The 72089-nt window shown below is 35.2% G+C and overlaps 4 long non-coding RNA genes across 11 annotated transcripts; 1 reads left to right on the top strand and 3 right to left on the bottom strand.

Annotated features, from left to right (window-relative positions):
* Positions 1-16736: 16736 nt before the first annotated feature.
* Positions 16737-20280, bottom strand: LOC137495570 (uncharacterized). 7 transcript variants are annotated; one of them, XR_012406762.1, is made up of 8 exons: positions 20236-20280; positions 19604-19676; positions 18593-18650; positions 18410-18503; positions 18129-18286; positions 17937-18032; positions 17645-17762; positions 16737-16890 (listed from the first exon to the last, which is right to left on the bottom strand). It is a non-coding gene; the product is annotated as an uncharacterized lncRNA (long non-coding RNA). The 7 variants fall into 7 exon arrangements; XR_011015455.2 differs by lacking the exon at positions 19604-19676 and having other exon boundaries at positions 17633-17762; XR_011015453.2 differs by lacking the exon at positions 19604-19676.
* A 1057-nt stretch (positions 20281-21337) lies between these two features.
* LOC141385785 (uncharacterized) lies at positions 21338-25772 on the bottom strand. Its single transcript, XR_012406766.1, has 3 exons — positions 23694-25772; positions 23435-23492; positions 21338-21464 (listed from the first exon to the last, which is right to left on the bottom strand). It is a non-coding gene; the product is annotated as an uncharacterized lncRNA (long non-coding RNA).
* A 2570-nt stretch (positions 25773-28342) lies between these two features.
* Positions 28343-33121, bottom strand: LOC141385784 (uncharacterized). The gene is made up of 3 exons (XR_012406765.1): positions 32888-33121; positions 31025-31064; positions 28343-30854 (listed from the first exon to the last, which is right to left on the bottom strand). It is a non-coding gene; the product is annotated as an uncharacterized lncRNA (long non-coding RNA).
* LOC141385783 (uncharacterized) lies at positions 33039-51187 on the top strand. 2 transcript variants are annotated; one of them, XR_012406763.1, is made up of 5 exons: positions 33039-33485; positions 34609-34714; positions 36473-36627; positions 38131-38241; positions 49785-51187. It is a non-coding gene; the product is annotated as an uncharacterized lncRNA (long non-coding RNA). The 2 variants fall into 2 exon arrangements; XR_012406764.1 differs by having other exon boundaries at positions 33120-33252.
* The last annotated feature ends 20902 nt before the right edge of the window (positions 51188-72089 follow it).

Below are 72089 nucleotides of genomic sequence, written 5' to 3'. Positions count from 1 at the left end.
TAACACTGTTTAAAAGAAATATGCAATTTTCTTGACCTGACATTTATGAAAAATGTTCTCTTTATACTGAGAACACATTTCAACCTTTCAAAAATCTATCACCGTCTTCAAAATGAAGTTAAATATTGCCTTAATAAATGCCATTGTGGTTACATTATGCTCCTTTGCTAACATCATTGGTTGAAAATATGTAAAAAAGTGCATGCCCTTTTTTGTCACAAAATAAAGTAACACCCCCTCCCCTTTATTTTAGAGTTTAAATAACACAGTTCTCACTTATTCCTCACCAACCAGAGAGAAAAGATTCAGAACTGTGATATATGAAATTCTGATTTTAAAACACTGAATGTATATTTCCTCAGAATCTTCTCCTCAAGTTTATAAACCTAAATTGTGAGATACAAACTTGCAACCTCTGAAAGACATGCTTGCTTACTTCTGAATTGTGAAATACAATTAGCAGTTACTTCATTTATTTAACACAGACACACATGCATTCATACTGGTGGTCAGTGGCATATTAAGAGGGGGAAAAGGGTGACAGTGTATAGGGCCCTGGCAATTTTGGGGCCCCGCAAGAGGTTACGGAATGAGTCCGAGAGACCCCCATCCCCCTAACATCACTATCATTCAATCTCCACCGCCCCCGCTCTACACTTTGGAGATTGATAACAACACTATCATATCAACCCCTCCACCGGTCTTCTTTTTTCCTTCTTAAAATATTGTGCAAAGGGCTGAAAATTGCTGGCGATGCCACTGCTGGTAGGTACCAGGGATGTAATGTCTGTAATGTATTTTATACCTCTGATTTTATGGCCCCAACCCACCCCACCCCTACCCTAAACTCAACCCTCACAGGAAACCTGGGGCAAAGTCTGAATGCGAAAAAAACGTTAAGTATGATTTTTAAGCGTTTTGATTTACGAGGACACAAGGCATGTTCCTCGTAAACCATCTTAATAGAGTACAACTAGGTCATACCCATGTCATTATGCAAATTTGTCTTTTTAAACCACCAAAACCAGTACACACACACACATATAAGTTATTAAATTATATTAGAACAGTAGAACAGGGGCGGCTCAGTGGTTAACACTGTCACCTTACAGCAAAAAGGACGATAGTTTGGCTGGGCCAGTCGGCATTTCTGTGAGCCGTTTACATTTCCTCCGCATGGTCGTGTGGGTTTCCTTGGTGTGCTCCAGTTTTCCCCACAGTCCAAAGACTTCTGCTATATGTGAATTGAATAAACTAAATTGGCTGTAAATGTGAGTGTTTGGGTGTTTCCCAGTAGTGGGTTGCAAATGGAAGCGCATCTGCTGCATAAAACATATGCCAGACTAGTTGTCATTCCACTATGGTGATCTCTGAAATAGAGACTAAGCCGAAGGACAATTAATGAAAGAATGAATAGAACCGTTAAACTGAAAGCATAAGCATGTAGAACATGTAAGAAACTTATAACAATGTATTCCAATATCCTAACACCAAAATTAAGCAAATTAATTTCATTGCTAATCATTTTCCAAGAAGTCAGGTTGAGTCTCATGCCTAGATATCATGTGGGTCACTCAAATTAAAAAAAGAATGCATGCCACTGGCAGAAGAACACGATCCATGTTGACCTGATGCAAGCCTCCAGCTCTAGTGAATCCATGCATGAGTGTTTACATCTCAGAGAGAGAATGTGAGCATGTGTGTGTGTTGGTGTGCTTTTTATTTTAAGGGAAACCATATGAGGTCAGAGAGTGTATCCCACAGTCCTCGGCTCCTTACAAACCTCTCTGTAATGGTCTGTCGTTTACGCTAAGTCAACACTGGCAGAAATGCTCCCTGCCCGTATAAAGTACCTCTCCTGTGTGAGCCCTCTGTGAGAGAGTCTCGCTCTGTCCCCAAAATACACTTCGCTTTAGTTGTCATTGTGCCCAGCTCAAAATAAGGAACTGCTTTTATGCTAGACTTACGGAAAAACACTCTTTTAGGCTCCCTGAGGTCTAACACGAGTCTCTTATTAAAGCTTTTTACAGTAGTAACACCAGTCCCTCCAGGATTTTTGTGAATCTGCTATCACTGGATTTAATGCAAAATCAAACAAATTCTGAGTAGTTTAGATGAAATTCAGTTCAGTTTAGCTCAGTTAAGTGTGATTTATTAAACACTACTGAGAGTCCAAACACAGAAGAGCAAATTCATCGATGCGCAGCTCTACAGGTCCCGAACCATGCAAGCCAGTGGCGACAGCAGCGAGGAAAAAACTTCACCAATAGGCGGAAGTGAAGAATTTAAAAAAATCTTGAGAGAAACCAGGCTCATTAGGGCACGACCATTTCTCCTCTGGCCAATTGTCTTGTGCAGCTGGATGTCAGCGAGACTCATTTGTCCACGGAGCATTACAGAAATCAGTCTCATGCTCTCCACTCCTCCATGACCACCACAGCAGCTGCTCAGGATACAGCCTGGTCCAGGATTAGGGAAATCTTGGGATCATCTCGTTGCTGGTCTTTTATTGAATTATATAAGATATATTCCTTTTTTTCAGTTAGATGAACTTGATCTCTCAACATGTATGAAGGATGTAAAATTGTGAAAAAATGCACCGATCTTAGTTTGGTTTAAACATAAAAAGAGATGACGACTGTAGTGGTGAAAAGTAACTGCAACTATACTGGATATTGTTGAAAGCCAGACCGGCAGTCAGGCAGCGTAATACAGAAAGTGGACCAAAGTGCATCAAATGATCGGTAATTAAAAGAGAGTTTAAAAAATAAAAACATTTGGTAGGCATTAGACACACATCTAATGCTTGTATTTGCAGCAGCTCAACGTCCACAACTTCACGCACTGAATTAAATTAGGCTTTGCAGTATCTGTGTTAAGTCCATTATTTCCACTGTATATGTTCAGCTGAGGGAACGTAACCAACACAATACTGTCAGCAATATTCCAAAATGGTGGCGCCCTAGCTCCAAAAACTATAGCAAAACATGCCATTTTCTTCCAAATGGCTACATTAATCGAGTTTGTTAATCATCAAAATAAAACTTTCAAAAACTTTCATTCATTTTCTTTTTGGCTTAGTCACTTTCTGGGGTCTGGGGTCGCCACAGCGGAATGAACCACCAACTTATTCAGTCTATGCTTTACATCACTGTGAGGCCTTCCAGCCGCAACCCATCACTGAGTAAATCACATACACACATTCACACTCTATGGTCAATTTTAGCATACCCAATTCACCTGTACCCCATGTCTTTGGACTTGTGGGGCAAACTGGGGCACCCGGAGGAAACCCACGCAAACACGGGGAGAACATGCAAACTCTACACACAAATGCTGACCCCGCTGAGGTTCGAACCAACGACCTTTCCGCTGTGAGGCAAACATGCTACCCACTGCGCCACCGCGTTGCCCCTCACTTCCACTTTAACTAGGTTAATTAAGCACGTCATTGTACCACAATGGTTTGTTCTGTAGACAACTGAATAAAAATATTGCTTAAGATGACTTATAATCTTGACCTTAAATTATAGTTTTATTTAAAAAAAAACTATATTATTTATTATTTATTTATTAACTATATTATTTATTAAAAAATGCTTTTATTCTATCTGAAATAAAATAAATATAATTTTGTAATGTTAATGCTTTTGCTGATGCAGAAGATCAAAGCAACACAAGGCATGCAGGAAATATTGTTGTATTTTTAGAAAAGTCACCGCAAAATCATCATGTCAGGCTGGAAAAATCTGAAAAATGTCCCAGGACGTCCTGGAGGCACGGTAATACGGTCCCCGTGAGGCCTGAGTTCGCTTCACAGGTAGTAGCAAGCAATCCAGCATCCATTCAGATATTCGACCCAGAAATGCTATTGAAGTCAACCGGCCAAATCCTCTCATCTTTTCCACTTTCCACATACCAGAGAAATGCAGTCATGCAGACGCCCCTATACTGCAGGTTTGGGTGATTGTTAATGCACATGTTGAGCGTCAACAGCTGGGGAGAGAGAGAGAGAGAGAGAAAGAGAGAGAGAGACAGAGAGAGAGAGAGACAGAGAGAGAGAGAGAGAGACAGAGAGACAGAGAGAGAGAGAGAAAAAAAGAGAAAGAGAGAAAGACAGAGAAAAAGTCTGAGTGAAGGGGTAGGGATGGCTGGCCTAATTGAGCAGAAAGATTTGTGGCTGGCTTACACAATCTGTGTTCACTGAATCCCTCAGCCATGATGTGGGCACTTGAGTCGAAGTCATTTTCGGGATTGCCTGTTTCGAGATTCTTAGATAAAATATTACATTTCCTGAGGGGGATCTCAGGTTTCTCAACTCAAGACCACTGATGTGCACATTTAAAAAGACGGAAGATCTAATTTCACACACATAATGTAATAATTTGCCACCAGTGGACCGATGTCATTGTAAAAGGCATTGCTTGAACTATTGCTTTATAACAGTACTTTCTATGGCTTAAAACATTTACCGTATTAATTGATCAAAGTGTCAGAATACACTCAGAAAATTGGTTTTGCTGCTTATTTACTTAGTACTCATTTAATATGAGTTGAACCAACACAATTCTGAGGTTTTTTTTTTGGACAACTTAATACTTTTATGTTGAATCCACTTAAATTTGTAAACATGATTAAGTTGACAGACGTCGCAGTAGGTAGTCACAGCTGGGTCAGTTGGCGTTTCTGTGTGGAGTTTGCATGTTATTCCTGCGTTCGTGTGGATTTGCTCTAGTTTCCCCCACAGTCCAAAGACATGCGGCATAGGTGAATTGGGTAGGCTAATTTGTCCGTAGTGTGAGTGTGAATCAGTGTGTATAGATGTTTCCCAGAGATGGGTTGCAGCTGGAAGGGCATCCGCTGCGTAAAACATGTGCTAGATAAGTTGGCAGTTCATTCCGCTGTGTCGACCCCAAATTCAAAAAGGGACTAAGCCGAAAATGAATGAATGATTAAGTTGACTTAATTTGTGTTGGAACAACATGGAAGAATTGTGTGGAACCCAGCATTTTTAGTATAGCCATTCATTCATTCATTTTCTTGTCAGTTTAGTTGCTTTATTAATCCGGGGTCGCCACAGCGGAATGAACCGCCAGCAAGTTTTTACGTAGCGTCACATTCAACACGAAACATCAACACACATTCACACCCACACTCATACACTATGGACAATTTAGCCTACCCAATTCACCTGTACCACGTCTTTGGACTGTGGGGGACACCGGAGCACCCGGAGGAAACCCATGCGAAGGCAGGGAGAACATGCAAACTCCACACAGAAACGCCAACTGAGCCAAGGTTCAAACCAGCGACCCAGCGAACTTTTGGCTGTGAGGCGACAGCACTACCTATTGCGCCACTGCCTCGTCCTAGTGTAGGCATTTAATACTTATCTCTACCTCAAATAAATGACGTTATTGTTAATATGTCATGACAAATCATAGTTTCAATGAGTTTGAACAAAACAATATATTTCGAAAAATGCTAGTTGCTGGGACCCTTTTTTTCTATAGAATTTTTTCTCCTACTATGAAAGTCAATGGGCATAGATTTTCAGCTTTCTTTAAACAACAGAAGAAATAAAATGGTTTAAAATCGCACGAGGGAGAGTAAATGATGAGGTCATTTTAATTATTGGGTAAACTGTCACTTTAAGCAGCAAAACATTTCCAACACAACTTAATATCAATAAATGGACTAAATCAACATATTACAAACTGATTTCTTTTGAATCAGTTGACACTGTGGACTTTTACTGTGGATATACATTAAAAAATTAGGGTTTTTTTACAAAACAGCAGTATAGGGTTTTGTAAGCGTAGTTTAGGTGTAACAGTCTCTAGTGTACAGTTTAAAACATCACTTCTACTACAGCATATTACAACACAATGCAGCACAAATAAGTGTTTCACTTCTCTATATCTAACAAAATAATAGTTAAAATCTTTCAAGGGAACTGTCATGGCAGAACAAGATAAGTGTTATGAAAAAAAAAAATTGCAAAGTAAGACCTTTTTAAAAGCCAATGATCACTCAGAAATGTTATTCCAAACCTGTATGAAATTCTCTTTTCTTTAAAACACAAAATAAATATATACTGAAGTACATTCACCGGCCACTTTATTAGGTACACCTTATTAGTGCTGTGTTAGACTCACTTTTGCCAGAACAGCCTTAATCTCTTGTGACAGATTCAATAAGGTACTGGAAATATTCCTCAAAGATTTTGGTCCAAATTGTCTTTATATCATCACACAGTTGCAACAGATTTGTCGGGTGCACATCCATGATGCAAATCTCCTATTCCACCACATCCCAAAGGTGCTCTATTGGATTGAGAACTGCTGACTGTGGAGGCCATTTAAATACTGTGAACTCATTGTCATGTTCAATAAACCAGATTGAAATACTTTGCGCATTAACCTGCTGGAAGTAGCCATCAGTTGATCAACAACAATTGCTCAATTGGTAATAATGGGCCCAAAGTTTGCAAAGAAAATATCACCCACAGCATTACACCACCACTACCAGCCTGAACTGCTGATCTGAAGGAAGGATGAATCCATGCTTTCATGTTGTTGATGCTGAATTCTAACACTACCATCCGAATGTCACAGCAAAAATTAAGACTCAGACCACAAGCAATGTTTTTCCAATCTTCTCTTGTTTAATTTTGGTGAGCCAGTGTGAGTTGTTTTCCAACCAGTCTGGCCATTCTCCTCTGACCTCTGGCATCAACAAGGCATTTGCATCCACAGAACTGCTGGCCACTGGATATTTTCTCTTTTTCTGACCATTCTCTGTAAACCCTAGAGATGGTTGTGTGTGAAAATCCCAATAGATCCGCAGTTTCTGAAATACTAAGACCAGCCCATTTGGCACCAACAACCATGCAACGTTCAAAGTCACTTAAAATCACCTTCTTCCCTATTCTGATGCTCGGTTTGAACTGAAGCAGATCATCTTAACCATGTCTATGCCTAAATGCATTGAGTTGCTGCCATGTGATTGGCTGATTAGAAATTTGCATTGACAAGTAGTTAGACAGGTGTACCTAATAAAGTGGAAGGTGGGCGTATGTTTTTGTTTTAAAAATTATGTAAAAGCTGTCAAAGCATCACTGAAAGAATCTGAGTAATTGACCAAATTTGTATGTACAAAAGCAAATGGAACTTTTCAATCCCTATTTGCTTTCTGGCTGAACAACACACGGAAATTTAATATTGCTACTCTGATTACATAACATGCTGATGCGGATGCAAAATGCAGTGGGCATTTCTTGGTCTAGACAGCAGTTCAGCTCATCAAAACAGCAATGCGGCATCCTAAAATACAAGACGTCTAGCTCTGATTTATTTCAATTTCAGTTTTCTAATGTGTTTCAGTGCACAAAACCTCAGGGAACTGAGTAAGTGCACTTAACGTTATTTACAAAAAGCAACCTATCATAAAATGAAGAGATATGTAAAGATACACTGAACAAATAGGATGTTCCTCTCTATTAGTTCTGGAGTGAAGTGGAGAATTAGTCTGCAAGCTCAAATGGTACAAACTTTCCAAAAGCTTAATTAGTTTGGATTAAGACAAGAGGAAATGGGACAAGCATTATTAAATCTAACCCACGGCTATTGTCTGTCCTTGTTATAAACCCAGAGGGATGTTTGGAACAAAACCATTATCTTCCTCGTTTCATATTCCGCCGCTGCGTTGGAAATGTTCCTCAATGGAATTTTAATGCCTATATATCAAAGCTCTTTTAAATTTCGCTCCAGTCCATTACATGCATTCCTCCATGTTTACAAATGAGGCTAAACAAACAAATTAAATCGTTCTGAAGTGAATGGTTAGGGTTGTAAGGGAGTCAAATAGAGATTGAAGATATATTTTAAAGGGATAGTGCCAAAGGAACGTTTTCATTATTTACGCAGCTGCAAGTGGTTTCCCAAAAAATTGTATTAGCATTACAGTTTCATTTGTTCTTATGCTTAATTTTTGATGTGATATACGGTATGGAGGCAGTGATGTATCTTTTATCTAATATTGTGACATCCGTGAAAGTGAAAATATTTACTGTACAAAACTTGCCAGTGAATTATGAGGGCAAATAAATTCAATAAGTAATAAATTAAATATTCATTAATCGTTATAGAGTTTAAATTTTTAATCAATCAAGATTTTGATTGTAGGCTAAATCGCCACGCCCTGTTTGAAGCACGAATCACTCGAGTTGGAAATTCTGAAGTTCAGTGGACATTTGCGCCACATTTACCAATCAGAAGCTTTTTCTTGTAGGAATATTATTATGACGTAGTGCCTGTTGTTGGTGTCCCGAAGGGAAATCCTCTTGATGACACCCGACAACAGCTTATCAAGCTGGGCTGGGCTCAGTTAGAAGCACCGCTGAAAGCCTCCATCATCCAGGTAACTTGAAACTGTCATTGCCGGATTTTGCTTTTAAAAATTTGAGAGATATTTTTGCAGTTCAGGTTGTATTTCATTAACTGATAAGCAGCATGTTGAAGCCCTAATATCAACATTGATTGTAACATTTTAATACAGACAAAATCATCATCAGATAGAGGCGATAATGAGAAAGATCATAATGGCAGCACTCATAACATCCAAAGAAATGCATTCATTTAACAAAAGTAGACGAAACAAAAACATAACTAATGCATTAAAACTAAAATTAAAATAGTAATTTCGACGCCAGCAAACTCATTTCCACCCAAGTCATGGCACTAATGTTACCTCCTAAGTTCAACTTATCCTTTTCTGAGCAGGATTTAAACTGATGTTGTCAAAGCATACAGCCTCTGCTTTTGAGGCCACTCTCTCAAACCTCACTCCCATCCGGGTCACGGCACCAATTTCCACTCTAAATTCATACTTGAAGCTGCTTAGAGCAGGACCGGAACCTCAGTATTTCCACAACACCGACATGTTAAGAACTTCTACCTAAAATACCAGTCACTGATGCAACCCAGTTACTCACGCATATAACATGTATGTCAAGAATTTGGCAGAGTAAGATGTCATTTTTTGTTCAAAAGTTATGACAAATAGTTAGATTTCAGCATCTAAAACTTCAATTTCTGTCCGTTCATGACACAAAATCAGGCGTATATCTTCAATGGACTTGGAATTTAGCCGATGAGTCATATCTGGACCTCTCTTCTGGTCCTTTTAACTATACATCCTCCTACAGATATTTAGTAAAGCCCAGCCAAGGGTATATAAGAGGCACGCTTGAAAGAGAGCGAGGAGGGGCAGTGAGAGCTACATGTATCTGTGAAGAATAAGAACATCAGCTGCTCTGGCAGTTTGATGAATGTGGGGGAGAGGGAGGCGCGGCCTGCTGAGATGCCTGGATGAAAGGGAACCAAATTACCTCAGCAAATCACTGACGCCATGTCTGTCAGGAATTATTTACTGACGGACGTAACTGTTGGAAACAGGGCATGTCTGAGGCTCTGTTAACCCACACGCAGGTGGCTGATGTCATACAACAGCAGCGGCGGCAGGTATGGGAGGGTGGGCTATTTATCCTGCTCTGATCTGAACAGTCGCCTTTCAGACAGGTACAGTATCGGATTGAAGGGTGTTTATTTTAGAAGATTGCTGTCAAAATTGACACATTTACAGCTTTGGAAGTTGGAGTAGTAATTACCATAACCACACATGCATCTTTCTTTTTATTTATATATATATATATATATATATATATATATATATATATATATATATATATATATATATATATATATATATATATATAAAACATGTTGTGTTCTTGTCACTGAACACTGGGTCAGATATGAACAATATTCAGCATTGGGTAAAAACTTAAAATTGCAACTTAAATTTAATTGAAAAATGACATATTTCACCCTATGTTAGGTTATGACTAGGCCCACATGGAATCTGCAGAAATCCACGGAATTTTAACCGATTTGAAGCCCATCATTAAGTCCATTTTTTTAGTCGTGTTTAAATGTTTGTAAATGTATATGTACTTAGTTTTTAAATTTATTTCAATTATATTATAGACTAATATGAATATGTTCATATGATTTATCGTTTCCACTCACCCAATCAGCACTTTCCCTTGCCAATCGCCTGCACCTGTTCCTTTAATCAAGTTCCCCTATAAAGCCTCCTCAATTCCAATCAATCTGTGGCTGGAATCGATGTCAGATGGTTCACCTTACCTTCTCCCTGACTCGCCTTCTTCCGTGGATGTTTCCCCTCTTCAACGAATGTTTCTACTGTGGACGTTTCTCTCAAACCTGTGGATGAACAAAGCTATCATTAAGGGAAGTGACTTTATACTCTATATTTGCTAAAAGTTCCTTGTTTACAATGTAATAAATAACAATCCATCTGCTCAATGGCAAAGATTATCACTTTCCTGCTTCTCCTGTCCATTACCCCACTGATTGGTTAAATAAATTGATAGAAGAGATAACCTTCCTTGTCCTCATTGTGTGACCGTGACACAGGCAAAAGTTTTTATTTTTATTTTTTGTATATAAAAACATGCACCTTGCACTTTTTTTTCTATTTCCTGATAAAATTTTCACTCGTAGGAACATTACATTTGGAATAAATGATCTCTTGCAGAGTCCAGTGCGACTAAAAATCCTAAATGAAGTGAAATGCATTAATACTAGAATGAACAGCATGTCAAAAAGCGAAAATGAATGTAAATTGCATTACAGGCTTCAAACAGAGAAGTACCTATCAGTACAAAACAGATTTTCTAGGAAATTAGTCAAAAATATTTCCAGCATTAGCGTATAAAACAAAAAAAAAGCAGCACTTAACTGTCAAACTCCCACATAAAATGAGTATTCCATCAATACACATCCTCAGGGTTTTGAAAGCTCTCACTTCTCTAAAGAGAGAAAATGTTTCATATTTAGCAAGAGTCAAAAGAATTACAGTGACACATCTGACAATATTTTGAGAGTGGATTAAACTGTGAATATTTACAGACACTTGCAGAAAGCGATTGAAGTGAACAGTTTTTGATCCAGTCCCAAAGACTAATTTCTCATGTATTCAGATCTCCGCTTAGTGTGCTGAAATGCAACCCCGCTTTTCCTCTCATCCTGCCTGCCTCTCCCTGAGGTCCCAGTGAACCTGCTAGAGTGGATTGAAAGATCAAAAAGCAGGTAAAAATCCCTTTTATCTTAAGGCTACACTCAAAAGGGGGCAATTAAAAGAACACCACGTGAAGGCACAGATGTTGATGGAGACATTAAGACATGAACAAAAATGTCTGGATCACATTTTACCTTAAAATAAGACACATGAAATTATGCTTATTTATGACTACAGTTTTATATGATTTACATTATTATAATTTATATATACTTTTTAATAGGTTTCTTCGTAAAGCTGTAATAAATAAACATACAAGTAGTATAAAGTACTGTACCAAAATGTGTTATATGTGAATTAAAATTATTTTATGACCAATAAAGTGCTATAATAAAAATCACAGCTGCACAACAAATATTATGTATTTTCTAATTATAATGAGACTATTTTTAGTGAGATATCTAAAAAATATTTTTGAAAAGGGTGTTTCTAATCAGATTAAGTTCCTAAATGGCTTTAATGTGGATGTTTGAGTTCAGCAGAATTCTGCCATCTAATGTGCTCAGCTTAAGCTGTGTTTAAACTCGTTAACCTTTGCTGGGTAGCATTGCCGTGGGAACATATTTAATCAGGGGGGTGGTGAGGGCTGGGTTTCTGTCATTTGAATATTTTAATATTATTTTAGTCACATCGCTCACACCATCACTCATACCCTTTTTAAATATATTTCTCACTATCAATGGTGATTTAAGATCATGGCAGCAAAACATGCTCATTGCACGAAGGAAAACTATTTTAATGAACTATATTTTTAATTTAATACCCACGATAAGCAGTATGCTCATACAGTACACATTCAGTACCAGACTCTGATATACAAAGAATGTGTCCTAATTGCATCATTTAAGAGATTTTACAAACACCCATAGAGAGCTGTTAGAAAACAAGTGCGAACAAGAGTGAACACCTTCTTTATTTATTCACGTCTCTGTGAAGCCCTTGGGTTGATTATTACTGTAAACAGAGTTTAGAAGATGTAAACAGCCTGATGTGTTTTACAAAGACATACTGGAAATGTCATCACGTTTTGCTGAAGCACAAAACGCATTTCACAGACATTTCAGTTCTGATTTTCATGCTTTATAGGTTGATGAATGCTTTTTTTAATCAGTGTATGAAAAAAAATGGTTGGTTACAGAAACATACTCTGTTCTTCTCTGATTAGTCAAATGGTTTTTCTCTGTTCTGATTGGTCAAATGGCCCAGTCTGTTGTAGCTAATGGCCATTATCAACATTTCAGCTCCAGATGGCTCCTCAGCACTTTCATGCACTTTTTCATGTCTTATGTACAGTGATAAGTGTGATGAGTTTGTTATTGTATGCATGATTGTACCGGAATTTCTGATGACTGTTTCATTCAGTTTACAATTTTAGCACGATTTGCTTATCCCTCAATAAGGGGTAGGTTTAGTGGTTTTACTTTGGGGCATGCGTCCTTTTACCAATCATATGCTTAATTTGTACGAATTCTCCACTTCTTTTGACAATACATTTAGTTACTTTACGAGATCAAGCTGAAAATGTGCAGGATCTAGAAATATTCATCTTTAAAAACCCAAACACATATGTTACACATTAGGTATAGACTTATGTTTAACATGAAACATTTACAGTACATAATAAAATGCAACTTTTACAATTCAGTTAGAAAAAAAATATCAAAACCCAAATTTTCACAGCACTGTGGTGGAAAGGTGGTTCTTAAATGAAGGCTGGGACCCTATGGGAGTCTCAAAAGTACATTGCTTTTTATACCATATAAAGCATATGTTTCAGCAGTGCTACCAAATTCAGTAACCAGTAGCTTGCAAGTGCAAAGAGTTTCTGAAGAGGAAACCATATCAGTGTAAAGTGGGATGTATATATAAAGTGCCATGTGTATGTATGCGTGTATGTATGTATGTACAGTATGTATGCATGTCTATATAGCTCTTTTTAACCATACAATGACACCTTTAAAAGTCATTTTTCTTGAGATTTGTTAAGCACTGCAAGTTAATAACCAAGACTTCTAGTCTCAATAAATTACAAATTTTCTTCTCATAATAGTTATTAGGTAGTAGTTAAGTTTAGGTGTTGGGTTTAGAAGGATTAGAGATTCAGAATAAGATCATAGTTTATACGTACCAATTTACATAAATCTAAATAAATGTTTTCAATTTTAATATTTTTTTAAAGTAATTTATTTATGTGATATCCAAGCTGAAAGCCATTACTCCAACCTTCAGCATCATATAATCTTGTAAGAATTCTAATGGCTGTAATGATTGAGCATAGAAATATGTGCTTGGAAGATTGCATGAGACAAACTTTAGGATAAAACCAAGAAAAATGCTTATAAAATCATTTTAAACCATGTCACTACCTATTATCCACACAGACAGACAGATTTTTGGTGATTAAAGAAGGCAATGCCATCCTTTTCCTCTAAAAATAGATGTGCGATTTCATAAATTACATGTAAAATGATGTCTGGAAACTGTAAAAGTCAACCTGAATGCGAATATAGATATTGTATTAATTTCATTTTATTTCATCTACTTGTCCATCTAAAGATCTTGGTCTTCTTCATACCCCTTTTGACTACCTGCGTCTGAAAATCCAGCTCTGAATACATTCACACATTAACGATAGAGGCCAGAGGCAAAGAAATCTCTGAGACTTTATTGCTCAAAGGTCAGACTCATATTTATAAAGCACACGAAGGCCTAAAGGAAAGAAATAGCGTAAATGAGATCTATTTAATATTTCAATTGCTTCTCCTTGACAGAAATTTGATTAACTTTTATACTCTTCTTTCAATAAAAAAAGACCCTCATAATCGCACATCTCCTCTAGAATTTTTTGAAGAGAGATATTTAAACCTGTAACACCAAAGTCGGATATTTCAACATGAGTGTTTCTCATTAAATACTTCAGAGATCATATTATCTGAGCTGTTCTCTCATTCATTTCACATATTTTATCTCTAAAGGAACTTTAAGTGAAACGAGGAATATTCACTAAACCAGACCAAAGTGACACTTGTAAGTAAAGGATATCAAATGTAGTTTTAATGACAGTATAAAACTTCACACTCTGACTGCAGGAAAAGCACTGTAAAATGTAATTAGGTGTGATTTTTCCATGTCATGGCGTATATCATGGGTAAAAGCCAGAATTACTTAATATAGACATCTTCTGCCACCTGGTGGTTGAAAGGTTTACAACCGACTATTGCGTAACACTTGTACATGATGTATGGCTTCTATAGTATGTCTACTTCAGTCGTTTTTAATAACATAATGTGATTAAGTTTTCTATTGCTGCTACAACATCTACTAATGTACAATATTTCATGTTACACAGTATTCAAGATGCCACTTTTGAACAGCATGACTATGTGCATGTTAATGCTGTTAAATGTCGGTAAATAAAATGATAATGCTGTCTCATGAGAGCATCTACCAAGCAGAGGCATCAGCCTGTAATTTATTTTCTGACACTGTGAGTGTCAACTCTGAAGGTTACACCCCACACTCTCATTAATGAAGGATTAGTGCTCTTTTGAAGTCTGTGATTCATATCCGCGTGGGGGCAACGAGCCCCGCAAAGACAAATCTGTTGCCTGCATTTCCATAAAAATCTGTGTTTGTTGTTAATTGGACAGTCTCGGGAGAAGCTCTCAAATATTCAAAGCTAATGGCGGAGGCTGTGATGAAATTTTTCAGGACGCCAAGAGCCTCTTATCAGTGAGTGGACTGCAATTTGTATTAGAAACCTGTGTGGAACGTTGTGGTCTACACATAGTGCTGCATTGGTAAAGTTTTTGTGGATCTGAGGTGTTTTACAGTGTGCAAACTCGTGAAGCAAACTTTTATTTTCCCTTTAAAACTGTAATACCAATTCAATAAGTTTCCTTTTTTGTTATGCTACTTGAAAATATCTTCACATTCCAATAGTAATGATTAACGTAAATTATCTAAATGTGTTTATATGTACTTTTATATTTTGGGTAAGGCATAAGACTAAAAAAATGATCGGCCAATTAAAATTTGCCGGGCTGACAATTTCCATAATTCTGATAAGTAGCCCAAACTGTCAACACATGTAGATCTGCACATCTGCCCACCCCTGTTCTCGTAGAGGGATTCGCCATTTGCATATCCACATGAGAAAGAGCGGTAAAAATAAATGCTGAATTAAAACTTTTTTTTAAATTCTGAATTAATAGAGGAGTTCCTTTTGCACGCTGGAGGAAGGATGACACCATGTCTAAAGGATTTATTTTAGATGGGTAATGTTATGTTTTAAAACTATTTTAGTCATGCAAAGATGATGTAGATTGTGTTGTTTTTTTTATGAATGGGTTATATGCACGGAAGTGTTGTTCAGCCACTGAAATCTAGTTTTGAAAACTATTTTCAGTTTCATAAGGGACCTTTTACAGCATCGATAATGTAGACTTTTATTTAGTTTAATAATAAAACAGAAGTACATAGCGCTGTTCCACCTAGCCTGCTTTAATGAAGTTGGTTTTATATTCACATTGATTCATTTTTAAACAGTGACAACCTGTGAAGCACTCCCTTTATTATTTATCATGCTACTTTGACTATTCAGTCTGAAACAGCATGTAAGTTTGGCCAAAGTCCCTTCATTATATAGTTGTTGCTATGCACTGTAATCCCGAATAAGTTGACAAAACTCAAAAAATTTGAGGTAATCAGTTACGTCAAATTTTTTAAGTTATGAAATTATCTATTTTAAGTAACCAGAAACATTAAGTTTTGAGTTTGTTGTACTCATGCAAGACACTTCACTCAACTTAAAATACCCAAGTTACTCAGCTTATACGTTTTAATTGCAATTAACTTAATTGTTTTAATTTTTCCAAACTTTAAATACTTAGTCACCCAGCTCATACATTTTAATACCAATTAACTTAATTGCTTTAATTTCTTTCAACTTTAAATACTTAAATCACCCAGCTCATACATTTTGATAGCATTTAAAATTAACTTCTCCATCGTCAGTTTCACAAATAAAATTAGCCATTATTTTAATCTTTAAACCCCATAAATCTGTCAAAATAAATCAGTAATTTAAAACACACAGACAATACCATTTTAGACATTTATTGTTAAAGAAAAAATGTCCAACAGTACTTTCAAATTTGTCTCCTATGCAATTACAAATGTCTTAAAACGATAAAAACTATTAGACATAAAGAGATTGAAAATGAACACTATTCTGAAATTGATAAAAATTACCCACAATGTAAATATGATATCAGACATAAGAGCCTCAAGAAAAAACAACTATAAGTTTAATAAAATTTAATAATACATTAATAAGTGTAAAACTTACTCTTAAGGCATTCGTTAAAAAAATAATAAGTGCACATTCTGTGAAGTGACTCGTTTAGTGTAAACTACACAGAAACTGTATATATATATCGTTGAAGTCAGAATTATTCGCCCCCATTTATTTTTCCCCCCAATTTCTGTTTAACGGAGAGCAGATTATATATATATATATATATATATATATTGTAGCGAGGCAGAGGGAAAACAGCGACACAGTTGGATAAGTTTAAAGACAAGTCCCCGGAGGGTGCTTTATTTACAACGTGAATGGGGTGTAAACGGTGCTCTTCTTCAAGGTGAGGTGCTCTGGTGCTCCGGGAAGTAAGTGAAGGACAGTGAGTAGTCGGATGTGGGATTGTCACGAGCTGGAGTCTGCTGTGGAGAGACAGAGAGACAAGCGTTAGCGCATGGAGTCATTGGGTGAATGAAGCTCATCTTCTCCTTGCGTGGGCTTGGTTTATATGCCTCTCCACTTGATGACGTCCAGCTGTGAACGATCCTGTGTTGATGATGGTCCAGCTGGGTTGAATTAGCGACCAGGGCGACGTGGCATGTGTGCGCTCGTTACAATATATATATATATATATATATATATATATATATATTCAGTCTTGGTTGAACTATGATTCTGTCATTTACTTATTCCAAACCTGTTTGAGTTTCTTTCTTCTGTTGAACACTTAAAAGGTTATTTTTGACCAAAAAAAAAAAAAAAGCTGAGACCTGTAACCACCGATTTCCACAGTATTTGTTTTCCTATTAGAAAGTCAGTGGTTACAGGTTGTCAGCTTTACTTAACTTTTGTGTTCAACAGAAGCAAGAAATTCAAGCAGGTTTGGGACAAGTGAAGAGTTAGTAAATGACAGAATTTTACATTTGGACAAACTATCCCTATATATAATAAAATGCATATTTACCAATTAAAGGTAAATAAATGTTTTGAAGTTACTACCCCAGAGACAGTCTTTATTAAGTTAAAAAAAAAAAAAAAGCTCTACATCAACTCATTCTTTAAGGTTTCCATGCTACGAGACTTTTTATTTTCCATCATCCATGCCAAGCAAAACTTTTTGCACAAGTTCAAAGTCCTTTACTATATATTATGTGAAGAGCATACATTAATCCATACAAGACAAGAAAGGTCTGGAAGTGTGCTGTGGGTGGTGTCCAATTCATTCTTCAGGACAACAGAGACCCTCAGTGAATGCAGGGCCAATAAAGCATCTTCAGTCAGCAGGATTATCAATCTAAAAACATAATTCAAGGATATTAATGTAAGGACAGTATCAAAATGACTGAGCCAATATTATATGATTCATCAACTATTCTTGATTACAAATATGTTTTTAAGTAAAAGTTTTCAAAACTTTCATCTTTTCATTAAACATGCCTAATTGTGAAAAGAATGAATGAAGTCTTACCATGGTGTTCCTAAAGAATCTTAAGTCACGCTCACGCAGCAAGACCAAAAGACCTCTGATAACAGTAGTCCGTCATGAACTGACATCATTCAGTTCCTGGAAATCAAGAATCAATTTTTTAAAAATTAAAAAAAATAATAATAATTCAAATTATATTTTAATGTATACTTTAACACGTGACCCCAAACATACCTGCTCATCATAAACCTTTAAAAGATTAGCCAGGGTATCTGCTGTCTTGCCAGTTTTGGATGCTGTTTGCCTTAAAATTGTCATCAAATGAAATAGGTGGTGGTCCAGTTGTGCAAAGAATTTGTGGGGAAAATTCTCATTTGTAACATGTTGGTACTCTGCAAACAGCAAAAAGAAACAAGAGAGAATTTCATAAAACAAACCCACACCACAAAATATACAATTCTAGAAAAAATGTATTAATATTATTATTATGTTTCATTTACTTATCTATTTTTTACCTCAGATGAAAATCAGGTGTTGATCAGATGTTGAAAGCAGGATCTTCATGTTGTAAATTGAACTCAAGGTCTAGCTGAAGTTTCACTTTCCTTGCTGCAAAAGTATCATTGATAAATACACTGTAATATTTATTTTATCTGGATATGCCAGGCATAGTAGTACAAAATAAATATTTTACCCACCTTTCACATGCCTCCATTTAAGAACCTATCTGTAGTCAGCAACACCTGACCTTCAATTCTGTATGTACACAAAGTCACAGTGTCATTTAGCTGAGAGTGGAAGTAGTACAATTGCCTGATGTCTAACGTTAACCTCCAAAACGGTTAGCAATAGAGCTGATTATCATGTTAGTTGCTTTAATTCGATGAACACAGATTTAATTTAAACAGTATTGAAATTTCTAAAACTGAATAGGACGACAAAGAAATTTAAGGCCTGATTTTAAAAGCTAGAAATAACAAAACTTACCTTACTGTCTAATGATGTAAAAATATATAGACTAAAATATTTATATTTTTAAGATATAAATATATTTTAAGCTACAAAATTTGCACATCAGAAAACTGTCTTGTTTACCACTTCTTGAATATTTTGTTTTGTTATTATTTTATTTAATAACATAATTTTGTATTAATGTGTTATAGATATGCATACTTTGTTTTTTAGGCTGTTTATATTCTCTCCAGAGTAGACATTTTAAAAAATAGATTGAAAAAAAAAAACTTTTATCATACCTTTAAAATACATTTGACCTAAATGACATTTAAACTCATTTAACTGATCGCATTAATCAGGTAATCATTGATATGCAGAGATGTCGTCTTAAGCGCGAGGAAATATTAAGTGTTGATCAGTGCTGGTGATTGAGGTAAAGTTAGTTTTATATTTACACATTCAGACTTTCTCCTTAATAATGTAATTTCAGAAAGGTAATTTTTGCATATTCTTAATGGTGAAATCATATTAGCAGCCAATGACTTTCAAAGTACAACATTGTTCAGTCAAAAAAAATAGTGCATTTAGTGTAATGTTGTTTCATGTCATACTTGCATGTGATTTCAGAACGAATAGACAAAGAACCATGGTAAACAATTTATGGAGCGAGTCACAAGTTGTTACTAAATGAATGTATGAATATAAAACCAACTTTACCTCAATGTGGTAGTGTAAAATGAAGCTCTGCTCTGTACCTGCTCAGGTGAGGAGCGCAGCTTAAATGTTCTCCGTCAGGCTATCCTCATACATGGATCAGCAAGCAACAAGCTGCGTGTGACAGAGTTAAGTTTTGAGACTACGTTTTTGCGCGTCATCAGAAAATACCGTTAAGTGTTTAGGCGGAGATCATTTGAGTTATGATTAACGTTACGTTTCTTGCGCCTTTCGTTTCCGAAGTGCCTACAGATCGCGAAGATAATACCACATTCACACACTGGATGGAGTTCAGCGCAGCGCCATGACATGCGGTTGTGAGAGCGCACGTCTCCATGACTTCAGCACAGGCTGAGAAAAGGCATACTCGCGCCAAGATTGAAATTTTTTTGAAAAATGTAATCTGCCGATTTTAAATATTTTTTGTCTTTATCACACTCTGTTAAAATTCAGAGTTAACACATTACAACTAACGCTAACATTGCACTGATTCTAACTTTTTAAACAGTAATGTTAACGTTAGTTAGCAACAAGTGAGGCTAAACATGTTTTCTGTAATGTACGACATGTAAACGCACCCTGATTAACTCTACATTACATTGAACTGTTACTGTGATTATATTAATTAAAACATACATTTAATATTTCTTGGATTTGTAAATATTTTACTTACTGTAGTGTGAAGCGAGGCCGATCCGCCATCTTGAAAAAAACGAATGAAGCATGAGCACGTACGTGAACCTGGATGACGTCAGACGCAAAATCACTAGGCTGACAGAATTTGAGTTAATGAAACTTTAAAGAGACATTTTGTATAGATTAAACCCAGCAGAATTGTTCACCTTACTTGAAAGATTAAATTTTTTCAAACTCAAAAATAAGAAAAAGTTCTAAATACTCATCAAGGTTAATTAAGATAAACGAATTTTAATGATTTAAGTTAATAGAACTCAACTCAATTAATTAGTTACAGCATTAGGGTTTACAGTGTGGTTTAGTAATAAGTGTAATTCCTGCACCCGACCGGCCAAGCACTAAGCATAGTCGATTTAGGACAAAAGTGAGTCCAGTGTTACTTGCATGCATGAAGTATTGCCCATTATGAAGTTTTGCTTGCTAAACAACTGAAAACCAGCTAGATATAATACAGTTTTAGTTCAGAATTGTAGTATTATAGAGTAAAAAATTTTGGCATATGACGTGATCTAGTGGGTTGTCTACTGTAAACTGTACGGTGTGTGTTTATGATTTTTTGTGGTGAGTTTGCATTATATATATATATAAATATAAACAAATAAATGCATGTAATATACCTTGTTGTGTATTCTTTTAAATGACTATAACTATAAAGAGACAGATTGACATTGTTCCAATCATATTGACAACAGCTCAACCATTTTAGATAGAAAAACCAAAGATCAAGTGCCCAGCAGGAATCCATTTAAATAAACAATTTAAGCAGTTATGAATGCATTAATGCATTATGCATGTGTTATAAAACATTTGAAATACATGTTTAACTTATTTATGAAATGACACGATATATTTTAATGTTGTGTATACGCTTGTGTATACGCTTATACAGCAAAATACACACAGGCTGTTACAATTTACTTTTCCACTAATCGCTCACAATATGGAAGAAAAAAAAATTATCTGCTGCTATTTCAGTTTCATTTGAACTTCCGAAAGAAGTCCGAAAGAGGATGTTCAGATCTTTTATTGTGTGTCTTACAATGTTCTTGTCTGATATAAAGCACATTGCACTTGCTCACCGACTTATCTCTGCTCAGTTTCCTTCCTGTTCTCCTCTTACAAGAAAATGTAGCATAACTAATTCATTTCCTCAAATAGCACTTCAAATCATTCATATCAAGCTCTTCGTGGTGCAGACCACAGTTTCTGCAAAAAAAAAAAAAAAAAAAAGAGAAAAAAAGGCATCTGGTGACAATATTTTACCACAGCTTGTGATTTCACAATTACCTCGCAAAGAGAGTTTATGATCCCATTTGAGTTGCTAATGTACCCCTCTTTCCTCCCTCTCCTTCCCACCTCTTTTTTGCTTTTCTCAGGGGAAAAAAATATTGTACGTAGGCCAGTTATGATTCCATATTTACAATGTTTAATTTGAATGCCAAGCAAAATGTGCCGAGTTGAACCATATGCAGATTTAATTACGCTCCTATCTCGAAGGCTTATTCTTGCCTTCGCACAGAATTATTAATAAAGATGCTAGACTGCTGTTTTCACATTTGCACATAATAAATGTCAAATGCGGTGTCATTTTTTACCTGCTATGTCTCTGAACACATTTACGACATTTTGGAGTCTAATAGAAAACATAATGAAAAAGTGATTTAATAACTGATGTACTGTAGACTAAAAAGTTCCACATCAGCGGTGTTCAAATTAAGTGTTATTTATGATACATATATGTAAGTTTGCAGTTTTATGTATTTACGGTGCTAAAATACAACCATACAGTTGAAGTCAGAATGGACTGAAATCTGACATAAAATATGTAATACAACATGGATCATTTGAAAACGTTGCCATGTGTGTGTAAAACGCAAGGAAAAAAATAGGCTCATAGTCCTGTAAACTTGGCCTAAAACTGATTTGTGAAGGGTAAGTAAATTATGACACTTTTTTCAGTTTTGGGTGAACTATCACTTTTGATAACCTCACTTCATCATACACATTTATTTTGCTCTGGTTTTGTCAGAATTTACTTTGCCTTGAACATGGAAAACAAATGGTAACACTTTATTTTGATTATTTTTGATTTGAGTTTTAGTAGACTGTCTCCTTAATACCTGTTGATACTGGCATTTAACAGTCCTTCAGCAAACCTTTAACAGACTATAAGAAACTTTGCAAGTACATGTCAACTTACACTAACCCTAACCCCAACCTAACAGCTTACTGATAATCTAATGAGAATTAGTTGGCATGTAGATGCAATGTAACTTAAACTCAACAAACGGACCATCAAAATAGTGTGATCAAACAACAGCAAAGAACCATCTTACAAGCATCAAATTCTTAATATACATTAACACTGAAGAGCTGAAAATGGCACGTTGTGACTTCTTTACAGGTACCATTACAAGTTAACAGCTCTAAATACTGGACTTGCATTTAATACAACACGGATCATTTGAAAGCTTTGTCTCGTATATATGTAACATTTTTTAAATGCAAGGGGAAAATAGCCTTATAGTCTTGTAAACATAGCCTCAAACTTGTTTGCTACAAGTGAAGGATGAGTAAATGATGACGCCATTTTTCAGTTTTTGGTGAACCAATCCTTTTAAGAACCTCAATTCCTCATACACATGTTTTATTTTGCACATGAATGGCAATGGAGTTTGCTGAACAAACTACGGCAACTACAAGTGTAGACAGTTTGGTAAAACTTTAGTTTAGGTCACAATTAATGGTATTAACAACCCATTAACTAACACTACTTGCTTAATAAACTATTGATTTAACAATTTATTAATAATCAGTAAGGGAGAAATTGGGTATAGGCTTCGAATAGAATTAGGAATGTAAATTAAGATCAGACTTTATAACTACTAATGAATGATTAATGTCTCAATTATAAGCAAGTGAGAAGCCAGCAGTTAATAGTGAAATGTGACCTTAACTAAAGTGTTACAGACAGTTCTGCTGCTTGACACAATTACACACGCCAATTATTAAACAGAGCTAATAGGCAAACCAAGAGTTGTCTTTGCATAAAAAAACAAGTGTTAAATAGTCTCTAACTATCTAACTATCTATCTATCTATCTATCTATCTATCTATCTATACACCCACCCACCCACTCATCCATCCATCCATCTTTACAGAAAAACAAAGCTTACCTTGGCACTCTTAGGACCCCTTTCCAGCAGTTAATTGACTAGATTCCAGTGACAGTTTCTGCAGAACACAACATATAATTAAAAGCTCACACAGCACCACCCTTTGTTGCATATATCTTATATTCTGAATGTATGAGTAACTGAGTCATTACAATCATTGTGCCTATAAGCTACCAGATTAAGTAAATTGTATGCAGTTTCTTTCCTGCTCAGTCCATCAGTCCACTGAGCTCCACCGGAACATTGCATCTGCACTCACCTGCAGTCATCCTCACATTAGGCAGCATCTGAGCTCTGAGGTCATTTGATTTGTGGTCCACTCTGGTGAAGCTAATGTTTTCTAGATGGCCTCATAAAACGCACATCGCTCCTGGCTCCGTTACCGTGGATACATGCGGCCTACGATATGTCACTCTCTTCTGCTTTCGGCTTCATGGAGCAGCCTGACAAAACAACCGTTGGAAATGTCAACATGTTAAAGCAGCACGGTTTTAGACAAGCAAGGCAAGGTGTGTCAAAAACCATTAGTTTTAATCCTATTTGCTATGAATCTTCACTTGGATTGAGGAAAGAAAAAAAAAAAGTAGATCTGTCTTGGGCCATCAGCTATGCTTTGCCTGGGTCTCCGTTGTGCATGAGACCTTTTGTGCTGGCTTTTCTGAAGCAAAACTGTCTGCTTTAAGGTCAAAATATAGACTCAAACCAAAATTTATTCAGACACCTACGTTTCTCACATTATCAAAAATGTAAGATTCCCTATAGTCTAGAAAATAGTAATAAAAATATGACAAGAACTGTAGGAGAACGATTTCATCTTGATAATGTTAAATAAAACTGATAATGGATTACAATCAGTTTAATGAATCTTTAATTCTATATCACTTCTTACAATGTAGATTATGTTAAAGATGAAGAAAATAAAACTAAATTAAAAGCCATACCAATATTTCAGTTTCAATGACTCAATTCAGTGTAATACTGTACACGTCACTGCTGAAGTTCTGTTCAGCTGAATTCAGTTCAATTTAATACAAATGTCACTATTGAAGGATGATTCACTGAAGTGCAGCTCCAAAAGTCAAAGTAAGCCAGAGGCGACAGTGGCAAGGAACCAAAACTCCACCAATTGACTGAAGTGAAGAACAAACTTTGGGAGAAACCAGCCAGGGGACCAGTTCTCAGCTGGTTAAATATAAAGGGCAGAGCTGCAGTATGGATGTCAGAGAGTTTGAGAACATTGAGGATCCTTTATGGAAAGATGCAGGTCCAAAAAGGGCACTGGGTGGCTGTTCAAACTAGCCGACAGGATCAATGCATTTGTCACTGTGGTCTTTGTCTTTGTGTCTCTCAAACTCATCGATGTCCAAAACAACCATCTGCTCTGGATACGACAATGCATAAACACGAACCATAAAAAAGCAATGCTTGGTTACCATTTTGAATCTGAATAATGTTGATCACTTCCTTTACTCCAGATGGCTCATGTCTGAAATGCTCAAGTATGATGATACAATTTAAATTGGCCTTCTGTTTGTGCCATCTTGAATACTTTTGCTCACTTCCATTACTTTCGCTTTTATTCTCACACTGACTTGTTTATTAAACTGAAGAGCCAGTCAGAGTTCTCTTCACTCTTCACTGCTTCTCTGATGTTGATTCAACATGCTCAATCAGCCAAATAGCACATGTTGGGGTCTGACCATAGATGATGTGAAGAGTGAAATAAAGAAACGGCTCCACTTTTTCTGACTGATCAAGCCAAAATGTCACTAGTGTGGTTAATGTCATCATGTGTATACATATACACATTATCTAACAAAAGTCTGGTCATCGATCCCAATTGTAAGAGCAACAAATAATAACTTGACTTCTAGTTGATCATTTGGAAAAGCGGCAGAATGTCGATTTTTTTTTTTTTTTTTTTTTTAGATAAATCATTTGTTAAACTGCATCCCATTCATCACAAATATTGCAGAAGATCTGTTGGAACCCGCATGGACCCAAAATTCTCACAGAAATCAGTCAAGTTTGGTGAAGTAAAAATTGGTTTTGGGGGTTACATTCAGTATGGGAGGAGAGGGCAAATTGTTCAGCAGGATAGCGCTTCTTCTCATATTTCAGCCTCCACATCAAAGTTCCTGAAAGCAAAGAAGGTCAAGGTGCTCTAGGATTGGAAAGCCCAGTCACCAGACATGAACATTAATGAGCATGTCTTGGGCAAGATGGAGGGGGCATTGAAAATGAATCGAAAGAATCTTAATGAAGTCCTACAAGAATGATTTCTTTGTCAAGTTATTAGAGTCATTGCAGAGATGTATGGATGCAGTCCTCCAAGCTCATGAAAGTCATACACAATATTCATTCATTTTCCACTGCACGATGACTTTATATTCTATACTGTACATTATTTCTGTTAAGTCACAATACTTGTCTCAGCAAAGTCAGACCTTACTGTCCTAATTAAATAATTAAAAATAAAGGCATTATCATATATTATTTTGGTAAATATTATTATATCTAGAGGCTTTTGCCTTTCATATAAGCCACTTCTGATACCAAATGATCAACTAAAAGTCAAGTTTCTATTTCTTGTTCCTAAAAATTGGATAAGTGACAAGACTTTTGTCATTTAGTGTAAATCATATACAGTTGCGGTCAAAATTATTCACCCGATAATATTTTTTCCTTCAATAGGAAGTCATATTTGTTTTATTAAACTTTTTTTTTTTATTTAAAGATGAGTATTACTATACTTCTTAAGCAAGATATTTATTTCTATTACAGAACACTGCTATGACTTGCCTAATAAACCTAACTTCTCTCATTAACCTACAGTAGTTAAGCCTTTAAATTGCACTTTAAGCTGAAATATCTAGACAAATATTATGTACTGTCATTATGGCAGAGATAAAATAAATCAGTTATTAATAAATAGTTATGAAAACCACTATCTTTAGAAATGTGTTATATGCAAATGTATATGCAGTGAGTGAGTGAGTGAGTGAGTGAGTGAGTGAGTGAGTGAGTGAGTGAGTGAGTGAGTGTGTGTGTGTACATTACTATGTAAAATTCATTGCAGAATCTCGAAAAAAAAAAAGTGAACAACTTAACAAAATAAAAGATTATACAATATGCATTTTCTTTTTTATTCAGTTCTGTCCTGTATACCAACAAAAATAAGCCAACAAGTGCTCTGTGATGGTTCTCCTAGATTGTCAAGGCTTTAAGTAGTTAAACTGACTTTGAGTAAAAAAAACTCACTTTTTTTCATCAAATAGTATTTCTCTTGGAAAATAGCTTATTTTAGTAATGGTGCCTGCACCAAAAATTTTTTTTTTCTGTCCTTGTGAAGATTAGAAACCCTATTTGTCTTGTATATAACAACTGGATAAATTGATCAAATTGAAACATCTTTTGTTTTTTAACCATTCACGCTTCTGTTTTGGTGACTAAGAATCTCTCTCTCTAAAATCTCTGTATTCTAACTTAAGTAAACAAGCAAAGCCTCAGCACTGAGAACAAAAAGTGACTGCAGAGCATGTTTGTGCTAGTTTATGAATAACAGGATTTCTCTATCAACATCCTCTTTGACTGCTCACACAGCGGCCCACAGACACATCTACGCCACTTCCTCCCTTAACTACAATGGAGAGATTACCGCAACGGTTTCATTTCTCCTTCCTCAGGGGAGGTTGGTTTTCTCTGAGGATAAGTTGCTATAGGGCCCCGGAGCCACAATATAGCTCAACAGAGAGATAAAAATGTTTGAACTTCCAGAGATGAGATATTCTTTTCATTATGCTTGCACTTGAAACTTTTTGAACAGGAAATTCTAGAGCAACTCCAGTGAAGAGTTTGTTCAGCTTTAATTGCCTAGTTCAAACCTCCAAAATCAAGGTCCAACTTTTTTTTTTATTTTCCCTGAAGACACGATCTCAGATTGCACAGATGTTTAGATGAAATTCATAACATACAGAGGTGAATAAGTGATGTTGCGGTTTGCACCCTGCCTTTGAGCGTTCACCACAGGAGTGCTTCCTGTTACATCTGTGATCTGCACTAGGACTGCATAGCTAACAACCTCTCTAATTGCCCATATCGAGAATAATCTTCCCCCCTTGTAGGGTAAGCACCAGATGGTTGTTTGAAGATCCACCCAACCAGAGGAAGGAGTTAAGACCTTTGGACCACATGCATAGCTTGAAGAGCATGGAGGTTATGGGTATTATAAATTTATTTATTTCTGGATACAGCCTACAGAAGTGAGTGGGTAGCACAGAAAGCTCAGAGAGTTGACCCTGGGGACAGATGACCCCTGTTTGTGGAGGATTGCTGTTATGCATGGTATGTTATATGGTTTTAGCTTTGAGCAAAAAATTTAACTCTAGGTTGCTTCACAGGGAGGGTAAGAGCAATTAGTGACTCCTGTTCTGAAATAGAAGTAACAAACATCTGCTAGAAGTAAGCTAAATAAAGTATACACAAGCGCATGTTTCTTTTTTAAAGCACTAGCTAATCCAACAATAGTACTGGCGTCATTTATTCTTGCTCAGGTTGTTCTAAATCTATTTGACTTTCTTACTCCCTGCAAAAAAAACAACAACAAAAAATAAATAAATGTTGAGTCTTCAGGTGTTTCTTCTTTCTATGGTGTATGTAAAGCTTACAGGAACCAGCAAGCAATAAGAAAAGCTCAACCCAAAAGAAGGCATAAGGCTCATAAATCATATGATAACTAGTAAACTAAACCAATGTCAAGTTAATGACAACTGATTTTGTACAGCATATCTTTAATATTTATTTTGGACTTTGAACTAATGGAGTTTTAATAACAAATAGTTAATCAGTAGATATATTCAACATTTACTCACCCTTACGTGGTTCCAAGCCAAATTTCTTTAAGTTTCGTTTTTTATTTAACACAAAAAAGCATATATTATGAAGACGGTTAGAAATCCGCAAGCATTGACTTCTATAGCAAAGACATGGAGGTCAACGATTACAGGTTTTCAGCATTTTAACATCTGGAATTCTGAGTAAAAGATGGATACAGCATCAAAACACAAAACTTTTGCATGAGCTGAAAAATTACTGAATAAAATTAAATGTAGATTTACAATATTTTTGACTGGCGCATGCTTGCATATCCATTAACAAGCAACACAGTGGGATGCAAAAACATTTTGTGTGAATTTAAACATGTTTGGAGTTGTAATTATTAAAATTAGTATAGCATAGCCTTACTATGCTATACTAAAAGTCTCCAAAGTTTGTTGTTTTTTTCCATACTGTGCTTAACTATGTGCTATCATCATTATAAGACTGGGGAAAGAAATGTTTCAAACATTTAGTTTAGAAGCAAAGGATATGAAACGCTGCTCCGGTAGCTTTTTTTGCATGGCTAATCCAGTCCTGCATTGCCAAACATGTGAAGTGTTTAAAATGACAGTGTTACAGCTTAAAGCGTTTAATTTTTTTACCCAAATATTTAAATTTACTCACTATTTACTTACCCTCAAGTGGTTTCAAACCTTTATAAGTTTCCTTTTTCTGTAGAACACAAAGAAGAACTTTTGAAAAACCTGTAACCACTGAGTTCTGTAGAATGGTAGTCATTTTTATTTATTTATTTTGGCATTCAACAGAAGAAAGAAACTCAAACTGGTTTGTGAGAAGTGAACGGTGAGTAAATGATGGCAGTTAAAGATGGAAATTTTTGGATTTTTGTATTCTTTATCATCAGAAAACCAAATGAATGTGTTATGCTTTAGCCCAGGGTTGTCAAACTCAATTCCTGGAGGGCCGAAGCCCTGCACAGTTTAGTTCCAACCCTGCTCCAACACACTTACCTGTAGGTTTCAAACAAGCCTGGAGGACTCAATTAGTTTGATCAGGTGGGTTTAATTAGGGTTGGAACTAAACTGTGCAGAGCTGCGGCCCTTTTGGACACCTGCCTTTTGAGTTTGACACCTGTGCTTTAGACAGCTGTTCACAGAGACATTGAACATTGCATATACTGTACAGTACAGTTGTTTTAGCATTTAAAAGTAAAGATGGAAAACAGTGATGGCAAAACTTTCAACTGGAGTCATTTCAGAGATTTCAAAATTTTAGTTTGTTTCACTAACCACGCATAAACGTTTTTAACTCAAAACCACAATCCTCTACATAATTTTTTTGTATTATTGTAGCCCCATTTGTGCTGTCTACAGTGGTTATAGAATTTAGCCACTTAATATTCTTAGTACTTGAACAAAGCACATTTGTCAGGGAACATCAGAACTTCTCCAGTGCCCCAGTAGATGACAATAGATAACATAAGGATCATGCGCAATGCTAAGTCTTTACTCAAACAGGTAGCATTCCATCAATGACACTGACACACTCAAAAATAAAGATATTAGCCCAGGGTTAAAATTTAACCCTAAAAAGGTTTAGAAAAGGGGTTCTGAATCTCAGTCCTGGAGGTCCAGTGTCCTGTAGATTTTAGCTTTAACCCCAATTAGACACACCTGAGCTAGCTAATCAAGCTCAAACTAGGCTTTTTAGAAACATCCACTGTGTCTGAAATCGCATACTATATAGTGCGCTAAAAACAGTATGCAAGCCGAGTAGTACAGTATGTCAGAATTCATAGAATTCAAAAATCAGTATGCAAGCAGTGTTTGGATGACCTACTACCTCCAACGAGAATCTGAAGATTCTGAAATGACACTAAACCTCTAGGACTGAGTTTGAGAACCCCTGATCTAGAAACATCACCATGTTGGCATCCCTGCAGAATGGAGAACCCCAAGTGAGAGGTATGACACCGCAAGTAGGTTGGGTGACCTCCAAGTGGGAGGGATTTATGCTGCAGGTGGGCTGGCTTTAGGTGGTGTAGGTGGAGTAGACATTAATAAACTGCATCAGGTTACTGTGAGGTTGGGTTTAGGGTTGGGGTATAGGTGTAGACATTCATAATGCACAATTTAGGACTCCATGTCATGTACAAGACATTAAATAAATAAAAACTCCAGTTTTGTACAGCCTACTTGAAGCTCAAGTCCCATCCACTTGGAGCTGCCTCCGACCTCTGTTCATACCCTTCTCAACATCCTTGCAGGTGTGTTGAGGCAAGTTAGAGATAAAATCTGCAGGACACCAGACCTCCAGGACCAAGTTTGAGAACCCATGGTTTAGAATGACCCAGGGTTAAACTATTCAAAAGCTCCAAAGAGTTTAACTAAACAACTGTAGACTTCCATCAAAGTCCACTTTTCAAACACTGTTTTACACAGCTGTAAATCTGTCGTGAAGAGCTTGAAGCGTCAGGCAGCTTTACAGTCTGTTTCCATTTGAGGGCACAAAGATTTACACTTTTGCAGACCTCTGTCTCAATCTACTTTTCCAGTCAGGCTATGAATCACTGTAATGGATGCTAAGATGTAAAGCCAGGGATGGAAAACAAAACACGAGGGAAATGGTTATTAACTTAAAGCTGACACAAGCCATTTACCTTCAGAAACAGAGTCCAGAAAAAAAAAAAAACATAATAGCACACAATCTATCTTTAATAGGCTCTAAATATGGAACAAATTATGCACTTACCTTGCGGCAGGCCAAATCAAATGTGAAATAGCACATTTTCCTGCAAGTTAAACAAATACTGATTGAAATGCAACTCTTGGGAATGTATTGCCTCACAAACTAATTTAAACACTATGTAGTCACTCTGTTGCCTGCGCTGTCAGAATTCTGATGTAGAACGTGTCTGCTACTTTCACAGTGCCGCATTCAGCATTGTTTATGGAGGCAAGACACAAAACATTTCTTTATTGCAGTGGGAGGGCTGATTGCTGCAGTCAGAAGTATTTGTTAGATGCTGAATATTTTATAAACACAAACTCAAATTAACATATTCATGACAAAAAGTCAAAAAGTTATTGCAATTACACAGGCACAGGAGGGGGTTCTTCTGTCGCTTTCAAGCTCAAGAATTCATTATGCATTCTATTTCAAATGTATGTATAGGCCTACCACACAATCTTTAATTAATTTAATAATTAGTGTAGCTTTTGGAGTTACTCTTCGGTAGAGGGAGACTCTCTATTAGCATTACAGCAACTAGCCTATAGGCTACCTTCATAAGTTGGGGAAAAATTCATTGTAATGTATTTTAAAATAAGATAACAAATACCTTAATTTTAGGTGTATCGAAATAAACTACAAAATACAGCAGTCACAGCATGTACCATAATTAAATACAGTATTTTATATTTTAAAAATACTACAAAATACTTTTAAAAAGGAGGATGACGTTTTTTTGCAAATGTTTCATCAATTAGACCTATTTGATAAATCCCTTCTCCATTAAACTGACTTAGTGAAGTAAACAATGTTTGATAGCAAATGTGGCCAGTAAAAGTGCCATCATCTCTGTACAATGATTATTCAACCTCCTTAAAACTGTATTAGGAGTTTTTGATTATTAAATATTTGTGTTTTTTATATGTTGTAACATCTTAAGGCTTACATTTTTCCTCTTCATTAATCAAACATTCCCTAGTGATGGGTCGCAGCTGGAAGGGCATCCGTTGCGTAAAACATACAGTATGCTGAATAAGTTGGCGGTTCATTCCGCTGTGGTGATTTCAGATTAATAAAGGGACTAAACCGAAAAGAAAATGAATTAATTAATCATACAGTGGACCTACTGATCAATTACTATTTGAAACAGCCAATGAAGTATTGAAATCACCACTGTGGCACTTATTTTTTGTTGTTTGTTTTTACAACAACATTTGGCATCAACAATCCATCCAAAACTATTATTATTTGTACAATATAGTCTTTCTCCTAAGATTTATTTATTTTTTTCAATTCTTCTTTAAATGGAGGGGTGAACTACATCCAAAGCACTAATCAGAGTGTGCATTTAGATGTAGATCAACGTCATCAATACATATTTATATTTAAAAATACAAAAATACAAGACACTAAGTATTTTGATGCAAAATATTAAGGCATTTTCATCAGCCCTATTAAATACAAATTACAAAATACTATAACGTAGCTGTATTTAAAATGTGTGTTTGAAATACATGTAGCCTATCATAAATAGTCCCCTTCCAATACATACAATCAACAGTTGCCTTTCAATCTATAGTGGCAGTACTTTGGTGGTACAATTGTATCAGATATAGATTGTATAAAATACACAATTATCATGTTGTATAGGAAAATTACTTCGTTGTGATTTGTAATGATCATTTGTGGATCCCACAGCGCTGTGCTACACATGCTTATTTATATAAGCAGTTAGCAATAGACTATACAGTTAGCAAAAAACAAATCAGGGTTAATTTATTGTAAGCCTACCAGAGTTCAACCAGAACCTTTGTTTGTGATAGGTCTCAAATGTAAAATGTCAAGGTATGTATTTACAGCCAACTCTTTAAGAAAGATTTTTACCTGAGTTGAAGTCACTCACATGCTAAAACACGCTTCTGCCAGAATTTTCGGTGTCTTATCGGTTTTATTTTTGTTTGTTTTATCGTGTTTGTTTATATAATTGTTTAAAGCATTTCAAATGTGTTACAGACACTTAGGGACATTCTTTGCCAATTCTCGACATTTGCAAATCTGCTAGCTTTATGTTTGAGTAGTAACTGTTTAAAGAATCACCCTGAATACAAACCGAATCAGTGTTTAGGTCGATTCACTGAAAAGAATCATCTGGCGAATCGCGAAACAGTGCTCCACTAATTAGACATTCTGGACACGTGGCTTGTTTGTTGAATTGTTTTGATGGAAAATGTTTCTAAAGTCGATGTAAGGTAGGCTATGTCCTTCCTTCGTCAGATTTTTTAGACAAACGTGTGGAGTTGGACAAAACATGGCGACTTATTGGCGATATAGCTTACAAAAACTGCAGGGAAATGTTTTTCGAGTGAAACTTAGGTCAGGTTATTGTTTCTAATATAAAAATATTGTTAACACTGTAAAAAGAATAGCAGTCTGCACCTTCAATGCACGACGTCATTCAATGCCCTATATACAAATCTTATTGGTGAGTGAAGTCCTAGTTCTGATTCTGATTTTAGTTCGTCTAAAAAGACGTTTGTAATATATTTTCAGTAAGATTTTGAGTTTCTGTCAGTAACAAAATAGACTAGACAACAAAAGATCATCATTTGTTCATTTGTTTTTTCAAAAGCAATAAGTAAAAATTACACTCATGTTTAATTGTTTGGAGTATTTTTGAGACTACACAGATTAATCCAACAAAGTAGCTCTTTTTTATTGAAGCATACAATTGCCAATGATACAGAACATATTTTTTAAAAAAAGAAACCGTTATATTTAAATTATTTGATTGTACAGATACATTTTTTTCATTATTAGAGATGTTTTATAGCCTTCTTCTTGTAATTGAGGTCAAAGAATTCAAAAATATATATTTTTAAATATTTACAGAGAAAAATTAAAGAAGAGAGTAATAGGCATTACTTTTGCCTTGTTTATGTGAAACTTCCTAAGAAAAAGGATCATCTTTAAAGCATTATCGAATGTATCATAGGCAAATTTTACAATAATAAAAAACAATTATGCATTCATTAACCTGAATATTATTTAAGTACTCATGAAAGGAGACTCACAGGAATCAAGTCCATTTGATTTTGCAGTCTCAAGTCCCTCACATAAAAATATGATTTCATAGACCGACTAATCCAGGAAAGCTTTTAGTTTTGTGACAAATCATGTACAAATTGACAGACAGCAAATAAATAAATAAATGAAAATAATAGTAAAAAAAAAAAAAAATACATAATAGAAAAGGTTCTTGGTTTATGCTTGTTTATTTGTCATTGTGAAAGTTTATTCACAATTTTCGAATTATGTCCTGTATGATTTATACAAAACTATTTATTCTTAAGCTGAAGGTCTAAATCAATGGTCTAAATATGTGTCTCTTGCAGGATATTTCCAAACAGCAGAGGGCAGCAAATACTCGCACTCCCATCTTAAACACTCATAGCGTTTTTAAATTGTCTCAGTATAAGACTCCTTTTAGCCGCCTACAAGCCATTTTTTCATTTTAATTAAATTTGAGGAAAAATTACTGATTCATTCAATGAGGTTAATCTAAACAGATTTTTCTCTCCTTGCTCTTTATTCTGGTGTTGACAAAGCCTCATTTCTAAACTTCACCTGAGGAGATGAGTTCCCTTCAAGAAAATCTCATCAAAGCTAAGACCCTCACCCTCATAGCAAGCTGTGAAATATGCTGGAAGACGGGTGAGTGTGCAGACTGTATGCGTGTGTTGGTGAGATTAGTTCCTTCTTTAGCATCTTGACTCATCCCTCCTGCCTCTCTGCTGTGAGATGCACTGAATTCACCCTGGATCACATTACAGTACATGAAGCCATATGGGTTCTCTAGTCAGGAGAAGATTCAGTCATTTATGGTCCTCTGGAAGGCTAGAATGTTTCTTTAGCTGGCAGGGTGTTTTATATGAGATTTCTGCTAATATTGTGTCAATATCCTGAATATTTTTATATTCAAGCGACAATTATGATAATGCATATACTAGTTTGCACCCCCTTATGCGAAACAAACAAGAATTGTAGGTTTTAACTCGTGTGCGATTTTTATTTTATTTATTTTATTTTATTTTTTATTGTTTTCATATATAATATTCATGAATTTTATTTTGAACATCATTACGTTAAAACAACTTTTATGGCTTGGAGCCAAAAAAAAATAATAATAATTCATCTTATGTCTATAAGATTTTGTCTTATATTTATTTTGTTAACTTATACTTATTCTACAACAAAATAATAATAAACGTATAATTGCAAAAAAAAAAAAAAAGAAAAACAATGAAAAACACTATTCAGGAGGTTATTTTGAAATTGTCTTGTTTCTTTTCCTCCACAAAAGGATGGATCTGTAGCAGACAGGTGTTGTTGTTTTTTTTACCTCTGCATGGCCTTATTTACTTCAACAAAAGTAAAGAGTGGCATTCACTTGAGCCCCGTCACACGCAGGCTTGACAAGACCCCCAGTGGCTGAATGACTGAATGAGTAAGAGGGAAAAGCACACTTACTGCATTCCCTTTTAGGTGTGTGTGTGTGTGTGTCAGGATGTCAGAGATTCCCATTCTGTTTACTGTGTGCATGTGTGTGTGAGACTTTCCATCTGGCACATCTCAGTGTGTCAAGGCTGTGCTTGTCGTATGTTATTTTTATGGTTTTGTACTAGTGCTGTCACAATACTGGAATGCTTAATTTTATTGATACCTTTTCTGACAAGATAAACCATAAAGCTTTTTAATATTACTAATAAAATTCTAATACAAAAGTGTTTTTTTTTGTTTAGTTTTTTTAGCATAGTATTAATTTAAATTACAATATTTATGGTTGTCTAAACTACTTTATTTGCCTGCCTTCAAGGATTTCTACTACTGCCCTAAATGGACCAATTGTCCAGATTTCTACTAACATTGCCAATATTTTACTGGCTTAGGTTAAATAAAAGAATAGATAAGAGTAATATAAAAATGTTTGTGGTTTCATTGTTTTGAACAATATAACATTCTAATAAATGACACCATTTAAAATTCTAATAAATTTTGGTATTATAGAAAACAAATTCCTACCCTGATTTAATATAAAGTTGCATTATAAAAGACAAGTGAACAACCAGCTATAAACGTATAAGCAAATTACAGTCAATAACACAACAAATACAACAAAACATGCATACAGATAGAAACAGTGGTATTCTTCAAGTAGGTGTAACAATGGCAGTGACATTTTTCTACTTTCACAATCTGTACTAATGTGGTATGTTTTAGTTTAGTTTTGATGAATATTGACACCATGATGGAATCTTATGCGTGTGGTTTTCTGTTTATCCTGTATGTGTCTCAAGTGCATGTAGAGCAGATGAAGGTGAATGTTAATGAGCAATGTACTGATGTGTTGTTCATCTATATAAATGGGATAATGCTACATTAATGTCACGCTTGTCGTTTATTGATCCTCAGGATATTAATGGTGGAACAACGTTAATTAAGAATTCCCACAAGATGTGCATTAAAAGGTCTCGAAGCCGCCCAGCAATACTCTGGACATGTTGATGACGACAGGCGATTTGATGGATGCAGTCTAGGAAATGGACTTGAAGTGGATGATTAAAAGGGTAGGAGATTCTCTAAAATGTTTATACAGTCAAAAACCTTTAGCGCCTAGCAGCCTCATAATCTTCTGAAATTTTTGTTTTGAGCAAATATTTCATTAATTTTGTTTATGATGAAATGTATTATTATCATCAGTATTTAATTATTACTCCAAATTGCAGTTATTTTATTGTAGAAATGCTCCATAGAAATGTTTGGAGATGGCTTATAAATAATAAAGATACTTGAATTAATAAAATATATATATTTATTTATTTTTCTAATAATTATTTTTATTACTTTTCAATGTGATTTGATCATTTTTACATCAATCACATAAAAAATGACAGCAATGAGTAGAAGTCAAACAAAATGTAGCTTAAAAATTTTTTTTTTTTCCAAATAATATAATATTTTAGTCATTTTTGAAGAGGCATCAATGCTGGTTTGTGGACTTAAATCAGGTTTATTTTGTACACTCACATAGTATATATCTATACAACACTGAATAATAATGTGTATTCTGTTACATTTACCGTACAAAAACAGAGCAAAGCTAAACGTGTGTGCACATGTGCCAGAACTATGTAACATCATTGTGTGTGACTCATTGTTGCAGAAAGGCTTGAATTAACCCCACAACAAATAGCAGTTGTGAAAGTTCTACTGTAGTAAGGGAGATCTGCTTCATTATTGTCTGTCACTGTGCTGTTTATCTATCTGAAGGTTACACGTATCAGAGCAATACAGACAGACCTCTATGGCTCTGACACACACATGGGAACGGTGGGCAGGGAGAACCAGCTTATTTGCTTTGAAGGCCAAGGCAACAAAAACAGCTACAATGTCTTAACAGCTAAAATGTCCCAGATTTAAAAAGGTACAATAAATAATCTGATGGGTATTTTGAGATGAAACTTTACAGACACATTCTGAAGACACAAAAGACTTATTTTATATCTTGAAAAGATGAAGAATGATAAAAACTTTAATAATCAATCAGATTCCATCTAACGTGATTATTTCAATAATAGCATACAGTAACATGCTAATAAAACGTTTATAATAAACAGAAGAACACTATCATATGCTAGTGTATATGCTATTATAGTTATTTCTAATCATAATAATAATATTATAGTTATTTGTTACATAATGATCTATGTAAAAAGCGGTTCAATTTGTTACAGAACAATGCTTGATTCAGAGTTGAATGTTTCATTTAATCAAATCAAATCAGCCATGATGATTAGATCTGCTTTGTTGTTGTTGTCAACATTTCCATGTGATTCTAACATCAAAGCTTGTCTTATTTCAAAGATTTACCTCTTCGAGTCTTGGATCTCAACAAGTGATTCAAAAAGCTCTGAGTGAGACATTACATACTGATCCTGTTGTTGACTTGTTTTTTTTTTTTAAAGAATATTAAAACACCTTGTTAGACAGAAGATCACAGCATGTTTTGGGAATATGGAGAGAATCGGGTTTCATCATAACCTTTTGTAACCTTGTTCGATCACACGCAGGACTTTGGACCTGGCAGTCACATTGAAGAACGCTGCCTAATGGTGTGTGAATCCGTATAGGTCACGGAGAGCAGATGCTGACACAAGTCATCCTGAAACATCGACCCTCAGGTAACAGCACTTTAAAAAATGCTGGATTATTTTTTTTCTCCCCATATTGTCAGGTTGAGTCTGTCAGGTCATTTTGTTGGGTTATTTTCCCAATTGTGGTGTCGTTTTTGTGATGGGTATTGACATGGTATCCATTGATATGTTAAATTATTCTCCGTTTTCTACATTGTATGGTAGGACGACTAAGGTCCTTTACAGAAATTATTTTGTATGCTCAGTTTCAACTACAGTAATTGTGCATGCAATGTAAAAGTCAGATTTGACCATATATGGAATGCATAATAATATATGGGCATGCATAATAATAATTAACTGTATTTTGTTCACCCTGTTTTGTTTCCCCAAATTATTTTGTCTTTGTACTGCTCAGTAATATTCAACAGAACTGTAATAAATTGTTTTGAGTTATTAATGTTATTCATGGTCTGCTGAATAAGGTTAGTTCTAATACATTTAGTTTGAATATTTTATAAATGAACTTTGAGGAGAATAATGACACATCACTGTACTGTACAATTATTTAAAAACCACTGATTGTTTAAAGTTATAGTAAAGTTACACTCATAGTTCACACAAAACATCCTGAGGCAGGTGGATATGGTTATAACTATTCATCCAAAATAGCATTTGTTTTGGTTTTTTTTTGTCCATTCATACTCTTACATATTATTAATCTTACTTGTAGTTCTGTTAAAGACCCCTATTATGGGTTTTTGTAAATGATATTCTATGCAGTGTGTAACTCAGCACTAAGTGAATAAAATCATCCAGCTGAGTTTTAAATCTGAAAGTGAACTGTGTTTAAAACTATAAAATCTTTAAAGAAATAGTCGACTCAGGGTCAAATAAATGGATCATGTTAGGTTTGGATCTTTTGCCTGAATGCGTTGATGATGATACAGTACATCACCAAATATGTAGTTCCAGATCCTGTAAAACGTGAATGCGCCTTTCCCTTCAGACAGTATTGTAGCATAGTGGATCACGGGACTGATAATGACATGAAGATGACAACCACTGATAGATGGAGATTCGGCTGTGGGGAATAAAGAGTTCAAATTCATGTTCACAACAATACCACATTATAGGCAACCTAGTGTTTGTTCCTGTCATTTTTTTTATTTTTGATACAATAACCTACACTGCAACATGGGATTCGCCGACCATTTGCTAGTAAAGAAAGGAGCAGCATAGACTTATGTATGGGACTTTGCCAGACTTTGACAGTAACTGTTACAGTTCATATTATGGACCAGTTTCTTCCTTCTCCAGATCATAACATGTAATTATTAAAACATTTTACTTCATTTTGTGTAGCTTGTAAAATATATTTTAATTATGTGTCATTAGTTATAATCACCCCACGCTGCTGGTAATCATGTATCTATTATAGATCAGTGCTTGTACTGTATCTCTCAGGTTAAATCTGTGTGGGGCTGTTCACATATTGCGTCCAAAACCATGGTGAAAATGAGGCGCGTGCTTCTTCCTTTACCGATTTTATTGCGTTTCTGAACTCGCAATCCTCTGCCCTTTGTCTTTGCTATGGCCACCATCAGCTGTTTCTCACACGTCTGCTGTGGTCAATTTTCAAAATAGTTCAACTTTTGGCCTTACATGCATATCAGCCTGTTGTTGGAGATCCCCAATACTAAAACATGACCTTTTGTAATGCAAAATAGGGGCTCTTTGAATAAAGCAACCCACCATACTAGATCAAATATTTATTTCACCAATATTCCAGAATATTTACATTATGTCCAATATTTGCTCAGAATTTGCTCTCCTATATTCTCTCTGATATCTCCAAAATGTGTGTAATATCTCCCTCTTTTATGTGTATAATGATTGAATCCAGGGAAAGCTGGATTTACAACCATTGTCACTGTGGTTTCAGAGCAACTCTGAATCTCCTCTCTCCTGACAGGGACAGTAATGATATGCTGATGCATTCTGGGTAATAGGACGAGGGCCCTGTTAGAGAATAAGGTGGCGCACCCTTGAGATTGAAAATCAGATTTCGTCCTGAACCCTTAAACAAATTGAATCCTTAACCTGGCTCACTTTTGAGATATGTCGTATTGAATAATAAAAGATCAGTATCACAGTCTTTGGATGGAGGAAACCATCTGCTAAAAGGCATTGATGTTTTGCCAAAGTTACAATTACAGTCTTGCATGACAGCAGGACATCAAGGGTTTGTGCAGTGTAAATGCATAAGTGTGAGCATGCTTTTTATCTGTTTATTGTTTAAAGCATTCATACATTTTTGGTTATTGTTAATGTTGGTTATTATATTGGTTATTTTTAGTATTGTTGGCCCATTATAAAAACTCAATTAAACTCATCTTCATTTCTTTAGTGCTTTTACAATGTAGATTATGTCAAAGTACCTTAGCCTAGAAGTTTTAGTAAATTAAAACTGTGTCAGTCCAGTTTTCAGTGTTTTACTTCAGTGTAGTTCAGTTCAGTGTAGTTTAATTTTCACTGCTGAAAGTCCAAACACTGAAGAGCAATCCATCGATGCGCAGCTCCACAAACTTAAAACCAAGCAAGCCAGTGCCAGAGGAAAGGAACAAACTACAAATCTTAAAAAAAAAATAATTAAAGGGCTGTTTTGCTTCCGGAGGGACTTGTCCCCTTCACAGCATAGATGGCATCATGAAGAAAGAATATTGTGTAGAAATACTGAAGCAACATCTCAAGACATCCGCCAGAAATAGGTCATCCAAAGAGACCATGACCCTAAGCACACTGCCAAATTAGTTAAATGTGCTTTAAGGACAACAGAGTGAATGTTTTGGAGTGGCCATCACAAAGCCCCGAACTCAGTCCTATAGAACATGTGTGAGCAGAGTTGAAAAAACTTGTGCAAACAAATCTGACTCAGTTACACTAATTCTGTCAGGAGGAATGGGCCAAAATTCCTTCAAACTATTGTGAGAAGCTTGTGGAAGGATACCCAAAACATTTGACCAAAGTTATACAGTTTAAAGGCAAAGCTAAAAAAATACCAAGGAAATGTATTTAAACTTTTGTTTAAAAATTAACTAAAAAAATTTCTCAAAAAAAATAAAAATAAATAAATAAATAAATAAATAAATAAATAAATAAATAAATAAATAAATAAATAAATAAATAAATAAAAATTTCTCATTATTCTGGCATTTAGCAAATGTAAATCATTAAGGTTATCCTAACGGACCTAAAATAGTAAAAAAATATATAAAATCTGTTGTGCACTGTGTTTGTTTGCATTTAATATTTTGTAATTATGCTAAAAAAACTATTATCACAACAATATATTTTATAATATAATACGGTTTTACATCTTCCTCTTGGTAGCAGTGTTACTTCAGAAAAAAAAAATTAAATACATAAATAAATGAATAAATAAACTGGCCATCAAAATTGCTTTTAATCAAATATTAAATTTCTGAGCCCAGAGAGCCAAAAGCAGTGTATTTTTTTCTATTAAAAATAAAATATTTCATGAGTTTCACCTAATTGTATATGAATATTAAAAAAAAAACAAATATTCATGAGAGAGTTTATTATTTTTTTATTTAAACATCCCAGAGGTCTACTGTATGGGATGCAGGGTTTTCTTCTAGGGGTGGAAATCACAGGTTAACTCATGATACGATAGTAGCATGATGTTTTGTTTCTGATATTGATGTATCACAATTATCACAATATCAGTGATTATGTAATATATCAATATATCACAAGAAAATCATCAACAATATGTGACGATATTGTTAATGAATGAGAAAATAAATGCATCAAACAGTTATAAGATGCATTTCTTTTATTAACAGCAAGTTTTATAGAATTGAAACAATGTAACAGCACACAGCTGTTAAACAAGCTGAAAATGCTGATGTGCAGAGAGCAGTGACTGTAAAGGACACATCTCTGAATTAGTCTCAACAGTAGCAGAAGCTCAATTTAGTGCAATAAACATTTAAGAAAACACTGTCAAGATACCAACTTATTGCTTTCTTGTTTTCTGTAAACTTAAGATCCTTTTTACAAGTTATTTGATTTAATTTATGTTATGATTAGTTCGTTTTTTTTTTTTTTTTAATTTATCATGCATATATTTTCTTCAAGAACAGTAACTGATCAGAATGCTTATAGAGGTGGAAATAGACTCATTTGAGCACTTTTAATGTCTCCATCAATGGTGAACGTTAGTTATTTAGTCATCAATTTAAAATAAGCAATTTTAACAGTTTATTATTATTTTTTTATTTCTATAATAACAGTAGTATGTATTAAAACAATCAACACAGCCCATGTAATACCCAAATAAGGAAACAATTTAAAAAATAATAATTTTAACAATTTCTTGTCCTTTACAAGTGATGTTTTATAAACACATTTCGGGAGGAGTATGTGCAGTTGTTTCCACAAGGTTAATTCATCATTGATCATTATTCTATTATCAGCATAAGACCAAACCCCTATAATTAAATTACTCTATCTCAGCATCACTCCACCACCTTGATTCCACAACTTTAAACCCAGATTCCCATCAAAATTAGAGCAGAGAAAGCATTCCGAATGACACTGCTCTAAACCCCTATCTCTCTCTCCTGACAAGGGGAATGATACAAGTTAGGGTGTCTTTCCAAGCTTAGACCCCTCTCCCCGGACAGCAAGGCAAATATTTATATTTATATGAAACAGTAAAATAAGTGTGAAGTCACAAAATATATTTTTTATTAATTGTATTGTTTGTTATGAAATGCGTCTAACCTGACTACATATTGTAAATAAAATAAATGTCACAAACCTGGGATATATAAATGGTCAGAATTATACATATATGGAATATGAATGAAATGTTGGCTAAAAACGTATCTTGTTGTGCTGCTCATGTTTCCTATACTGTTGTTGAATAAACATTGTCATCTGCTAGTCTAGTGCTTTACGACTTTAGTGGCGGAGAGAAGCAACAGAGCAGCAAGGATTTGATTGAAGCACGTTTGGATCTAGATATAAATTATAGAGGAAATTCTAAAAACCCAATGCCATAAACAGCCTTGAGAGGTTGTGGTATGTACTGCTACACTGTTTTGATACTAAAGCTGTTGTGGCATGGATATCAGTATGTTCCTTAAAATCCATGTTTACTATGTTAGTATTTTATTATACGTTTAACGTTTTTATATGTTAAAAAATAAAATAAAAAAAATAACTATTTTAAAAGTGCAGTATGTGGGATTGATTAGTTTTTAATTGACACCTAGTGGTTAAACTAGGTTTTGCAGTTCAAATTCAAACATTGTAGAGAATTTGGACAGAGAGGACAGAGAGGCTACACCTCTACTCTTTACAAGATGTGTCATGGGATTTTTAATGACCACAGAGAGTCAGGACCTCATGTCTCATCCAAAAGACTGCGCTCACTGACAGTATAGTGGCCCCATTACTATACTGGGGCATTAAGACTCGCAGACCACAGGTTGAGTGCCCCCTCCTGGCCTCACTAACACCACTTCCAACAGCAACCTAGCTTTTCCATGTGGTCTCCCATCCAGGTACTGACCAGGCTCAGCCCTGCTTAGCTTCAATGAGAAACTGGTCTTGGGCTGCAGGGTGACATGGCTGTGGCATTGTTCATCTGGCCCCTTCTCTGATGATTTCAGACAACTGCAGGTTGCCAGATTGACGACACAAAGAGCGAGTGTGTCTGACAATCAGTCTTACAATGTAAGCCGCTCAGCTAATGTTTACATTTGTAAAATGCATATTATTTACTAGTTAAAAAACACCTCTTGTGAATTTTTATAACTCTATATGGATTTGTTTACTTTTATGATGTTGCTGCTGTCATATCCAGTACAGTTGGCTGCTTTATCTTTAAGCTAAAAGTTTCTCTGAAAACTTTCTTTTACACTTTGGTTCTTTTACAAAGCAATCTACCGTCAAATGCTCCGAGCAAACAAATAATGCTCCAACCCAATTTGGGACTTCATTAAAAAAAAATCCCATCTGCTTGTTTCTGACACAGGTGTTCCAAGGTCTGTAAAGAAACACAAAATGAGCTGTTTAAACAGAACGTGTCAAAATGAACATTCTTGCAATCTTCTATTTTTCCTGTTGTTAGCAGTTCAAGTTGAGTGCATGCATCAAAAATGACTCTGCATTTGTATACTGTATCTTGGCTTCTGCTGGTATCAGAATTTATTGTTGCGACTTAATTGCTAAAGCTTTCATCACAATATATGGTATTATCACAATATTGAACTAAACTGCAGAAATTATTTCTTTAACATATATAATAATAAAAAAAATACTTAGTAAATTACTTTATTCTAAATACACGTTTACAGTAAATGCTTGTTTTTGAAACAAATCAATTGCTAAAGATTGAAAAACTACAATAGAAAGCACTTTACAATTATTTTTATTAGTAAATGTTAGTTAATAAATAAAATCAAGATATAGAAATAAACATATTATAATTATTTATCAAAGTAGAGGTCTGCAATTTCCGAATTAAGCATGGGATAAAGCATGGGATCGATCTTTAACTGGTGTAATTTGAACAGGAGCGGGCGTCTAACAATATCGCTCCCGAGCACACGTATGCTGTGTTTAGCTTGTTTGTTGCTGTGTGTGTGTGTGTGTGTGTGTGTGTGTGTGTGTGTGTGTGTGTGCGCGTGTGTGTGTGTGCGCGTGTATTTATACAGACAGCTTGTTATAGGCTGTCTGGACTCTGTATAGTTGGGTGGTTTTTGGTTTTAGATCCAGCAAAGTACTGGAAAGATTTTGGTGACATAATATTGACATAATAGCATGTATGACCAAAGTATCCATCTTCTGATTTCTACTTCCAGCAGTATAACACACCATGTCATAAAGAGCGAATCATCTCAGACTGTTTTAATGAACATGACAATGAGTTCACTACTCAAATGGCCCCCACAGTCACCAGAGATCAATCCAATAGAGCACCTCAGGGATGTGGTGGAGCGGGAGATTCACATCAAGGATGTGCACCCGACAAATCTGCAGCAACTGTGTGATGCTATTATATCAATATGAACCAATATCTCTGAGCAAAATTTCCAGTACCTTGTTAAATTTATGCTACGGAGGATTAAGGCTGTTTTGAAGGCAAAAGAGGGTACAACCCTGTACTAGTAAGGTGGCGTACCTAATAAAGTGGCTGGTGAGTGTACTATTATACAGTACTTGTTCTTGTTAGTAAACATTAGTAATGAAAATGCAGTTGACCAGAATGCATTAAATAATGTTAGCAATGTTAACTATGTTTAATAAATGCTGTTCAGGTATTGTTCATAATGTAATTACATAAACTAACAATACCTTAATATAAAATGTGACCGAATTATTAAATATCTGCATATGTCTAACTGAATCTAATGGAGATGACTTCAGTGTTTATAATGTGTACTGTTTGCTTTTAATGTGACACTAACATCTGCTGTAAATTGATGCTTACTGTTATGGAGCTTAATGTCAGTAGTCAAGACTAATGGAGCAATAAGAAAAAAAGTGGAAATGTATTTACCTGTATGATATCTCAAATACCACAATATCCATGCAGATAAATCAGTTTTGAGCTTGGTAAAATTATTGTAAGCTATATTTGAACTTGTAGGATGCTATAATTGTCTCTACATGTCAAAACACCATAGTACTGCTGATTTCTTAGTTTGTGGACTAATTATGTAGTACAGGACATGGATATGATAAAGACGTTGAGGTACTATTGAATGAACCCTGCACAGTTTATATAGACCTAACTTAAGGAAAGTTTGAAGAGTTTCAAAAAACTGGGCTTCTTTTTCCAGAATTCTACAGAGGTTGAGTCTTGATTCTTGTCAGTATTGCAGCAGAGAACATTACTTTCAAAGTGCTGAGGCTTTCCTTTTGCTTTTCCCAGTACACCTGGCCCAGTTTCATCTACGGATTACAGACAAATTAAAGCTCAGTCTCACATTGCACACAAACATGGGCAAAATGCCACATAATAAATTACCATCTCAATTAAAAGTGACGGCGTAGCTTATTTTAAACCTTAAAAGAAGAAAAAAACTGACAAGTGGAATAAGTAAGGATGTACTGTAGAACTGCAAAAATAATTAGCACACTCTTTGAAAAAGTTACACTTTTGACGCCTGTGATTTTCAAAAATAGGATTAAAGGCACAATTGACCCTTTGAAAGAAGCTGCTATATCTGACAAGTTTCCGCTAAGCCACTGTCAATTTGTGGACACTCTGGGGAATAATGTGTAATTTCTTTTGTAAAACTGACATGTTGATTTTAGACAGTAGATGTCAGGAAGGTCTGTATTATGCTCTGGTTAATATACGCAGGATGATAAGTGATACGAAGTTAGGTAAACATCAGACTGACACTCGAGGTTCTGTCATTTAGTGCACTTGTATTTTTTTTCTGATGGCAGTGGAGAGAATGATTAAAAAAAAAAAAACTGTCATTTTTGGTTGTACAGTACCCATGAAAGTAATACATCATTTTAAACTAAATTCTACTTTCTGTGTACACTGGCAATAACAACAGAACCTTGTGCTTTGGAGAAATAAAGAAAACAATCAGGGTGCGCTCTGTGCCATGTCGGTCACCGTGAACTTTCTGAAATTGATTTTTATACAAGAGTAGACATGTATTTTGTATATTTTTTCAGCCTGTCTGGGTACCTGATGTCTGTGTTGCGAGTTCTCTTTAAGCTCCTTTTCAAAGATTTTCAAGTTCAGGTCCACTAATTTTGAAATTACTAACTACTGCATGATATTGTTTGTAAAGTTTATAATATATAGAATAGCAACAGTTAGTAATTGCTGTTGTTAACAAAAATAAGAAATATAACATTTGATTTCTCTACTATTATTAATGTACATCTATGCATGTTTGTTTGGGATTAATAACTGGTTGACCCTCTTTGGCAGCAATAACCTCAACCAAGCGTTTCCTGTAGTTGCAGATCAGACCTGCTCAACAGTCACTAGGTATTGGGACCATTCCTCTTTACAAAACTTATTCAGTTCAGCAATATTCTTGGGATGTCTGATGTGAATCGCTCTCTTGAAGTCATGTCGCAGCATCTCAATTGGGTTGAGGACAAATATATATATATATATATATATATATATATATATATATATATATATATATATATATTATATATTATATATTATATATTTGTTAAATATATAATATATATAATAGCAACAGTTAATAATTTCTGTTGTTAACAGTTATAGCCAAGAAATGTATCATTAGGTTTTTTGTTGTATTTATGTATATCTATAGTATGTGTGTATGTTTGGGTTTAATAACTGGTTGTCCCTCGTTTGGCAGCAATAACCTTAACCAAGCATTTCCTGTAGATACAGATCAGACCTGCACAACTCCAGAAGTTTACTAACTACTGAATGGTTTGTTTGTTTGTTAAATGTATAATATAGAATAGTAAAAGTTAATAATTACTGTTGTTAACAAAGAGTAATTGTTAAGAAATGTAACTTTTGACTTTTTTCTCCTCTTTCTTTATGTATACTTAAGTGTTTATGTTTTTATATATAAAAACATCTGGGTGTGCCTGTTGAATCAAATGTAAGATTATTTAGACATTTCTCAAACAGTGCTGAAACAAGCAATCCTTAATGGAAAATAAAACCGCTCATGCAGTATTCAGTTTGACCTCCCAAGAGTACCAGTCATTATTTTCTAATGAAGAAAATCACTGAACTTTTGATTAACAAGAAAGATAATTGCTTCATTTCTTGTTTTTTGCCCTGTTTCGAATTCTATTCGGGAAGAGTACCAATTCTACATTTATTCTGGAAAAGTTCCGGCTAAAGTAAGTACGGCTACATGTCTCTGACATTAGCAGTCACAAATATGCCACCTTAGATTTTGCCATGTCAAGATGACACGCGTATCCTGTGGAGAAATGACTCCCGATAGCTCTCTCTCAGTGTGGCTGGCGTTCAGATGGGACCAGGGTTGGCAAACACATGCGTCTTGCCCACTCACATCACATATCCCCATTTGCCATTGTCAAACTGAACAGCATTTGTGAAATCAGGCATTGGGACAGTTGATTTAAAATGTCAGTTAGAAGCCCTATTGAGAAGTTAATCTCTTTTGCATTTAGGATGCAACAGACTCAATGTAAGCCCATATTTATTGATCATATCAGTGATGAGCTGCTCATTACAGCAGGATGAAATTTGATCCCTTAAGTAAAAAGTGTTGTTTAGAATAAGTAGAAGTCTATGGAGTAAGACATTGTGCCAAGATACTGTAAATAAAAAGTCACATACTGTCTAAAAGTGTAGTCCTAAGAAACACTGAAACATTAGTAAAGCTATATCCAGAGAAGTATGCCTTCTCGCAATACATTCATATCTGGTTTTCTATTCCTGTATTCTTGTGTAGATTGTTTAGCTGAAGGACAGAGAATGTTTACATTTTGGTGTGGTTTTAAGTGTTTTTAAGTAATATTTTTGAGATTACCTGGATTTTGGCAAAACTTTGACAGAAAATGTGTTCTGATCTTCATCTGCATAAAAATAAAAAAAATATAGTCTGCTTAAACCAATATATCCCAAATATGATATGTTTTTGATGAATACAACATATAAACATTCACAGTTTTTAAAATGTTTGGGTTTAATAACTGGTTGATCTTCCATTGGCACTAATAACCTCAACCAAGCGTTTTCTGTAGTTGGTGATCAGAACTGCACAACGGTCATGATGGGTTTTGGACAATTTCTATTTTAATTAAAACTGTTTCTGTGCTATAATATTATTGGGATGTCTTTTGAGGTCATGCCACAGGATCTCAATTTGGTTGAGTTCAGGACTGTGGCTGGGCCAATCCAGAAGGTGTATTTTCTTCAGTTGAAGCCATTCTGTTGTTGATTGCATAACATAATATGCCCCTTTAAAATGCCTTATCATTTATTATAATTTTTTTCTTTATAAGTGCAAGCTAAAATTTGATTTATTGCTCATTTCTTATTGTTATCCATTAAAAATAACTTATGCCACTCTGTGGAAACTGTGATAAATTTTTAAAGATTCTTCAAAGACTAAGACATTTAAAAAATCTTTGAAATGCATATAGTAACAGTGCAAATGTCTTTATTGTAATTATTGATCAATTTAATACATTCTTGCTAACTAATTACTAAAAGGTAGAGCTTAATTTGAATTGAAACAAGAATACTCTTCATAAATTGAGAAATTATTTCAGGTATATAGCTTTATCATATCAAATGTTATCAAAACACAGAGGAAGGTAATGTACTGTAATTAACTGAAATACATAATAAATTGAAGTTAGAACATACACACTACATTGAGTTCATCACAGTAGCTAGTTTTACAGTTTTGTTGGAGGCCTCCAGAGGGAATTATGTTAAATGTGAGACGAGCCTGTCTTTGTCAATGTTTTCTCCCAGTGACAGTTAAATTACTTCATACAAGAACGTTAAATCTAATCTAAATGAAATCTAATTTCATTTTCAGGTGGTAATGCAGAGGGAATTTGAGCTGAGGTCGGATGATGGTAAAGCAATAAGATAAGGTATGAATTAATCCTTAGATATTGACTGATCACAGTTCTCTTGTACCAGAAAATCAGACCCTGAGTGACTAAACATTTGTTTGTTTGGAGATCCATGTTTCAAATTTTTTTTTCTTGTTTTTTTTTTCTCCTCAATATTCTGTCTTCTTTTGTTTGTGCATGCGAAGGATGGTCCACTGTGTGCGAATATGTTCTGCTTTCTAAGTTTGACTTAAAGGTTTAAGGTCTGTCCACTCCAGAACTCAACGGAGCTTGTCTGACACTGACAAATACTCTCCTCCCATCCTCCCGGGAGAAACAGAAAGCCAATAACGAAAATGGGAATGAGAACACAACAAAGTAGTTAGAGGTGAAAATGATGAAACCAGAAAGGAATAATGATAGAGTAGACACATTGAACAGAGATGGCCCTCAGGAATTCTGTCTTTGTCTGTGCCCTATTCATGATTCGGAAATGTCAAAGCACAATTCCAATTTCAAAAGAAGCAAGTTCAGAATTCTAATTATTAATTGCATACAAGGGAGCAGTAGTGAATTTTAGCGTAAATGTTTAAGTTATTTGCTTATTAAGTATTATTTGCTTGGAATATTCTAGAGTTTATGTGGAACAGTTGAAATAAATTGCTGTTTCGAAATGTATTTTCATTTATAGGTAGCAACTACACTACCTGACAAAAGTCTTGTCGTCTATCCAAGTAGGAATAAAAAAAAAAAAAACTTGACTTCTAGTTGATCATTTGATATTAGAAGTGGCTTATATGAAAGGCAAAGGTCTTTTGATTAGACTTATTTTACAAAAAAATAAATAGAATATAAGTATATGATGCAGTGGAAAAATAATTAATGTTGTGTATGACTCCCATGATCTTGGAGGGCTGCATCCATACATCTCTGCAATGACCCAAATAGCTTGTTAATAAAGTCATCTGGAATGGAAAAGAAAGCGCACTTGCAAGACTCGCAAAGTTCATCAAGATTCTTTGGATTCATCTTTAATGCCTCCTTCATCTTACCCCAGACATGCTCAATAATATTCATGTCTGGTGACTGGGCTGGCCAATCCTGGAGCACCTTGACCTTCTTTGTTATCAGGTACTTTGATGTGGAGGCAAAAGTATGAGAAGGAGCGCTATTCTGCTGAACAATTAGCCCTCTCCTGTGGTTTATAATGTAATAGGACACTAAAATGTCTTGATTCCTCAGGCTGTTGATGTTGCCATCCACTCTGCAGATCTCTTGCATGCACCCATACTGAATGTAACCCTAAACCATGATTTTTGTCTTCAACAAACTTGACCGATTTTTATGTGAATATTGGGCCCATGCAGGTTCCAATAGGTCTTGTAAAAAAACAAAAAAAGAAAATTTTATATTTTCAGGCCGATACAGTATGTCTAGGAACTATACTCTGATTGCGGTGTAATGGTCGTGAAACTTTCTTGCTGTACCATGACTGCAGCTGGTGCAATGTTATTACACTGCTTGAAAATAACACCGGTAACTTCCAACATGATCAAACACATTATAGTGACAAAAATTAGCTGTTTTCCAGGTGCCAAGTAACTAACAGTAATAGCAAACATACAACAAATGTTCAAATGAAGTCAGCAAACAGCAAAGAAATAATCAGTTATTTAATAATTCACAAAGCACAAATAAAAACAACCTGTTTTATTGGTTGGAATAAATTTTGTGCAAACCTATTGGTCTGATTATTTATATATATATATATATATATATATATATATATATATATATATATATATATATATATATATATATATATATATGTATATATATATATGTATATATATATATATGTATATATATATATGTATATATATATATGTATATATATATATGTATATATATATATATGTATATATATATATATATATATATGTATATGTGTATATATATATGTATATATATATATATATATATATATATATATATATGTATATATATATGTATATATATATATATATATATATATATATATATATATATATATATATATATGTATATATATATGTATATATATATATATATATATATATATATATATATATATGTATATATATGTATATATATATATATATATATGTATATATATATGTATATATATATATATATGTATATATATATATATATATATATATATGTATATATATATATGTATATATATTTATATATATGTATATATATTTATATATATGTATATAAATATATGTATATATATTTATATATATATGTATATATATATATGTATATATATATATATATATATATATATATATATATATATATATATATATATATATATATATATATATATATATATATATATATATATATATATATATATATATATAAACAAAAAGTGCAATTTCACTATTTGCTCACCCGCAAGTGCGTTCAAACATTTCTGGGTTTAGTAGAAAACTGTAACCATTGACTTCCATAGTACGAAAAAAATTTGTTTGGAAGTCAATGGTTACAGGTTTTATGTTTTCTTTCAAGAGTTTACACTTAGCTGATCATTAGTAATACGTTTGTTTGGCATGCTGTCCCGAGAGATAGCCGTGAGCTTATAAGATCCTCAGGCCCAGGGCTCCCTCCTGTTACCAGGGCGAGAGGGGAGTTTGAGCTTAGGTACATCTCAATAAACTCCCCTGACTTATTTCTGGCTAATGACAGGTATAGGAATGTCTAACGAGAGAGATATGGCTCACTAAGAGCTTAACTATGATGCCAATTTGGTATGTTCAACTTACTTAGGTTGCATGTTTTTGGATTGTGGGTGGAAACCAGAGAACTTGTGGGAAACCCACACGAGCACGGAGAGAACAAGCAAACTCGGCACAAAAATATCAACTGGTTAAGTAGGGATTTTGACCAGTTACATTCTTTATGTGAGAGCTAGATACGTGTCACATGCAATTGCTAAAAGTGGAACATAGTTCTCAGAACGGAACAAGATGCACTCTACTGTAGCTTCATGAACATTTTAATTCTTGTTAAAGTTCTGATGTATTTATAACAGGCCATGAATTTATTTGATTAATGTTTGTTTCGTAATAATATTCACACAGATTTTCAATATGATGTGTTTTCCTGTTTCTCATGAAGTAATAGATTGCACCCTGAGAGCGTCAGTAAGATGTGTCTGTCTCACGCAGCTACTAGAAGTAGGTTTCTCAGAACCGAATAAGTACACTCTTTGGTGCACAGCATGTTCCATGGTCGTGATGGAAACAGAAAGTTGTTTTTCTTTTATGTTTTATACATGTAGTGAGATCCCTAAATGCACACTGTTTTTACTCATTAATCAGTAGAAATTTAAGTCAACAAGAATCATTGACGTTAGCTGATTAAATCGTCCATTTCCTATATGATTTATTGGGATAGTTCACCCAAAAATAAAACTCTGCAATCATTTACTCAACCATGACTTTTTTCTTTTTTTTTGGAAGAAAATAATTTGAAGAATGTTGGAAACGGGCAAGCATTGACATCCATAGGAGAATAAACTAATGCTGGAAATCAGTGATATGTGGTTTTCAACATTCAACATATCTTCTTTTGTGTTCAATAGAACAAAACAAACTCAAACTTGTTGGAAACTAGTCATGGGTGAGTAAATGATTACAGAGTATATGTATTTTAACGGTGGCTTTCTTGCTCCTGTATTCTAAAGCACTTTTCCTCCTCACAAGATACTGTATAAGCTCTTAGGCCCGGGACACACCAAGCTGATGGTTTGCCATTGGGCTTGCTTTGTCAGCGTTGGTTCAGCTAGCTGGTTTGGTGTGTTCAACTCATTGTCGGTTTAATGTTGGAGCATGTTAGCCTGATTTAAAATGTAGAGTCAATTTTGGGATGTCGACTAAGGAGAGAAACTCTGACAGGTAATCAGCAACAAATCAGAGCACGAGTGTGATGTAGCAAGTAAACAATTCAAGTTAAGAAGGAACACTAAGAGACTGGCTGTAATTTCACCACATTACTCAAATATTTGCAAACTATATGGATTCAAGAGTTCACACTTAGCTGATGATTGTTTACAAAGCTTGTTTGGCATGCTGGCCCGGGGCTCCCTCCCGTTTGCAAGGCGAGAGGGGAGTTTGAGCTCAGGTAGACCAATACCCCCCACTCTGAGGAAAGACCAATCCTCTCACACAGGCACAGAACGTGTGCTCTTGAATCAATCGACTGCCGTCTGTTTAGTGTGTTCACACACAAACAACACAGTTGGGTTTTGTTTATGCTAGTTGTCTGGCATCAGCTTGGTGTTAACCGGCCCTACAGCCATTATACACTCTCCGGCCACTTTATTAGGAATTACCTTAATCCTTCGTGGCATAGATTCTACAAGAATCTGGAGATATTCTTTAGAGAGTTTGGTCCATATTTACATGATAGCATCTTGCAGTTGATGCAGATTTGTCGGCTGCACATACATGATGAAAACCACCTGTTCCATCACATACCAAAGGTGCTCTAAATGATTGAAGTCTGGTGAATGTGGAGGCCACTTGAGAACAGTGAACTTATTTTCATGTTCAAGAAAGCAATCTGAGATGAATCGCACTATGACATGGTGCATTATCCTGCTGGAAGTAGCCATCAGAAGATGGGTACACAGTGGTCATAAAGTGATAGACATGGTCAGCAACAATACTTAAAAAAGGCTGTGGTGTTGACACAATGCTCAATTGGTACTAATGGGCCCAAAGTGTGCTAAGAAAATATCGCCCACACTATTACACCACCACCACCTGCCTGAACGGTGTATACAAGGCAGGATTGATCTATGCTTTCATGTTGTTGACATCAAATTCTGACCCTACCATCTGAATGTCTCAGCAGAAATTGAGACCAGGCAATGTTTTTCCAGTCTTTTATTGTTCCATTTTTGTGAGCCTGTGTGAATTGTAGCCTCAGTTTACTGTTCTTAGCTGACAGAAGGGGCACCCGGTGTGGGCTTCTGCTGCTGTAGCCCATCTGCCTCAAGGTTTGATGTATTGTGTGTTCAGAGATGCTCTTCTGCATACTTCAGTTGTAACAAGTGGTTATTTGAGTTACTGTTGCCTTTCTATAAGTTTGAACCAGTCTGGCCATTCTCCTCTGACCTCTGGGTATCAACAAGGCATTTGTGTCCACCGAACTGCTGCTCACTGGATATTTTTTTTTTTTGGACCATGCTCTGTAAATCCTAGAAATGGTTGTGCGTGAAAATTCCAGCTGATCAGCAGTTTCTGAAATACTTGAACCAACTCATGGGCACCAACAACCATGAAACGTACAAAGTCACTTAAATCACATTTCTTCCCCATTTTGATGCTCTGTTTAAACATCAGCAGATCATCATGACTATGTCTACATGCCTAAATGCATTGAGTTGCTGCAATGTGGTTGGCTGATTAGAAATGTGTGTTAACGAGCAGTTGGACAGGTGTACCCAATAAAGTAGCCTCATGTTGGTTTTAAATTTTTTCTGCTGACTTAAGTTGATTATTTTAATTAAGGCTTTTATGACTTTTTGTTCATGTATGAAATATGGAAACTGATCTGCACTCCACTGTGTTATTTTGTTTTGTTATTTTGTTGTCTTTTTAAATTTGTAATAGTTTTTACAGTGCAACATTAAATAAAATTATATAGATTAACATCCAAGGATAGTTCATTTATGGGTTAATTTAATTGTTCGTCACCTTGGGATTATAAGGTTCTATCTGCGTATATGAATGACTTTGAGATATTGAGCTTCATTTTTTAATAAAAAGTCTTAAAAAGTAAACAACTTAAAAAAACATCATATAATGTAAATAAGTTATCATTAAATAAGAATATGTCAAAAACAAAAAAATGTCAGATAGAACCTTATAATTTTAATGTAAGGAGTTGTTTACTTCGCTTCTCACACACACACACACACACACACACAAAATGTTTCTGTTGAACACAAAAAAGCTATTTTGAGCTATGGTTACAGGTTTATAACCTTTTAAAAAATATCTTCTTTTGTGTACAACAGAAAAAAAAAACTGAAATCACTTGAGGGTGAGTAAATGCTGAGTAAATGTTCATTTTTTGGGTGAACTATCTCTGTTCTAGGATAACCATTAAAGTAGTGTCTTAACCAAGAATTTGTGATACATATTTTGTGAAATATTTTATAGAAAATATCCAGAATTCATAATATAAAATCTCAGTTTTTTGTCTTTGTGGCACAGTAATTCCATGCTATACTTCTATAAATGTCATATCAAATAATACGCTTTGGGTTTAGTTGTAGCCTCCAAAGTTCAGACAAGTTGTAAAATGATAACCAGTGTGGAATTATGAGAAACAAGCTTGAAATTACACCCTGGGCAACCTCTCATATTACATCCATTGTTATGTCTCTGAGTGGTATGAATGTGCTAGTAGTATTTCATCTGGATTCTAATCTGCTTGAATATACCTGGTGCTGTCCAGAGGCGCTGAACCATTTACTAGCTTCACTGAATTTACAGCCAGTGAATTAACACCGCAATGCCACAGTTATTGCCTGCGGTAATGGAGCTATAAACTGTGGGGAAATTGTGAAAGCTCAGAGAAAGCCCTGGGCTAAGGATGCTAAAAACATTAGCCCCGGCTACCTTGAAAGAACTATAAGACCTCTATAACATGCTGAAGTGTAAATATTTTTGGACTTCGTAGCACTAAGGTGAGGAATATCTCATATTAGGTTTGATTTATTGGTAGGCATGATATACAGTATAATTGGTAAATTCCTAAATTCCTTCATCTATAATAAACATTCTGTCATTATTTGCAGTATACACTATGTGTGTTTGTTTTCTCATTGAAAGCAAAAGGTTATCCTTTAGTTGAACAGGCAAAGGAGCTATTTATTGATTATACATTATTTTAATATTTTTTTTATTATTCTGAATATTTTGTTAAATTTTGCTCTAGTATTGTAGCAATTGAATAAAAAAAAAAATATATATATATATATATATATATATATATATATATATATATATATATATATTTTTTTTTTTTTTTTTTTTTTTTTTTTTATGTACGCCTATATGCATATCTGGAGAGCACCAAACATGTCCCAGGAGCTAAATTTTTTGCAGTTTTTTGCCGATGTGTACACTGATCTTAAATTTCTCCCGCGAGTGCCACTCGCTCCTGATCTTCTCTCGTTAATTCATCAGCGGCCGCTGTAGACAGAATGACTGACCAACCGAACAATCCCCCACCCACCTCTTCCCTAAACCCAACTGATAGTGTTTTGAAAAGCAATCCAAAAAAAGAAACACCCGTTTTACCACATTCTCACCCTGTTATTTTCTTGTGTTTTATTTTTTGGCTTTTGTTTTTTGTCTTACCTGCTTTCTTCAACCATTTCTCTTTTCTTTTCCCCCCCTCCTTTTAAAATGTAACTCTGTGGCTTAAAGGGGTGGTCCAGAATGTATTTTTAAGGCTTGATTGTGTTTATAAGATGCAAAACAATGTGTGCTCATGCTTCATTTGTAGAAAATCACATTATTTTTTTATATATATCTTTAATTATATACAGTTACTCAGCTAACATGGAAACGACAATCATATTTCCTAGTCCCTTCGAAAGCCCACCCTCAAGAGGCTCTGATTGTTCAGCTAACATAATGTGCTGTGATTCGCAGATCAACTCCACACCACCAGGCTGTGTAAACACTGTCAGTCAGTGTAGCAGCCATGTCAGTGTGAGCCTGAATTAGACATAAAATGAAGAGTACACAGCTAAACCTCATTCCTGCTCCCAAAAATAAAATATGACCGGTGTCACATATATTCGGATTATAAGCATGTGTAAGTAATATGAAACGTTCACATATCTTTAACAAGTTTGTTATTTGAGATGTAGAACACAGGGAAAGCGGCAGCATAGAGAGACAATGCAGCACTGCTGAAGATTGTGGCTGTGTACAGGGGTTTGATGGATAAATATAAATTTGTAGCTAAACTGTTAGTGGTGCCAAACAGCATTTCCCGTTGTTTACATTCTTGTTTATGCCCTCGCTACAGCATACTTTTAACGCTAAAAACAAGTGCATGTTATAGAGCAATTTTAACAAATAAAAATACTTGAAGGTCGTGGCTCACAATCCACAGCTTCATCTGTTAAGGTTGAAGCTGCTCTATCTTTGAGGAGTTTTTTAGCCAAATCCATTTACGAACTGGGAGAGATTCTGGAAGATTCTGTCAAATGTTAGCTATATTTTTTGTATAATTCTCAGAAACATAATTAAAATTAAATTGTATGTACTTCTCTCTTTGTTTCTTGTCCTTTGGAAGCCCAAATACAGAAACAGAAGAAGCTCTGTGAACATAGTATCGTTTGGACGCCATTTTATCTTTCTCTGCTATAACATTACAGTGCCTCTGACCACTCACTTTTGCTGCACAGGGTGTGTGCGCATGGTGAATACACCTAACCTGAAGCATTTGTGGTCTCACTAACCTGCTTGTATTATTTTTTATTATTATTTTTGTAGTCCCCAAACTTCGTTCGCTGTAGGCTTTGCTAAGCTAACTTTGTAAAAGCCAATGTCTCCCTTTGCATTGAACTTTGTGCATATTACATTCTGAGATGTTGTTTATTATTATTATTATTATTATTATTATTATTATTATTATTATGGAGGCAACGCAGGAGCGCAGGTAGTGCTGTCACATCACTGCAAGTTTGCTGGTTTGAACTTCGGCTGGGTCAATTGGCGTTTCTGTGTGGAATTTGCATGTTCTCCCTGCGTTCGCGTGGGTTTCCTCCGGGTGCTGTTGTTTCCCCCACAGTCTAAAGACATGCGGTACAGGTGAATTGGATAGGCTTGTCTGTAGTGTATGTGAATAGATGTGTGTGGATGTTTCCCAGAGATGGGTTGCGGCTGGAAGGGCATCCGCTTCATAAAAACGTGCTGGATAAGTTGGCGGTTCATTCTGCTGTGGCGACCCCGGATTAATAAAGGGACTAAGCCGAAAAGAGAATAAATGAATTATTATTATTATTTTATTATTATTATTATTATTATTTATTATTATTAATTATTATTTATAATCACATTAAGCCAGATGACAATTTTAATTAACTCCCCTACTGATATGTATCATTCCATTTAATCCCATTTTAATACGCAAGAGCAAATTTGAAGGATTAGATGATAGGAATGTTCAAAAACTGTTTTTCACTTACAGTATAGGAAGAAATTGAAATGCAGATTTTAGCTAACAAGCTCAATCATAAGTGATGGAATCTATTATATGAATAATTTCCCAAATCCCTCATATGGAAGCAGCATCTGTAGTAATATGATTTTAGGTAGTTTTCTCCATTCATCTGGAAGCCCTGCGAATGGATGAGAGAAACCCTGTTTGGTGCCTTCAGCATTTAAAATCACTGCAGTTAAACTCATTGTAGTGTTCTTCCTTTGAATAAGCAGCTGTTGCTGTTCTTCTCATGGTGAGTTGCACGAATTTGTGCTGTGTGGATAATCTGAGATTTTCAGAAACGCAAGGCCAACTGCTTCCAATTTCCAGAAGACCCTATAGCTACCAATCAAACGACAACCACCCCCCACCTCCGCTTCACTTTTCCCCACCTCCACTCTTTCTTATATGCACACCCCATGCTTCAAAAATGGCCTTTATGCTCAATTGACCCATCTTCGGGCGGCTACAGTATGATTGCCCAGGAATCACAATCCAAACCTCTTCGATTCTAACTGACAGAGTATTGCTTTTTTTTCTTAAGTGGCTTAAATCGCACGCTAATTAGAGGTGGGCTGTGTTGTGACACACAGGGTGTGCTTTTAAGGTACAAAGTAATTTCATGCACCAGTGTGATAATACCTCAGAGTTAAGGAAAATTGCACTGCAGGGGTTAAACAAACAGTCTGGGGCCTTAGCACTTATTCTTTCAATCAATTCATGTGATAGTGCCAAATTGGAATAGTTGTGGACACATGGTTGCAACTCCACTGTGATCTTCTATTTGCAAGAAAATTAGTTGAAAGTGTAATACCAGAATAAGACCCTCTACAGTCAATTGTACACCCAACAGGATGTAATGCCTCTCATTAAGTGATGTTTTCATTGTTACAGTCAGTGGAAAGGAGTTCATTCGAACGATGTCTGCATAATCAGTGCTGAATATGTACTGTACATATGTGTGTTGGTCCCGCTGTATATTAAGTGGCCTTAATTTATATGTACTTAAGAAATTAGTAATTCATTACTACAGTACATACTTATTGTTTAAATAAATGTTTTACATGTATTTATGCTTGATTAAATACTTGCATGTAATTAATTTCTGTGAGTACTTCACTGTTCACTTTTAACCAAACCCTTAAATCTACTCATACCACCATACCTGTCCCTAACCTTACCCATATCCCACCTCAAGACCACCCGAAGTGGACTGCAATACATTATGAACACATTATGAATAGTATATTTTAATCTGCATCCCATTAAATCATTTAGTGTACTAGAGACATGTAGTAGTTTTTACAGTGCAATGCTAAATAAATAATATGTTTTTAGTTCTAATTCAATTTGGGTTGTTCACTCAAAACTGAAAATTCTGTGCCATTATTTACTCAACTTTCAGTTGTCACAAAGAGTTTCTGTTTTCTGTTAAAAAAGAAAAGTTATAAATATCTTTTTCGTACTCAGGAAGTCAATGGATTGAGATTTCTAGAATATTTTTCTTCTTTTGTGTTTAACAGAAAAAGGAAGATTGTAAAGGTTTTTAACCACTGAGGGAGTAAATGTTGAGTATATTTTATGTTTTGCGTGAAGAACTATCCCTTGAAGTATGTGATGTATTTTATTATTGTGAAATATTTTATAGAAAGTTTTCACTCTGCAGCCCAAGTCTATTTTAATATATATTTTAAATGTTATGTTATTCCTTTGACACAGAAGTTAATTTTTTTATAGCTAATATTTCAGATCTTTATTATTATTATTATTATTATTATTATTATTATTATTATTATTATTATTATTATTATAACATGATATGATAGTTGTGATGGTTACATTTTATTTTATTGTTTTCTCTTATAATGCAGATATATAACTATTTGTTGTCTCATTTGATCGATTTAATGCATCATTTTTGAATAATTATACTAAATTAGATTCAACTTTATTTTCATTACACATTTACAGTTACAAGGCTAAGAAATGCAATTTTATATCTTACCAGGTGTGCAATAGCAGCAAGTCCAGGACATGCGTTTAAGTCAGAAGTGCAAATATAGGAGACTTTGGGAAATATTTACAGATGGATGTACTATGGATGTACAAGTCGTATTAACTAGAATCAGATATTTACAAATTGATAAACATACTGGTTTTTATTAAATATCAGGGATATTCAAATAGAAATCAACATAATATACCGGTTATTTGCTATAAACAGGAATTACAAATAGATATGTACAAATAACTGATAAACAAATAAAGAATAACAATTTTCACAAGCAAAACAAAAAATTCGTATAGATTGTTCAGATAATGTTTTTACACATATTCTGTTTCTAATTACACTTCTGCATCATTAAATGATCTCTCAAACCAAAATAGCTTAATGCATTCATGCTGAACCTGATTGAGAATCTTGATATTCATTACAGATGATTGTCATGACATAGTGCTAAAGCAACTTATCTCTTAATTATGGGTATACAAACATGCACTGCACATGATTCGACGTCAGAAGCCTAGCATTTTACTCCTTGCACTGAAATAAAAAATGTGAATTCTTGCAGATCTATACCCTCTCAAAGAATTCCTATTTCGTCCCACTCGACTGCCCTATCAGTTGGCGTGACATGGTGATTTATTAGATCAGAGATGTTCTGTGAGGTGGTGCAATAGGAAGGACTGTGAAATGCCGCTTGACTGTGAATTGCTTTGGACCCACCGCTTATGCACATAAAATACAATGGGAAGAATGTATTATTTAGTCATTTTTGGGATGCAAGGGTGACCTATATTTGTGACACATGATAATGGTAAGAAGATCTATATTTTAATATATATACAGTCACTGGCCACTTTATTAAATACACCTTACAAGTACTGGGTTGGACCCCCTTTTGTCTTCAGAACTGCCTTAATCCTTCGTGGCATAGATTCAGCAAGGTACTGGAAATATTCCATTTTGGTTCAAATTGACATGATAGCATCACATAGCTAATGCAGATTTATCAGCTGCAAATCCATGATGTGAATCTCCCATTCCACCACATCCCAAAGGTGCTCTATTGGATTGAGAGCTGGTGACTGTGGAGGCCATTTAAGTACAGTGAACACATTGTCATGTTCAAGAAAACATTCTGACATGATTCACTGTTTGTGACATGGCACGTTATTCTTCTGGAAGTAGCAATCAGAAGATGGGGACACTGTGGTCATAAAGGGATGGACATGGTCAGCAACAATACTCAGGTAGGCTGTGGCGTTGACACAATGCTCAGTTGGTCCTAATGGGGCCAAAGTGTGCCAAGAAAATATCACCACACCATTACACCACCACCAGCACCAGCCTGAGAGGTGCATACAAGGCAGGATGGATCCATGCTTTCATGTCCTTTTCATGCTTCATGCTTCCGAATGTTGTAGCAAAAAATCAGGACTCATCAGACCAGGCAACGTTTTCCCAATCTTCTATAGTCCAATTTTGGTGAGCCTGTGTGAATTGTAGCCTCAGTTTCCTGTTCTTAGCTGAGAGGTGTGGCACCTGGCCTTCTGCTGCTGTAGCCCATCCACCTCAAGGTGGTTGTGTTGTGCATTCAGAGATGCTTTTATGCATACCTTAGTTGTAACAAGTGGTTATTTGAGTGACTGTTGCCTTCAGCTCGAACAAGTCTGGCTATTCTCCTCTGACCTGTGGAATCAACAAGGCACTTGCACCCAGAGAACTGCTGCTCACTGGATATTTTCTCTTTTACGTACCATTCTCTGGAAACCCTAGAGATGGTTGTGCGTGAAAATCTCAGTACCTAATACTCAGACTAGCCTAACTGGCACCCACAAACATGCCACATTCAAAGTCACTTAAATCATCTTCCTTCCCCATTCTGATGCTTGGCTTGAACTGCAGCAGATCGTCTTGACCATGTCTACATGACTAAATGCATTGAGTTGCTGCCATGTAATTGGCTGATTACAAGTTTGCATTAACAAGCAGTTTGACGTGTACCTAATAAAGTGGCCAGGTTAAACTAAGTCAAAAGCACAAAATTGATATAGGATGTTTTTCATACAATTTTCTTAAAGGGTAATGCTTATGCAATCCTTTTACAAGATTTACATTATATTACTGGATGTGATTTAAGTCTCAGATTTCTGTGAAGTTTTGGCTATAAATACTTTGTTTTATGTTATAGTCTCTTTAAATGCAAATTAGCTGAAGTCCATTCCCCTTAAAGTGTTTCAAACTTTGTAATGTTGTTTTGCACTTCCCGGCCACCGTACTTTCTAGATGAAGGTGGAGCCTTTACAGCTCAAGGCTTGCATGGAATACTCATGGACTTTTTTGGTTTTGATTGTTATGTGGCTTTGTAGTCTTTCATCGAGAAAATTTTGTATTTGCATGTATTTTAAAGCCAGGTTTTAAGTCCTGATAAATATAAATCTTGTTTTTTTTTTTTTTGGGAGCACAGAAAGTCACCTCAGAGATGGAACTTTTTTGTTTTATTAAACTTAAACTGTCAAATAGAAACAAAATGGTCAGAAATGCACCAACTTCATGAACAGTCTTTCAATGTATTCAACTTTGAAAGAAACAATAATGTGTATTAACATTTGGTGATCAGAAAAGTAGCATGAAATAACATTAAGTATTGCTGTCTGTGCAGTTAATATGAATTAGACTACAAAAGAAAAACAGAAAATCACTCACTGCTCTTATTAAATAACATTTGTACCTTTTAATAAAGATGTTTCTTTTTAATTATGCTGTTAAATTAGAGATTTTCTCATCATTATGAGAATCGAGTGATAATATTACTTACTACTTGGAGAAAAGTGTAATGGTCAACATGAAGTTACATTGCAGCATTCCTCTGGGTAATTTTTTTTACACTTGGCAGTTCTCAGTATGTGTTTTTGTCTCTTCTTTTAAAGTAGCAAACAGCCACTGCTCAAGTACTGTAATTCAAAGTTCTCCCATTCACATCTAGCCAAGTACAGTTCAAAACCCCAGATGTGTTTTCGCTCAGCCACTTATATCTATGAGATGGTGACTTGCAATCGCCATGTGTCACATAATAAATGTCAAATCAACAACAATGGTTGTGAACATTTGATAGCAGAGGAAGGAGAAACACCACAAAATTTGAAAAGTACTACTGCTGTTGTGTCACAAACTATAGTTAGTTGTTTTAAAGCCATTTGCTTTTACATACGTAACCAAATGTGTGTGTTTTGACGGTTTATGTGCAGTACGACATAAAAGAGAACATAATTTACATCAAATATTTAGTTAGAACTACCATTAATCATCTAAATCAGTGGTTCTCACCCCGTTCCTGGAGGACCACCAGCACTGCATGCTTAGAATGTCTCCCTTGTCTGTCATGCCCAATACAAGTGCTTAAGTCTCTAAGGAGACATGGAAGGTGTGCAGAATGGGTGGTCCTCCAGGAACCTGCTTGTGAAACACTGATCTAAATAATACTATAGTTTCAATTTAAAGTGGCAAAATTTTGAAAAAATGACTAAACGTAATTTTTAAATCTACAATAATAAGACACTAAAATAATATTTAGATAACATGAATAATACCATAGTATGAATTTGAAGCCTAAAATGTTAAGTATTTAAAACTTTTTTGTCATCTTGTAGCACTGCATAACAGAGTGCATAAGAGCAGTTCAGGAATTGAAAACAATTTTGAGCTTCACTTTTTATGTTGCCAGCCCTGACACACACACTTTCATGAGTGAACCTACCCTGATAAATATTTACTGCAGTATAAAGTGTGAAATCTAGCTCCAGTCTTCTTTTATTTCAGTATAATGATGCATCGTGATTCAGCCAAGAGGTCTGTGACATAACTGTAAAATTGCACATTGTGAGTTTAGGCCTCAGTCTGAAACTGTGCTGCTATTCGTCACAACACATCATATGCTCCGAAAGATCAGATCAGCGTCAGACCTCACCTGGTCTACTGTGACAGGACAGGATTGATGACAGGGAGTTAATCTGGCTAAGAGACGCTGTGTTCTGCAGCCCTCTCTGTGTGAAGAATCTACGAGATGAGACAGATTCAGACAGTTAATACTCACACTGCCAAGTCACTGAGGGAGATTCACAATGACAGCTGCAGATAACAAGCTTTATCCAATCAGTTGGAGGGGAAAAAAGACAAAAATGTGTGAGCGAGAAAGAGAAGGAACGGACAACAGCTTTATTTGAAATTGTACAGTGTGTGGTTTTGTGATCAGAGTTTCTATCTGTTCAGCAGTAATCAGTGCTGATTATTAATGGAAAATAAACTAGAATGTGCTGTTCATTTTTTTTTTTGATTATGCTGAATATCTTCCTTAGTTTTGAAGGAGACTTTTTGGAAGTTCAAAATACAGTACATGTACAGTACTATGTTATTATTTAGTTTTGAAATTGAAACGCCTGGTTTTAGACCACAGTAATTCATTAGTATGGTGTAGGCCTCATTTTGCTGCAAACACAACATTATTTCCGTTTGGGAATGACAGATTCAAGTCCTGCCCAGTGGCCAGAAAGATTTTGAGCCATTGTTCTTACAGAACAGTGGCCAGGTCACTACGTGATGCTGGTGGAGGAAAACGTTTCCTGACTCGCTGCTCCAAAACCCCAAAGTGACTCAATAACATTTATATTTGGTGACTGTGCAGGCCATGGGAGATAAAATTTACTTTTATCTTCATCAAACCACTCTTACCAGTCTTTGTGTATATTGGTGCATTATCATCCTGATTCACTGTAGCGCCTTCAGGATACAATATTTGAACCATTGGGTGCGTATTATCCTCCAGAATGGTTCGATTGTCCTTGGCAGTGACTCGTCCATCTAAACACAACTATTGGGCCTAGGGAATGCTATGATATTGCAGCATAAACCACCACTGATCCACCCCCATGGTTCACTCTTGGCAATCAACAGTCTGGGTGGTATGCTTCTTTGGGGCTTCTCCACACCATAACTCTCCCGGATGTGGGAAAGACGTAGAAAGAATAGGTTCCAAATTGCATTCTTATGTACAATTCTATTGGAATACCTGGACGATGCACTTATTCAACCGGTAAAATGTAGTGTGTTATGTTGGACACTTCACACACTCAACGACCACAGCTTTGCTCACGCAGTGAAAGGGGTGGAGATTTCGAGATTGAACTGAGGTTGGATTACTTTATTTATTTTGGCACCATTGAAACTGAGATCGACACAAGTGACCAAAAGTTTGGCTATAGCAGCCTGGCCATGTATATTGACAATGTGGATCTCCCGACAAACAGTTTTGCTGGAAACAAGAGTTGAGGTGCACATTTAATTTTGCAGTAAGTTGGGCAGCCGTGGTTTTATGTTTTTTTGGATACGATCCGTGTTAGCACCTGGACATCCCTTTCAGAAAGCTTCCTCCTGCGGCCACAGTTACTCCTGTTGGATGTAGTTTGTCCTTCTTGGTGGTATGCTAACATTACCCTGGATAGCATGGTTCTTGAAACAACAAAAAGAATTGTTGTCTTTGTCACATATGCTCCAACGCGACACACAGCAACATTTTATCCTCTTTTGAACTCTGATATGTCACCCATAATGTTGTGTGCAATGCATTGCTTTAAGCAACACTTTGTTATTACTCTGCTAATTAAACACTGGAGTTTGAGTATGCACAATTCTGTCATAGAGCGCTGTGAAAAGGCACAGGACTAATCAAGTTGATTAGACATTTAAAAAAGCGAGCAATTGGTTCATATTACACATTTCTGTCCAGAGAGGTCATCTTTTACTCTTCGATTAGTCTCACACAGTCACATGATGCGATTTTGCAGGTCATATTCTACCAAGCTTGAACTTTGCTCTGCAGCGAACTGCGAAATTTGTCGTACAAGCTTGCGTTTGCGGTCTGTCGCATTCGCCTGCATATGAATGAAAGTCTATGGGGTGAGAGGTGCAGTATGACTGTGGCTTAAGTCAGCCAATGTTCTGTCAGATTCATTGTTCAACCCCTCTAAAAATAAATGTATTCAATGAAATTCATTGTACATTGGGTCTGAAAGTTTTGTCAAATGTTTGCATGTTAAAATATAAATATAGCATTGTGTCGTGTCAGTCAAATTTATACACCATCTCTGAAGCTTTCATCCATCATAAAAAAATTCAAATAGGGTATTTTTTTTGTTTTTCGCATCTGTAAAGCAAGTGTTTTGAGAGGTGTTTTGACAATTCAGAGTCAGCGTATAAGCGAATAACAGGTGAAACCTTTGGAGAATATTTAAGCAAAATTCAGCCTGGAATTGACAAGGGATATTTCTCTTGGCCTGGGAGACATCAAGTCATTAACCTTAAACTCATTAACTGTTAATTAAGCAGAATTGGCAGTGAGTGAGCTATGCACAGCTGGTGGTGGACACTGAGGTCCAATTGGTTTATTAAATGAGGGCTGAGGTTTTTGTCGCTTGATCATTGAACATGGCACTAGCAAGGCCAAGGTCATGCTGTAGGTTTTTGTCTCTTATAGGGATATTTTTGATGTAAACTAAGGAAGAGTATGATGATTTGGTAGATCTGTCAGGTAATCCTGAATGAGGGTTCCAATTCCAATTATGGGTTCCAATGAATGTCAAATTCCCCCAACTAGTTGTCTAGACTAGTTGTCTCGTCTAGTTGGTGAATTATTTAGGGTGGTGGTTCTGAAACTGCATGACAGCAAGACTCCACATTGTGTGCATCAATACTAAAAAGGTAAATTTATTTTCCTTTTGCTTGTGCTTTAGGATAGTCTAATAAAGCTAAGAAATTTGTTAAACATATTTTTACTCACAAAAGTGAGTAAAAAGTGAAGCCACCGCTCTGCCATATTGGTAAGCCCCACTATGCTCAGGCGTTCTATGGAATTAATAGGAAATCACCCAACAAGACTTTCACTTGGATTTGAATTGATTTAACTCTATTCCTTCTCACTGAATAGAAATGTCTTGTTTGCGTACTTAAAATATAGCCTTTATCTAATTTATGATCTATTTTTCAGCTGTTACTACTCACTTCACTGGAAAAGAAAACTTAAATTTGCACACAAATGACAGAATGAGCTTAAAGAGAACCTGAACAGATTTGCCTCATCCTTTACTGAACTTTGTGTCAGACTTGTAACTGTACACCGGGTCATTTTTGAAGTGAAGCGACTAGTCCCCATAGCCCAGACGTTGTAGCTCCCTGTCAGTCGGACACCGCAAGATGGCAGATCCAACACTTCCGGTGGTTTCAGTGCCTTTTGGCAGATTAGACCGCAACGCACAATCCAGTCATTGTACTGCATATAGTCTATAAAATTTACCTTTACATTACTAGAAAAATGTGCATTCATAATTTATTTATTACAAAACTGTCTGGAATACTCAATTCTGATTGGACAGTCGTGAAATGCCAACGTATGCTTTTATTTCCAGATAACAACTGCTAAAGCCCCGGGTCATCCATGGCAGGGTCATCTTGTTACTGAATAATGCGCAAGTTCTTATATTACATAAAATAAAATAATGAAATGACATGAAATTCATTTAATTGGATACTTGAACCAAGAGGGAGATTTTGAAAACAAAAAAAACCCTACGTTAACAAAAACTCATTCAAAGAAAGGTCCTAAATTAGGATCATAATTTTTAAGAATAAATGTACTTTTAAGCCCATTACATTATATCAAAAAAAAACTATTTATTGCTTGTAATATCTAAATTTTTCATTTTTGAGAAATCTCTATGGCAAAGCACCAGATAGAATAATAGAAGAACATTACCTTAATGGACCATTGCTTAGAAAAACATATATCATGCAAATAGCATGCAAAAACATCAAAGAGCATGCTATACTTCTGCTTTTAAAGTGCACATTCAACACAGAAAGAGGTCTTTTTTGAACAGTATTATCCCAAATGCTTTGTTCGCTACTTGCCTTGCCTAATGGCACTATTTATATTCTAAACTACACTTTGCTTTCGCTGTGCTTTTATAAGATTGAGGTATTTCGCTATATTTCCATCACATTTGGGGAAAAAGCAATCACCAGTCGCAGCTTCTTTTTGAAACTTAAATCATAAACTGCTTACATAAAGTTGTGGCATTTAAATGCCCTAAGCTTTTAAAATGCCATAAAAGCAATGTAGTATTAATGCAAGCCTGATGTTTATGAAACATCCTTAAACAGATGATGTGTGGCTGATTGCAGATGTAACACAGAGCTAGGAACGCTCTGGAAAACAGCTTCACGTCAATAGATTTTTCATCTCATGGCTTGTGGGAACAATATTTTTGTATGCAGAGCAATGGGCTGTGGCCTTCTGATGAGACAATGGAATAATTAGGAGAGACTGTGTTCCAAAGAACATTAATCAAGTGTATTGAAATTAACTTTCAATTGACTTTTCTTTCTGGAAGGAGGAACCCATGTTGATAAATTGTGATAGCGTGTAGTCTAACGTTGCATATCTTTGTCAATTAACCAGCTTGCTGCTTGTTTTTATTGCATAACAAGTACATTTAACCTTATAGAGAAATGATACACATTTTATAGAAATTAAACATCTCTATTTTTGTATTCTTGTTTTTCCAAACGAAATTATAAGAATATCTGTGATATGGTGTAGAATCTTCAAGAACAAATTTTCATCATTATTATGGAAACAGAAATGTTAATTAAAACTGCATATATGCTAATATTATCTGAGTAACTCGTGTTACTCAAAAACATGCAACACGTGTTACTTTTTACCTTGCTTAATTGACTTTTGAAAAACATATTGCAAAATAAAAATGACCTTAGTCAGGTTGAATCACACGCTATAAGGGAGTGTGCTGCGAGGAAACAGACAATCGACACGTACTCATCATCATCATCATCAGGTCTTTTTTTCACAGCTGATGAGTCAGGTTACTGTTCTAGTAACTGAATATCTAAGGATATTGGTTTATTTCCAGTTAGAGGGGGTAGCCGGTATGTTAGTACTTGCTGAAGACGCAAACTGTTTCACCACAACTCAATTTAATGAACTGATTTGACGGGTTTACTTAGAAGATCCGGTTAAAACAAAAAAATGGTTATTACTTTTATTGTTAATGAGATGCAGCCACTGTCTAAGGTAGAAGCGACTATGTTTTGTAATATTGTAAAAAATGTATCTTTAAACGTTATTTAATGTATAAAGCTCAAAGGTTTATTTTGATTTGGGGATTTTTTTTAACGTCTTACAGTTCATTTTCTTATTAAAAATTTTAAAGTTTTAAAATCTGTTTTTGCTTTCATTAATTATTTCATGTTAGTACTCTTAAGCTTTATTGCAATCTTTATCTCAATGGACAGTGAATTTACCTAACTAATAACACAAAACCTACAAAAAAAACAAACACATTACTTTACATGCTGTCATTAATCCGTACATACAGCATGTAGCTCTGGGGTCAGAAAGTTCTCAAAATATAATTTTATTCTACATTTTTTAAAGGAAATGAAGGTGTAGTTGCTTTATAGATGGTTGGTAAATGCAGAGCTTCTCGATAAAAAAGGTGAAAAAAGACCTGCAAGTTCTGAAAGAGAACAAACCTCAGCCAGGTAAGGAAAAGTAACACAAAAGTAACACAAAAGTAAGTAACATAACTCAATATTGGAATGCACTACTTTTCCCAACACTGGACTCCACTAGCAGTTTCGCAATACGTCATCGATTTTAATCCCGCTACAAAAATGATTTTAAACTCGAAAGATGAAACTAGCTGACAAAAGCTCAAAATTATTTAGTTTTTCCTACAATTAAAGCTGACAGCTGCTAACGTTGTCTTAACTGATGCTCAACACGACAGACACGGTGAGTCAGTGGCTAGCACTGTGTCTCCTCACAGCAAGGTCACGGGTTCGAGTCCCGGCTGGGTCAGTTGGCATTTCTGTGTGGACATATGCTAGATAAGTTGGTGGTTCATTTCGCTGTGGCGACTTCTAATAAATTTGTGACTAAGCTGAATACAAAATGAATGAATGAATAAATGTTGATGTTTGTACTATTATTTTTATTATTACTTTTATTGTTATAATACTCTTCTTTTTATTGTTGTTTTACAATATGTGTTTTGGTATTGTTCAGCACTTTGTTCAGTGCCAAACTGAAGTCAAATGTGTTTTATATATAAACTTCACTTAGTAAAAAATATTTTTGGGTTGAAATAGGATTATTTAAGTTACTCCATCAACAGATAACTTTGCTCGCTTTAACAAAAACTTAATTCTGACTTATTATTTGTGAAAATAAAATATTATTTTATACTTGTCTAGAAAATGCTTCTTTATTTAACAATTTATAGGTTTTAGGACTAGAAACAAGACAAAAACAACGATATTTTAAGCAGCTCAGCTCCTCTTCCAGTCCGTTTCTATATTTCCTTCCTCCATTATGACCTTTGTAACCGTAACTTTTTCTTTAACTTTTGTCTTTGTGAGCTGCAACCACCCTCTGTCGCTTTTCTTAATTATTTTCTCTAGGACTGCCATGCGATGCCTTTATCTTTAATTACAATCACATACAAAGGCAGAGAGGGGGAGGATAAGGGAGAGGAAGTGAGAGAGGAGCTTTACACTACTTTGATCTCGCCTTTCTTCTGCATCGCCTCGTCTGTGGGAAATAAAAAAGAATAGATTAATGGCTGCTCAAAGCTGTGCTTCTGTGTACTGTATACACTATAGAAATGCCATGTAAAGGAATTGGGTTCATGAGAGACCTCCTTTATTTTTTATAATTGTGTGGGATGATGTATGTGACAACTGTTCTGTTAGATGCTGCAGCAAAGTACTGCTATATTGTTGTATGCTATCAGAGTGTTGGTGATGGGCATACTAGATGTTGTGAATCTGGATGTTACATCTGATTTTTGTCTTCTGTTGGTACAGTAGGCTATTCGTGTATATTATACTTTGAATGTGTGATAATTGAGTGTTGGTAGTC

The sequence above is a fragment of the Danio rerio genome, chromosome 5 (assembly GCF_049306965.1).
Source record: "Danio rerio strain Tuebingen ecotype United States chromosome 5, GRCz12tu, whole genome shotgun sequence".
Taxonomy (NCBI): Eukaryota; Metazoa; Chordata; class Actinopteri; order Cypriniformes; family Danionidae; genus Danio; species Danio rerio.
Note: the sequence above shows the minus strand (reverse complement) of the source record. Positions and strands in the feature narration are given on the sequence as shown.